The sequence below is a fragment of the Primulina eburnea genome, chromosome 4 (genome assembly GCF_022965805.1).
Source record: "Primulina eburnea isolate SZY01 chromosome 4, ASM2296580v1, whole genome shotgun sequence".
NCBI classification, from domain to species: Eukaryota; Viridiplantae; Streptophyta; class Magnoliopsida; order Lamiales; family Gesneriaceae; genus Primulina; species Primulina eburnea.
This window is the reverse complement of record NC_133104.1, coordinates 8392436-8464207: the sequence shown is the minus strand read 5'-3', so window position 1 is coordinate 8464207 and position 71772 is coordinate 8392436. Positions and strand designations below refer to the sequence as shown.

The window sequence follows — 71772 nt, the reverse complement described above, 5'->3', positions numbered from 1 at the left end:
GGCGAGGGCAGAATTTTCTGTGAAAGGTAATGTGTGAAGCATCACCCTTTTTCGGTTCTCCTCTCTACGAACCTCTGCGAAAACTCCATCGATTGATGGTAACGGCTTCGTTCCCAAAATACACCCACGAACCTCATCTAAACTTCGATCCAGCCCAGCGAGAAGGTCATTAACACGTTCCTTTGCCACCATCTCGTGATACAAGGTCCCATCGGCTGGATCTTTCCATTCACAGACAGTGAATAGATCCATTTCATGCCACAATTTTTTGAGTGCGTTGAAGTATTGAGTGACAGAACCATCTCCTTGCTTCAATTTTCGAATCTGACTACGTATTTCAAACACTTGAGAGGAGTCTTCAAGGTCAGAGTACGCCAAAGTAACAGCATCCCAAATATCCTTAGCAGTGGGATGGAAGAGGTATATTTCACTGATACTTTCCTCCATCGAATTGATAAGCCATGTCATCACCATCGAATTTTGAGTATCCCAATTTTGATAGGTGGGATCCGTGGCAGAAGGTGGTGAAATGGTTCCATCAAGATACCCAATTCTCCCTTTGCCTCGAATTACCAATTGAACGGAACGAGACCATTGAAGAAAGTTTTTTCCGTTTAGTTTGTGATTCGTAATTTGAAGAGGTGCAGATTCAAGGGTATGAGGGGAAGGAATTGTGTTCGATCCAGAGATCGTGGAAGATCTTTCCGATCTGGATGCGTTATGGCTCCCAGAATATGCCATTTTAACCATCGGTAGAAGCCTTCAATTGTGCTCTGATACCATGAAGGTCGATGGAATAAAAGCGAAAAAACAGAGAGGCATAAAATGCCTTCAATCTTTATTCAAGCTTCAAAGGCTGAATGAATCGAATTAAAAATACAATCTCAAGGTTCTACTGAATATAAAGAAAAGATTACACCTAATGATAAGATACCAATCTAATTTAAATAACAAGATAAAAACAAACTTTTTATTTATCCTAACAACCTTATCAACCTAATAATCTTATCCATACTTATCAACAATACCATATGCCAGTGTTGTGGAAAACTTGATGTATGTCATGGTATGCACAAGACCTGAGCTAGCCTATGGGGTAAGTCTTGTCAGCAAGTTTATGGAAAATCGAAGAAATGAACTCTAGCAGGATGTGAAGTGGATGATAAGATACATCAGAGGAACCTTAGGAGCTTGTCTAAGGTTCAAACCCACTGGAAAAGAGGCTGATGTAGTCTCAAGATATGTCGATTAAGACTTTGCAGTAAGTATAAATGCTAGAAAATCTCTTACCAGGTATATCTTCAATGTTTTTGATAATGTAGTGGGTTGGAAAGCCATGCTTCAACTAGTGGTAGCCTTATCCACTACTGAGGCAGAATATGTTGTTATCACAGAGGCAGTAAAAGAGGGTATATAGATGAAAGGATTCATGGCAGAACATGTGCATAAACAAAGGACTATCAATCACAGTTATTTGTGATAGCCAAACTGCATTCCAATTGTCCAAGCATCGGGTGTTCCATGAACAATCAAAGAACCAGTGTAGCCTTATCCACTACCGAGGCAGAATATTTTGTTACCACAAAGGCAATAAAAGAGGGTATATGGATGAAAATATTCATGGCAGAACTTGGTCATGAACAAAGGACGAAGTGCATTCCAATTGTCTAAGCATCATGTGTTCCATGAACAATCAATACTGGCTACTGTAGTAAGCAGTCAAGGGGCTTGGACTCTCGGAAATTGACTTGAACTATAAAAGAGAAAAATGAGAGGATATGCAGTAGTTGATTGAGAGATCAAAAATCGAAGAAGTGGAAAGAACTTTTTGTGAAATTCAAGTCTGTTTCATTCTCTATATGTGAAAAAACAAGAGTGAATTTCTGTGAGATGATTTTGTAACTTGAGTGATCCATACTTTGTACACAGGTGTAGACGAATTAATACCGTTCATAACATTTTGGAGTTGGCTTGGAAAATATTTGATTCGTATTCGAGTTTATCGAACTCGAACATGTTCAAACCTTTTTCAAGCGGAACTCGAGCCCAAATTATTTTGTTCGATAGTTCGCGATTCGCTCGCGAGCCTTAATATTTTATCAATATAATATAATTATATATTAAATAAATAAATTTCGAGTATTTTTTTTTATAGCAATAGTTATAATATTTCACGAACATGTTCGAATTCAAACCTTAAAGTTTTCGTCATATTCAACTCGATTCAGTTGATTTACAACCCTACCTTTGTGCGTTGATTATAGTGAAGAGTGACTCCTCTGTGAATGTAGATCATTTGATCGAAACATCGTAACTTTATTTTTCTTTTTTTCATTTCTTTATTCATTGATGTGTGTGGTATACAATTCTTAGGTGAAATTCATCTCGTAAATCAAAGCACGAGTATCTGAGAATAAATCAAACACAACCTGTTTGATTGAATTACTGGAATCACAAAAAAAATACCAATTAAAACTTTTTGCAGTGAGAATACATGCAGAAAAGAACAGCTTGTTTGAAACTTTTAAAAAAAATAAAAATAATAATAATAATTGATGCCCCCAAGGGAACCCGGGCCTGGGTAAAGCTCCCGACCCGGAGGATACTTGCACTCGGGCGAGATGAGAGCAGGGAGGAGATCCCAAATTACGACTACATGCAGAGAGTCGGTATGAAAGAAGGATCCCGGATCTTCAGATACCAGGCGAGTTACGCACTCAAGTGTCAGAAGAATTCACAATGAATTACTCGGCAAGCCATCACCCGGGGTAAAAGCTTCCCGGTCCCAGAAACACCTCAGGGGCACCCGGGTGGAAAGTGCCCGGGAAAGAAGCTCAGTCTCTCCCTTATCGTCATGTCTTCCGGAAATCTCGGAACCCATCCTCCCACGTTCTATGACTAGGTCAGCACTTAATACGTGGCCCACTATTTTACAACAGGGCCCACCATCCCGAATCGTGGCCACCACCCGAACTTTGCGGGCAAGTCACCTACTTGACTCATCTATAAATACCCCCTGTAGGTACTACACAAGGAGGTAACTCTTCTCTGGATACTCACAAGCACTCACAGATATTCTTATTTTCTCTCTAAGTCTTCCTTTGCGTGCATCACTGACTTGAGCGTCGGAGTGGATACGCCGGAACAATTTCCGGCGCCCCCCTAACGTTCTGTGATTTCAGGATTAATACTCAGGTCATCCCGGGCGTTAGTCCTCAGGCGACAGGGAACTCAATCTTCTCAGACCACCAGCAACTTGCCATAAAGCATTCAAATCGCACATATATCCAAACACCCGACTTGGCAGATTGCACACCCGGCTACTACCCAATTTGCCCGGTCGACATCATTGGCGCCGTCTGTGGGAAATCTTAGCTAAAGACGTAGATATGGTTACCACTCGTAAAAATACCGGGAACCATTCTGGTCCTCACAATCCTGAAGGAGGTCAAGAAAATCCACCGCCCAGTCACCTCCCAGAGGAGTTGTCTCAGTTAATAGCTGCTGCGGTCCAAAAAGCCCTCGCCGAAAGGGCCCTACCTGAACCCAGCCAATCAAAGGAAAATGAGGCAATGGGAGAATCTCCTCCCGAGAAAGAGAGAGACAGAGAGGAGAATTCCCAGGCGTTTTCCAAAGCTCCTACCCTCACTATGGCCCAGGAGCTGGAAGATTCGAAGAAGAAAGTGAAAGAGTTGGAAGCCAAGGCGGGTCATCTCCTATTTCAACCTCGGCTGGTTCCCAGGGATGCCCCTTCTCCCTGGAGATTGTAAATGAGCCTCTCCCTGCTCATTTCAAAGCTACCAAGATCCGGGAGTATGATGGGAATTCAGACCCTGATGAACATCTCACGCGGTTTGAAAATATGGCAATGCTGCATTGCTATTCTGACAAAATCAAGTGCAAGGTATTCCTCACCACCCTGGTGGACTCTGCCCAGAGGTGTGGTTCGAGAAGTTGGAGCCCCGGAGCATACAATCTTTTGCAGGTTTCAGAGACACCTTCTTGCACCACTTTAACAGCAGCAAGAGGTACAAGAAGACTGCTTTCATCCTGTTCGAAGTAAAGCAATCAAGTGATGAGTCTCTTCGGGCGTACATTCGCCGGTTCAATAAAGCATCCCTGGAGGTGCCGGCTTGTGCTCCTGAGACCAAAACTACAGCGTTCACGCAAGGACTCAGGGAAGGATTTTTTCAGGTCCCTGGTAAAGAAGCAGCCCGGGAATTTTGAAGATCTGTTGTCCCGAGCAGAAAAATACATAAACATGGAGGAAGCACAGCGGCAGAAAACGGAGTCCACCCGCAGAGAAAGAAGTGACTGATAGGTGGTGTTTTTACGTGTTTATTGCATTAGTTTTAGTTGTGTTTGCATTGTGCATGCATGCATTTCATCTGCATTTTGTTCATTTTAGAGTAATCATTGGCATTTTATCATGTCTCACTCGTGTGTGGTGAATCTGCAGGAAAAATGGTCGGAAAGCAGAGCAAAATGTGGAATCCAAGAAGTTGGACAGAATACTTGGCGCCCGAGCGGTAGAAATTTACCGCCCAGGCGCCACAGAAGACCAGCCGAGGAAACAAGACAGAACGTTGGCGCTCGGGCGGTGATTTTCTACCGCCCGAGCGCGAGAAGGTGTCTTCGGAAGCCATCGTTACAGAAAGTTGGCGCCCGAGCGGTACTTTTATACCGCCCGGGCGCAAGAAGACAAAGGGCCAAGACAGAGAGTGTGGCGCTCGAGCGGTATATTTCTACCGCCCGAGCGCGAATGCCGCACAAGTCCAGCAACTTACAGAGAGTGTGGCGCTCGAGCGGTACTTTTCTACCGCCCGAGCGCCGCCTATTTTTGGAAAATTTTGGACGCGATTTCTTACCTTATTTTGGAAGGGGGTTGCTATGGAAAGGCTATTGGTCGACTTTTGAAGATTATTTTCAGACATATTTTTGAGAGCCAAGGAGCTGGGGAGAGAGCTTTTGCACTTGGATTGAAGAATCGACGATTTCCGGGCATCGTTCTTCGCAGATTTCGTCACGTCTCGTATTTCTAATTTATTTTCTCTTAGTTAAACATTGTTTTGCTTATTTTAATTATGAATTCTAGTAGCTAAACTTTTCATATTTGTTGGGATTAAAGGGGATCCTACCCCAAATTTTTAGTTGATTAATTTATATTTTGAGTTGTGCTTTATTCTTGATTTTACTACGATTTTTATTGTGTCGTTTGAGCGTAGCTAACTTTTACGACAATTTTATATCACGTGTGAGTTCGAGAGAATAACTAGTGATAGGATTGAGTAGTATAATCTGCGGATCTACAATTTGCATAGACATATGAAATTGGATACGTGCCGATAGTCATAGTCCTTAGGGTCGAAAACTAGGGGATTTCATCAATCGAAATGCGGTTCATTCTTGATAAATAATTAAAGACATTTAATTACTTCATTGAGTGAATTAGTTTGGCATAGCTCGAGAGAGTGTGTTCAATTGAATAGGAAATCCTGTCGGAAGCGTAGAACACAATCGAACGAATTAATTAATTAATAAGGGGTAGGTGAACCAGAATTCCCAACAAATTCTTTTATCATTTGAAATTTAATCCATTGATTTAGCATTCATATTTCATCATTTAATCTTTGAGCTTGTTTATTTAAATTTTCTTGAATTTTATTAGTCATAAAACAAACAATCAAATTTCGTCGCTAAAGTTTTAATAACTAAAATAATAATTGTTAAATACAGTCTCCAGTGGAACGATACTCGTATTCATATACACTATACTATTACTTGACATCGTGCACTTGCGATTACATTTTGAGCATACAAAATCATATTTTCTTGGGGAATTTATAGTGCAAGTTTTGCTCGATCAAGTTTTTGGCGCCGCTGCCGGGGACTGTTAATCTACAATTTTATTTTTAGTTATTTCCTTTAGCATTGGTTCATTTCTCTTGAGATAACACTTCACATTTTCTTACAGATACCCCTTCCAGTGCATGCCAAAATCACTTGACGTGGAGCTTGAGTTTGATCCTGAAATTGAAAGAACCTTCCGCAGGAGAAGACAACAACAGAGGCTTAAAGAACTTATGGAGAGACACGAGCCAGAACGTGAAGAGGCACAGCGTGAAGAGAGACATATTGAGATACCACGCCGCATACCAATGTTAGAGTATGCCCAACCTTCTTTGGATGGTGCACGCCCTAGCATTGTGAGGCCTATGGTGCGGGCAAATCAATTTGAAATCAAGCCAGCTATAATCCAGATGATTCAGAACAGAGTCCAATTCGGAGGAACTGCAGTAGATGACCCAAACACGCACATCGCGGATTTCCTTGAGATTTGCGATACTTTTAAATTCAATGGAGTTTCTGATGATGCTGTTAGGTTACGTTTATTTCCTTTCTCTTTACGTGATAAAGCTAAAGCATGGTTGAATTGTTTGCCTGTAGGTTCAATCACCACTTGGGAGGACATGGCGAAAGCGTTTCTTATCAAATACTTTCCCCCATCAAAAACCATGAAGCTTCGGGCAGACATTACAACATTTGCTCAATTCGATCAGGAATCTCTATATGAGGCATGGGAGCGTTTCAAGGACCTACTACGAAGATGCCCACATCACGAGTTACCACTTGGGTTAGTCGTTCAAACATTTTATTATGGTTTGCTTACTCCTAACCGTACTATGATAGATGCGGCTGCTTGTGGAAACCTGTTGAGAAAGACCGCGGAGGAAGGATATGAATTGTTAGAGGAAATGGCTGCCAGCAGTTATCATCCCCAATCTGACAGAAACAACCAAAGGAGAAGTGCAGGAGTTCACCAGGTAACTGAGTTTTCTGCTATTACTGCGCAACTTGATGCTTTAAACAGGAAACTTGATAGCTTGAATGTGGGTGGCACGGCGATGCGTCTTCAAGAGATATTCTGTGAGAAGTGTGGAAGGGAACACTATGTGAAAGACTGTCAAGATGGAAATCCCTTCTATGTGCAAGATGAGGCACCGGTGAATCAAGTGGGAGTCCAAAACCGCCCAAGGAATGACCCTTACTCGAACACATATAATCCTGGGTGGAGGCAACATCCCAACTTCTCATGGGGAGGTCAAAACAGTCATAATAGGCCGCAAGGAGGACAACAATATGGGAAACAACCGATGTACAGATCCGATCCTCCTAGGGAAGAAAAGTCCAACTTGGAGCAAATGATGTCGAAGTTTATTTCATCCACTGAAACTAGACTTCAAAATCAGGATGCGTCGATTAAGGGACTTGAGAATCAAATTGGACAGTTGGCCAAGATTATAGCAAGTAGAGAGCCGGGCACCTTGCCAAGTAATACCGAGACTAATCCAAAAGAGCAAGTGAAGGCCATTGAGTTGAAGAGCGGAAAAGTTTTGGAGCCTAGAGAAAAAGAGAAAAGCCAAGTGCCGGATGAACAAGATGCGACATCTAAAGGTAAGTCTTCTAACCCTACACTAGCACCCACTACACAACCAAAAATTGTTATACCGCCTCCTTTTCCTGCTGCATTGAAAAAAGCAAAACTAGATGCACAATTTGGTAAGTTTCTCGAGGTGTTTAAAAAGTTGCATATCAATATTCCCTTTGCCGATGCTCTAATGCAAATGCCTAGTTATGCTAAATTTTTGAAGGATATCTTAGCAAATAAGAGGAAGTTGGAGGATCATATGACAGTCAACTTAACTGAAAATTGCTCCGCTTTGGTGCAAAACAAAATCCCACCTAAGCTAAAAGACCCAGGGAGTTTCTCTATTCCTTGCATGATTGGTGATGTTGTTTTTCATAAAGCATTATGTGATCTTGGTGCAATTATTAATCTGATGTCATTTTCTGTGTTTAGGAAACTTGGGTTGGGAGAGCCTAAGCCAACGAGGATGTCCTTGCAACTGGCTGACAGATCGGTCAAGTACCACCGCGGAGTGGTCGAGGATGTGCTAGTGAAGGTGGACAAATTCATTTTTCCTGCCGATTTCGTGGTGCTCGACATGGAGGAGGATACCGAGATGCCTCTCATTTTGGGAAGACCATTCCTTGCGACTGGCAAGGCACTTATTGATGTGCAAGAGAGAAAGTTGAGATTGAGAGTGGGCGAAGAAGAGATTACATTTGATGTTTTTAATGCACTTAAGCACACACTGCATTCTGATAGTTGTTTTAGAATTGATGCTTTTGACTCTCTTGTATCCAACTATGTGCAGGATGCTCTTAGGGACACTTTGGAGGCCACTATCAATACTGAGTTGGGGGAAGAGGAGTTAGACGAAGAAATAGCTGAAATTGTGGCACACTTTAATGCCAACCAACCATGGAGAAGGCCAATAAGGATGCGACTGGAGGATCTAGGAGAACGAAGAGATTTGACCCCTCAAAGGTCAAGCATCGAGGATCCACCAACGCTTGAGCTAAAGTCGTTGCCTCCACACCTCAAGTACGTATACTTAGGTGAGAATAACACTTTACCTGTCATTATTTCTGCTGCTTTGACAGATGTTATGGAAGACAAGTTGTTGGAAGTTTTGAAAGCGCACAAGGGTGCATTTGCGTGGAAGGTGGCAGATATCAAAGGAATAAATCCATCCGTCTGCATGCACAAGATCTTGATGGAAGAGAAGTACTCACCTCTTGTGCAACCTCAAAGACGATTAAACCCAAAGATGCAAGAGGTAGTAAAGGCTGAAACAATTAAGCTTCTCGACGCAGGTATTATCTATCCTATATCTGATAGTGCATGGGTAAGTCCTGTTCAGTGTGTGCCAAAGAAAGGTGGGATTACTGTTATCACAAATGAAAATAATGAATTAATACCCACTAGGACTGTTACGGGATGGCGTGTGTGCATTGATTATAGGAAATTGAATGATGCCACCCGTAAAGATCACTTTCCCCTTCCCTTTATTGATCAAATGCTTGAGAGGTTAGCGGGTCATGAGTTCTATTGTTTTTTAGATGGGTATTCTGGGTATAACCAATTCATGATTGCGCCCGAGGACCAAGAGAAAACCACTTTCACTTGTCCTTATGGCACTTTTGCTTTTAGACGGATGCCATTTGGTTTGTGTAATGCCCCTGCCACTTTTCAGCGATGCATGACTGCTATATTCCATGATATGATTGAAACTTTTCTTGAAATATTTATGGATGACTTCTCGATTTTTGGCTCGTCTTTTAATGATTGTTTGCAGAACTTGCAGGTAGTGTTGAGGAGATGTGAGGAGACAAACTTGGTGCTTAATTGGGAAAAATGTCACTTTATGGTACAAGAGGGAATTGTCCTAGGGCACAAGGTTTCGGGGCACGGAATAGAGGTGGATAAGGCGAAAGTTGAAGTTATCAAGAACTTACCACCTCCGGCGTCCATAAAGGGAGTTAGAAGCTTTCTAGGCCACACCGGTTTTTACCGACGTTTCATCAAAGATTTTTCTAAAGTTGCAAAACATTTATCTTCTTTACTCATGAAAGATGTGCCTTTTGATTTCAATTCTGATTGTTTGCAGGCATACGAGAAGTTGAAAGAGCGCTTAGTGACGGCTCCTGTCTTGGTGGCACCGGATTGGGATCTACCCTTCGAGATCATGTGCGATGCTAGCGATACTGCGGTGGGTGCTGTCCTCGGACAAAGACAAAACAAGGTATTTCACACCATATACTACGCAAGTAGGACTCTAGATGAAGCACAATTGAATTATGCCACCACCGAAAAAGAGTTACTTGCAGTAGTGTTTGCACTTGACAAGTTTCATGCTTATCTTGTTTTGTCGAAAGTAATTGTGTTTACTGATCACTCTGCACTTAAATATTTACTTGCAAAGAAAGATGCAAAGCCACGCTTACTTCGGTGGATTTTATTATTGCAAGAATTTGATTTGGAGATAAAAGATAAGAAAGGTGTTGAGAATGTGGTTGCAGATCATTTGTCTAGATTAGAATTTATCAGTAATGATTGTTTGACTGATGCGATTAATGATTGGTTCCCAGATGAGCAGTTGTTTGAGGTGAAAAATTGTCCATGGTATGCCAATTTTGCAAATTTTCTTGTTACAGGCTCACCCCCCCAAATTTAACATTTCACCAAAGAAAGAAATTCTTTTCGGACGTGAAGTATTATTTTTGGGAGGAACCTTTCTTGTTAAAAATTTGTGCAGATGCCATGATAAGACGGTGTGTTGCGGAAGAAGAGTTTGATCAAATTCTCAACCATTGCCATGACCGTGAGGTAGGTGGTCACTTCGGACCAACTAGGACGGCATCCAAGGTACTTGAATGTGGCTTTTATTGGCCAACTCTTTTCAAAGATGCTCGTTCTTATGTGCTACACTGTGATAAATGCCAGCGGTCAGGTAACATCTCTAACCGTCACGAAATGCCGTTAAATAATATCATTGAATGTGAGGTTTTTGATGTGTGGGGAATAGACTTTATGGGACCATTTCCTAGTTCTTTCACAAAAAAATACATTTTGGTGGCGGTGGATTATGTGTCTAAGTGGGTAGAGGCGGAAGCATACGCCACTAATGATGCTCAAGTGGTTCTAAAATTTTTGAAGAAAAACATTTTTAACCGCTTTGGAACACCACGAGCAATCATTAGTGATGGTGGCACTCATTTTTGCAACAAACTCTTTGAAAAACTTTTAAGCAAATATGGTGTCACACATAAGATCTCTACCCCTTATCACCCCAGACGAGTGGTCAAGTGGAAGTGTCGAATCGAGAGATTAAGCGAATCTTGGAGAAAGTGGTAGGTGTCGGTAGGAAAGATTGGTCGGTAAGGTTAGATGATGCTCTTTGGGCGTATAGGACTGCTTTTAAAACACCTATAAGCACTACACCATATAGGCTTTTGTTTGGTAAAGCATGTCATTTGCCTGTCGAGTTAGAGCATCGTGCATACTGGGCCACAAAAGCGCTGAACTTTAATTTTACTGATGCAGGTGAACAGCGTTTGCTTCAGTTGGACCAATTGGAGGAGTTCCGGAATTTGGCTTACGATCTCGCACTGTCTTACAAGGAAAAAACCAAAAAGGCGCATGACAAGAGAATCATCGAGAGAGAGTTTAAGGAGGGTGAAAGTGTTCTGCTCCACAACTCCCGGTTGCGCTTGTTTCCCGGAAAATTGAAGTCGCGATGGTCAGGTCCATTCGTGATCTCGAAAGTCTATCCATCGGGAGCTGTAGAATTGCAAGATGGGAAGGATGGGACGTTTACGGTCAACGCCCAGCGTCTAAAGCACTACATGGGTGGCACAGTTGAGCCACAACTTGGAATCCCTCAGTTCCAAGACTTGCCGAACTGAGACAAACCGACAGTCAAGCTCTCGACTATAAATTGAGAACTACATCTCTTCCCTTCATCTTGCATTTAATTTGATTTTAGTGTTAGTTTAAGTTTATGTTTTCATATTAAAAAAAAAAAAAAATTAAGCGTTTTAGGCAGCGAGGTTGGCGCTCGGGCGGTATTTTTGTACCGCTCGAGCGCGAAATTTACCTTGGCGTACAGAAACTTGGCGCTCGGGCGGTGATTTCTTACCGCTCGAGCGCCCGCGCTTACCTCTGACTTTTCAGCCCAGAGAGGTTCGCGCTCGAGCGGTAACTTTTTACCGCTCGAGCGCGAGTACTTTATATGCGCGAATTCCCCCTTTCCTCTTTCATTCTGCACGAAATTTTCTAATTCCCTCTTCCCAAATCCCTAACTCTTGCCTCTTCTTCTCTCATCTTCTTGCAGGGAATCACTCCAACCATCAAGATTCAAGCATCATGGGCAAGCGCCTCCTGCGGAATTCAAGCGTCATCTTCTCCGATTCCCCCAAAATCTCTCTCATCCACTAATATGGCTCCAAAGAAGAAACAAAGAGGTACTTCCGCTTCTTCCTCGTCTTCGACTTTTGATAGGCATCGCTTTGTTAGTGAAGAAGCTCGGGCTAGGTATGAGCATGCCAAGATGAATAGAAACCCGATAGTAGAGAGGGGATTCCGAAAAGAATCTGCCGATAGGCACCTAGGAACTCGGATAGAATTGGAACGGCGCGGATGGGAAACTTTTTCCAATCATCCTAAGGCGGCGGTAGTTTCGGTGGTGCGTGAATTTTACGCAAATGCTATGGAGGGGAGAAATGGGACGGTGTTTGTTCGAGGTGTACATGTCCCGTGTGACTCGGCAACTATCAATGCACTATTGGAAACGGCGGAGGTCGACAACTCTCGTTTTGAGGCTTTAGCTGCTGACCCGAACTATGACTTGATTATCACCGCGCTATGCCATCCGGGTGTGAGTGCGATGTGGAAACCAGTGGGCGGACCGCCGAGCTGTTTCGACGAGAAATTATTGACCGTTGACGCTGCCATGTGGTACTTATTTGTGGCCCGACGGATGATGCCGGTCTCGCATAAGAGCGAGGTCCAAAAGGAACGAGCGGTTCTCCTTTTTGCGTTAACTCACGGCTACGACGTGAATGTGGGCACACTTATCCACTCTCAAATCATGTTGTGTGCTCGCAACAGTCACGTCGGTCTGTTCTTCCCGACAATTATCTCCGAGTTGTGTGCCCGGGCGGGAGTTCTATTCCGGGACGACGAGGAGTGGATTCAACCCATGAAGCCGATTTCCATCGAAGACGATAAGCGAAAGTATGCCAAGCGACAGATTGACTTCCCCACTGAGGAGGAAAATTTAGGTGGCTCTAGCGCCGCCGCTCCACGCCGCCGTCCACCACCACCCCGCCGGCGAACTCACGCCGATATGATGGCTGAGAATCTCGCCTTCCAAACGCATCAGGGTCAATTCAACTCGTATGTCACTGACCATCTGTCTCACATTGACTCCATGATGCGCTCGCTGCTTGTGCAAGGGGGCGTTGACCCATTGACCACCCCACCGTCTCCGCTACCCCCTCCCCCATTCCGGTTCCAGTATGATTACTCTCAACATGGGGAGGCCGCAGGAGTGCCACCGCCGGAGCAGGATGAGGATGACACTTGATCAGGGGAGTTTACTGTTTCCCCTACTTCGAAATTTTTTTTTCCCTTTACCGCTTTTCTGTTTTTCTTTCTTATCATTGTTTCCGTCTTGCATGTTTATTAGCTTTCATGTTTATTTAGTCTGCATTTGTGTTTGCATATTTGTGTTTGCATTTCTATGTTTGCATTTACATTCATGAGTTGTTTTATTTTTAATGTCTGTTTCGTTTTGTGCAATGAGGGCATTGCACAACTCTAGTATGAAGGGGGTAGATTGTTATGGTTGCTTAGTTATTCGTTGCATTTATGTTGTCTAGTGTCGTTTATGGTGAGAAGACATAATTTATGCGCCAATGATGATGTTGAATTGATAATATACAAAAATATTGCTTGGGTCACTTCATGAATGATACTCTTGATTGTTGAAACATGAATTTTTGTACAAATTTTGAACTTTTTGAGCACATATGTGTGGGGACTAGAATTTTGTAGGAAGAATGGTGACATTTGAAGGTCTTGTGTGTTAACTTGAAAGACATCATTTATGAGTTGATTTGGCATGTAAACCCGTGGAAATAAGTCACTGATTGAGACCTTGAATAGAGAATTTGATTTGCCTTGAACTTTACATATACCTCCTTTTCAATGCACTAAATTCAAATATCATACTCCTAACCAGCTATAATCCAAAGTCATATATTCTTAGCCTAGGGAGTACATGTGTGAAAATTGTGCATCAACATGTTGAAATAACAAAGTTTCTTGCAAAAAGAACTTTGAGCAAAAAAAAAAAAAAAGAAAAAGAAAAAGGAGATCTAAGGTGAGGGGGGAGCCGAAATAAAAGGAATGAAAATCTATTCCTAGGCTAAAAGTTGGAGATGTAAGGAGACGAGGAAAGTCAGACGAAAAGTCTTGACAAGTGCACAATAAAAATGATCGGTGTACTCCCAACTTTTAGCCACTTGAGCTTATTTTCCTTCTTTTCGACACCCTTGTCTGCACTTAAGAATTTAATAAAGTTCAAATGATGGTTAGTGATGAATGGACACGGGGGTGCATGCTAGTGAGACTTGTATTGAAGTGTTAATTGAGTGATTCGCATGATTTGATGATTGATCTATTTGAAGTACGAATGACTAGACCCATCATGACACACACACACGTTCAAATTAGTGTCAATATTTATGTGTAGATGAGAATGAGTATTCGTTTGTGATTTGACTTGATTATGATGTGTATGTGGAAATTTCACTGAGGCATGAGCATAAAAGTTGTTAACTCACCATTAACATTGACTTATGTTGGTTAGTTCTTGTTTGAGTCTTTTATTTTTGTTGTGTTTGTTTAGAGTCTCGTGCTTTAACCTGTTTTGCTTGAGGGCAAGCAAAAGGTTAGTATGAGGGGGTTGATAGGTGGTGTTTTTACGTGTTTATTGCATTAGTTTTAGTTGTGTTTGCATTGTGCATGCATGCATTTCATCTGCATTTTGTTCATTTTAGAGTAATCATTGGTATTTTATCATGTCTCACTCGTGTGTGGTGAATCTGCAGGAAAAATGGTCGGAAAGCGGAGCAAAATGTGGAATCCAAGAAGTTGGACAGAATACTTGGCGCCCAAGCGGTAGAAATTTACCGCCCAGGCGCCACAGAAGACCAGCCGAGGAAACAAGACAGAACGTTGGCGCTCGGGCGGTGATTTTCTACCGCCCGAGCGCGAGAAGGTGTCTTCGGAAGCCATCGTTACAGAAAGTTGGCGCCCGAGCGGTACTTTTATACCGCCCGGGCGCAAGAAGACAAAGGGCCAAGACAGAGAGTGTGGCGCTCGAGCGGTATATTTCTACCGCCCGAGCGCGAATGCCGCACAAGTCCAGCAACTTACAGAGAGTGTGGCGCTCGAGCGGTACTTTTCTACCGCCCGAGCGCCGCCTATTTTTGGAAAATTTTGGACGCGATTTCTTACCTTATTTTGGATGGGGGTTGCTATGGAAAGGCTATTGGTCGACTTTTGAAGATTATTTTCAGACATATTTTTGAGAGCCAAGGAGCTGGGGAGAGAGCTTTTGCACTTGGATTGAAGAATCGACGATTTCCGGGCATCGTTCTTCGCAGATTTCGTCACGCCTCGTATTTCTAATTTATTTTCTCTTAGTTAAACATTGTTTTGCTTATTTTAATTATGAATTCTAGTAGCTAAACTTTTCATATTTGTTGGGATTAAAGGGGATCCTACCCCAAATTTTTAGTTGATTTATTTATATTTTGAGTTGTGCTTTATTCTTGATTGTACTACGATTTTTATTGTGTCGTTTGAGCGTAGCTAACTTTTACGACAATTTTATATCACGAGTGAGTTCGAGAGAATAACTAGTGATAGGATTGAGTAGTATAATCTGCGGATCTACGATTTGCATAGACATATGAAATTGGATACGTGCCGATAGTCATAGTCCTTATGGTCGAAAACTAGGGGATTTCATCAATCGAAATGCGGTTCATTCTTGATAAATAATTAAAGACATTTAATTACTTCATTGAGTGAATTAGTTTGGCATAGCTCGAGAGAGTGTGTTCAATTGAATAGGAAATCCTGTCGGAAGCGTAGAACACAATCGAACGAATTAATTAATTAATAAGGGGTAGGTGAACCAGAATTCCCAACAAATTCTTTTATCATTTGAAATTTAATCCATTGATTTAGCATTCATATTTCATCATTTAATCTTTGAGCTTGTTTATTTAAATTTTCTTGAATTTTATTAGTCATAAACCAAACAATCAAATTTCGTCGCTAAAGTTTTAATAACTAAAATAATAATTGTTAAATACAGTCTCCAGTGGAACGATACTCGTATTCATATACACTATACTATTACTTGACATCGTGCACTTGCGATTACATTTTGAGCATACAAAATCATATTTTCTTGGGGAATTCATAGTGCAAGTTTTGCTCGATCAGTGACCGAGTTGGGAAAGTTGATGACAACGCCCGGGGAAATAATCTCGGGCGTTTTGATATGTGTCGTTTTTACGTGTTTATTGCATTAGTTTTAGTTGTGTTTACATTGTGCATGCATGCATTTCATTTACATTTTGTTCATTTTATAGTAACCATTTGCATTTTATCATATCTCACTGTTGGGTGATGAATTTGCAGGAAAAATGGTCGGAAAACGGAAAATATAGCAAAGTGTGCAAAGTTGAAGAACTCGGACAGAATACTCGGCGCCCGAGCGGTAGAATTTTACCGCCCGGGCGCGAAAGATGACTAATTGAGCAAGCCTTACAGAAAGTTGGCGCCCGAGCGGTACTTTTATACTGCCCGGGCGCGGGAAGACGAAGTGCCAAACAGAACTTGTGGCGCTCGGGCGGTACTTTTCTACCGCCCGAGCGCGAATGCCGCACCAGCCGAGGAACATCACAGAAAGTTGGCGCTCGAGCGGTACTTTTCTACCGCCCGAGCGCCGCCTATTTTTGGAAATTATTGTGCGCGATTCTCTACCTTATTTCGGAGGTGTGGTTGATATGGTAAGGCTATTGTACGTTTTTGAGGGATTATTCAGACATCATTGAAGCTACGACAAGGAGTTTTTTGGAGAGCTTTTGCACTTGGATTAAAGATTCGACGGTTGTCGGGCATCGTTCTTCGCAGATTTCGTCACGTCTCGTATTTCTAGTTTATTTTCCTTTATTTAAATATTGTTTTGCTTATTTTAATTATGAATTCTAGTAGCTAAACTTTCATATTTGTTGGGATTAAAGGGGATCCTACCCCAAAACTTTGATCTAGTTAATTCATCTTTCGATTTGTGATTTGTTCTTGGTTATACTATTGTTTTATTGTATTGTTAGAGCGTAGCTAACTTTAACAACGTTTTTATTTCGCGAGTGAGTTCGAGAGAATAACTTGCGATAAGAACTAGTAGTATAATTCGCGGATCTACAATTTACATAGAGATATGAAATTGGATACGTGCCGATAGTCATAGTCCTTAGGGTCGAAAACTAGGGGATTTCATCAATGGAAATGCGATTCATTCTTGATAAATAATTAAAGACATTTAATTACTTCATTGAGTGAATTAGTTTGGCATAGCTCGAGAGAGTGTGTTCAATTGAATAGGAAACCCTGTCGGAAGCGTAGAACACAATCGAACGAATTAATTAATTAATAAGGGGTAGGTGAACCAGAATTCCCAACAAATTCTTTTATCATTTGAAATTTAATCAATCGATTTAGCAATTATATTTTATCATTTAATCTTTGAACTTGTTTATTTAATTTTCTTGCATTCTATTAGTTATAACACAACCAATCACTTTTCGTCGCTAAAGTTTTAATAACTAAAATAATAATTGTTAAATACAGTCTTCAGCGGAACGTTACTCGTATTCACATACACTATATTATTACTTGACATCGTGCACTTGCGATTACTTTTTGAGCATACAAAAGCATATTTTATTGGGGAATTCACAGTGCAAGTTTTCCTCGATCAAGTTTTTGGCGCCGTTGCCGGGGACTTTTAATCTACAATTATATTTTTAGTTATTTCCTTTAGTGTATTTTATTTTTATTGAACTAACACTCCATATTTTAATTCAGATATCTCTTCCGGTGCATGCCAAAGTCACTTGACTTGGAGCTTGAGTGTGACCCTGAAATTGAAAGGACTTTCCGCAGGCGAAGACAACAGCAAAGACTTAAGGAACTGATGGAGAGGCACGAACAAGAGCAGGAGGCGGAGCGCCAAAACGAGAGACCAATTGAGATGCCACGCCGCATACCCATGTTAGAGTATGCCCAGCCTTCTTTGGATGGTGCACGCCCCAGCATTGTGAGGCCGATTGTGCGGGCAAACCAATTCGAAATCAAACCAGCCATTATCCAGATGATTCAGAACACCGTCCAATTTGGAGGAACTGCTGTGGACGATCCAAACACACACATCGCGGATTTTCTTGAGATTTGCGATACTTTTAAATTTAATGGAGTTTCTGATGATGCTGTTAGACTGCGTTTATTTCCTTTCTCTTTGCGTGATAAAGCTAAAGCTTGGTTGAATTGTTTACCTGTAGGTTCGATAGCTATATGGGAGGACATGGCGAGGGCGTTTCTCATCAAATACTTTCCTCCATCGAAGACCATGAAGCTGCGGGCAGACATCACAACATTTGCTCAGTTCGATCAAGAGTCACTATATGAGGCGTGGGAGCGTTTCAAAGATCTATTACGAAGATGCCCACATCACGAGTTGCCACTTGGGTTAGTCGTTCAAACCTTTTATTACGGTTTGCTTACTCCTAACCGTACTATGATAGATGCTGCTGCGTGTGGGAACCTTTTGAGGAAGACTGCGGAAGAAGGATATGAGTTGTTGGAGGAGATGGCTGCTAGCAGCTATCATCCTCAATCTGACAGTAACAACCAGCGGAGAAGTGCCGGAGTTCACCAGGTAACTGATTTTTCTGTCATTACTGCATAACTTGACGCTTTAAACAGGAAAATAGACGGCTTGAATGTGGGTGGCACGGCTATGCGTCTTCAAGAGCTATTCTGTGAAAAGTGTGGAGGAGAGCACTATGTGAAAGACTGTCAAGATGGAAATCCCTTCTATGTGCAAAATGAGGCAACGGTGAATCAAGTGGGAGTCCAAAACCGCCCAAGGAATGACCCTTATTCGAACACATACAATCCTGGGTGGAGGCAACATCCCAACTTCTCGTGGGGCGGTCAAAACAGTCAGAATAGACCGCAAGGAGGACAACAATATGGCAAACAACCGATGTACAGATCCGATCCTCCTAGAGAAGAGAAGTCCAACTTGGAGCAAATGATGTCTAAGTTTATTTCTTCCACTGAAACTCGACTCCAAAACCAAGATGCATCGATAAAGGGGCTCGAGAATCAAATTGGACAGTTGGCCAAGATGATAGCGAGTAGAGATCCGGGCACCTTGCCAAGTAATACCGAAACTAATCCAAAGGAGCAAGTGAAGGCCATTGAGTTGAAGAGCGGAAAAGTTTTGGAGCCTAGAGAAAAAGAGAAAAACCAAGTGCCGGATGAACAAGATGCGACATCTAAAGGTAAGTCTTCTAACCCTACACTAGCACCCACTACACAACCAAAAATTGTTATACCTCCTCCTTTTCCTGCTGCATTGAAAAAAGCAAAACTAGATGCACAATTTGGTAAGTTTCTCGAGGTGTTTAAAAAGTTGCATATCAATATTCCCTTTGCCGATGCTCTAATGCAAATGCCTAGTTATGCTAAATTTTTGAAGGATATCTTAGCAAATAAGAGGAAGTTGGAGGATCATATGACAGTCAACTTAACTGAAAATTGCTCCGCTTTGGTGCAAAACAAAATCCCACCTAAGCTAAAAGACCCAGGGAGTTTCTCTATTCCTTGCATGATTGGTGATGTTGTTTTTCATAAAGCATTATGTGATCTTGGTGCAAGTATTAATCTGATGCCATTTTCTGTGTTTAGGAAACTTGGGTTGGGAGAGCCTAAGCCGACGAGGATGTCCTTGCAACTGGCTGACAGATCGGTCAAGTACCCCCGCGGAGTGGTCGAGGATGTGCTAGTGAAGGTGGACAAATTCATTTTTCCTGTCGATTTCGTGGTGCTCGACATGGAGGAGGATACCGAGATGCCTCTCATTTTGGGAAGACCATTCCTTGCGACTGGCAAGGCACTTATTGATGTGCAAGAGGGAAAGTTGAGATTGAGAGTGGGCGAAGAAGAGATTACATTTGATGTTTTTAATGCACTTAAGCACACACTGCATTCTGATAGTTGTTTTAGAATTGATGCTTTTGACTCTCTTGTATCCAACTATGTGCAGGATGCTCTTAGGGACCCTTTGGAGGCCACTATCAATACTGAGCTGGGGGAAGAGGAGTTAGACGAAGAAAGAGCTGAAATTGTGGCACACTTTAATGCCAACCAACCATGGAGAAGGCCAATAAGGATGCGACTGGAGGATCTAGTAGAACGAAGAGATTTGACCCCTCAAAGGTCAAGCATCGAGGATCCACCAACGCTTGAGCTAAAGCCGTTGCCTCCACACCTCAAGTACGTATACTTAGGTGAGAATAACACTTTACCTGTCATTATTTCTGCTGCTTTGACAGATGTTATGGAAGACAAGGTGTTGGAAGTTTTGAAAGCGCACAAGGGTGCATTTGCGTGGAAGGTGGCAGATATCAAAGGAATAAATCCATCCGTCTGCATGCACAAGATCTTGATGGAAGAGAAGTACTCACCTCTTGTGCAACCTCAAAGACGATTAAACCCAAAGATGCAAGAGGTAGTAAAGGCTGAAACAATTAAGCTTCTCGACGCAGGTATCATCTATCCTATATCTGATAGTGCATGGGTAAGTCCTGTTCAGTGTGTGCCAAAGAAAGGTGGGATTACTGTTATCACAAATGAAAATAATGAATTAATACCCACTAAGACTGTTACGGGATGGCGTGTGTGCATTGATTATAGGAAATTGAATGATGCTACCCGTAAAGATCACTTTCCCCTTCCCTTTATTGATCAAATGCTTGAGAGGTTAGCGGGTCATGAGTTCTATTGTTTTTTATATGGGTATTTTGGGTATAACCAAATCATGATTGCGCCCGAGGACCAAGAGAAAACCACTTTCACTTGTCCTTATGGCACTTTTGCTTTTAGACGGATGCCATTTGGTTTGTGTAATGCCCCTGCCACTTTTCAGCGATGCATGACTGCTATATTCCATGATATGATTGAAACTTTTCTTGAAATATTTATGGATGAGTTCTCGATTTTTGGCTCGTCTTTTAATGATTGTTTGCAGAACTTGCAGGTAGTGTTGAGGAGATGTGATGAGACAAACTTGGTGCTTAATTGGGAAAAATGTCACTTTATGGTACAAGAGGGAATTGTCCTAGGGCACAAGGTTTCGGGGCACGGAATAGAGGTGGATAAGGCGAAAGTTGAAGTTATCAAGAACTTACCACCTCCGGCGTCCATAAAGGGAGTTAGAAGCTTTCTAGGCCACACCGGTTTTTACCGACGTTTCATCAAAGATTTTTCTAAAGTTGCAAAACCTTTATCTTCTTTACTCATGAAAGATGTGCCTTTTGATTTCAATTCTGATTGTTTGCAGGCATACGAGAAGTTGAAAGAGCGCTTAGTGACGGCTCCTGTCTTGGTGGCACCGGATTGGGATCTACCCTTCGAGATCATGTGCGATGCTAGCGATACTGCGGTAGGTGCTGTCCTCGGACAAAGACAAAACAAGGTATTTCACACCATATACTATGCAAGTAGGACTCTAGATGAAGCACAATTGAATTATGCCACCACCGAAAAAGAGTTACTTGCAGTAGTGTTTGCACTTGACAAGTTTCATGCTTATCTTGTTTTGTCGAAAGTAATTGTGTTTACTGATCACTCTGCCCTTAAATATTTACTTGCAAAGAAAGATGCAAAGCCACGCTTACTTCGGTGGATTTTATTATTGCAAGAATTTGATGTGGAAATAAAAGATAAGAAGGGTGTTGAGAATGTGGTTGCAGATCATTTGTCTAGATTAGAATTTATCAGTAATGATTGTGTGACTGATGCGATTAATGATTGGTTTTCGGATGAGCAGTTGTTTGAGGTGAAAAATTGTCCATGGTATGCAAATTTTGCGAATTTTCTTGTTACAAGCTCACCTCCCCCAAATCTAACATTTTACCAAAGAAAGAAATTCTTTTCGGACGTGAAATATTATTTTTGGGAGGAACCTTTCTTGTTTAAGATTTGTGCAGATTCTATGATTCGGAGATGTGTGGCGGAGGAAGAGATGGGATCGATTCTTACTCATTGCCATGACCGTGAGGTAGGTGGTCACTTTGGACCAACGAGGACGGCATCTAAGGTACTCGAATGTGGCTTTTATTGGCCAACCCTCTTTAAAGATGCTCGTTCTTATGTGCTAGCATGTGATAAATGCCAACGGACAGGTAACATCTCTAACCGTCACGAAATGCCTTTAAATAATATCATTGAGTGTGAGGTTTTTGATGTGTGGGAAATAGATTTCATGGGACCGTTTCCCAGTTCGTTCACGAAAAAATACATTTTGGTGGCGGTGGATTATGTGTCTAAGTGGGTAGAGGCGGAAGCATACGCCACTAATGATGCTCAAGTGGTTCTAAAATTTTTGAAGAAAAACATTTTTAACCGCTTTGGACACCACGAGCAATCATTAGTGATGGTGGCACTCATTTCTGCAACAAACTCTTTGAAAACTTTTAAGCAAATATGGTGTCACACATAAAATCTCTACCCCTTATCACCCCCAGACGAGTGGTCAAGTGGAAGTGTCGAACCGAGAGATAAAGAGAATTCTGGAGAAAGTGGTAGGCGTCAGTAGGAAAGACTGGTCGGTGAGGTTAGATGATGCTCTATGGGCATATAGGACTGCTTTTAAAACACCTATAGGCACTACACCGTATAGGTTGTTATTTGGTAAAGCATGTCATTTACCTGTCGAGTTGGAGCATCGGGCATATTGGGCAACAAAAGCGCTGAACTTTAATTTTACTGATGCAGGTGAACAGCGTTTGCTTCAATTGGACCAATTGGAGGAGTTCCGGAATTTGGCTTACGATCTTGCACTGTCTTACAAGGAGAAAACCAAAAAGGCTCGTGACAAAAGAATCATCGAGAGAGAATTTAAGGAGGGAGAAAGTGTTCTGCTCTACAACTCCCGGTTGCGCTTGTTTCCCGGTAAATTGAAGTCGCGATGGTCCGGTCCATTCGTGATCTCGAAAGTTTATCCATCGGGAGCTGTGGAATTGAAAGATGGAAAAGATGGGACATTTACGGTCAATGCCCAGCACCTAAAGCACTACATGGGTGGCACAGTTGAGCCACAACTTGGAATCACACGGTTCCAAGAGAATCCGAACTGAGACGGACCGACAGTCAAGCTCTCGACTATAAATTGAGAACTCTTCTTTTTCCCTTATCCTGCATTTAATTCAATTTCGATTATTGTCATCTTTATTCGTATTTATTGTTAATCTCGTTTCTTGTTCTTCAATTTTGTTTTAAAAAAAAAACATTATTTCGATTCTAGGCAGAAAGTTGGCGCTCGGGCGGTATTTTTATGCCGCTCGAGCGCGAAACTTACCTTGGCATACAAAAAGTTGGCGCTCGGGCGGTGATTTCCTACCGCTCGAGCGCGCCTGCTTACCTCTGACTATTACATTACAGAAGGTTGGCGCTCGAGCGGTCGACCGGTAACTTTTTACCGCTCGAGCGCGACCGCTTTAATAAGCAAGATCCCCTTTCCCTTCTTCATTCTGCACGAAATTTTACCCTTTCACTCCCCAAATCCCTAACCCTCTTCCACTCTACTCTCAAATTTTTGCAGGCAATCTCTCCTACCATCAAGACTCAAGCATCGTGGGCAAGCTCATCCTTCGGAATTCAAGCGTCATCTTCTCCGATTCCCCCAAAATCTCTCTCATCCACTACTATGGCTCCAAAGAAGAAACAAAGAGGTACTTCCGCTTCTTCCTCTTCTTCGACTTTTGATAGGCATCGCTTTGTTAGTGAAGAAGCTCGGGCTAGGTATGAGCATGCCAAGATGAATAGAAATCCGATAGCAGAGAGGGGATTCCGAAAAGAATCTGCCGATAGGCACCTAGGAACTCGGATAGAATTGGAACGGCGCGGATGGGAAACTTTTTCCAATCATCCTAAGGCGGCGGTAGTTTCGGTGGTGCGTGAATTTTACGCGAATGCTATGGAGGGGAGAAATGGGACGGTGTTTGTTCGGGGTGTACATGTCCCGTGTGACTCGGCAACTATCAATGCATTGTTGGAAACGGCGGAGGTCGACAACTCTCGTTTTGAGGCTTTAGCTGCTGACCCGAACTATGACTTGATTATCACCGCGCTATGCCATCCGGGTGCGGGTGCGATGTGGAAACCAGTGGGCGGACCGCCGAGCTGTTTCGACGAGAAATCCTTGACCGTTGACGCTGCCATGTGGTACTTATTTGTGGCCCGACGGATGATGCCGGTCTCGCATAAGAGCGAGGTCCAAAAGGAACGAGCGGTTCTCCTTTTTGCGTCAACTCACGGCTACGACGTGAATGTGGGCACACTTATCCACTCTCAAATCATGTTGTGTGCTCGCAACAGTCACGTCGGTCTGTTCTTCCCGACAATTATCTCCGAGTTGTGTGCCCGTGCGGGAGTTCTATTCCGGGACGACGAGGAGTGGATTCAACCCATGAAGCCGATCTCCATCGAAGACGATAAGCGAAAGTATGCCAAGCGACAGATTGACTTCCCCACTGAGGAGGAAAATTTAGGTGGCTCTAGCGCCGCCGCTCCACGCCGCCGTCCACCACCACCCCGCCGGCGAAATCACGCCGATATGATGGCTGAGAATCTCGCCTTCCAAACGCATCAGGGTCAATTCAACTCGTATGTCACCGACCATCTGTCTCACATTGACTCCATGATGCGCTCGCTGCTTGTGCAAGGGGGCGTTGACCCATCGACCACCCCACCGTTTCCGCTACCCCCTCCCCCATTCCGGTTCCAGTATGATTACTCTCAGCATGGGGAGGCCGCAGGAGTGCCACCGCCGGAGCAGGATGAGGATGACACTTGATCAGGGGAATTTACTGTTTCCCCTACTTCGCAATTTTTTTTCCCTTTACCGCTTTTCTGTTTTTCTTTCTTATCATTGTTTCCGTCTAGCATGTTTATTAGCTTCATGTTTATTTAGTCTGCATTTGTGTTTGCATATTTGTGTTTGCATTTCTGTGTTTGCATTTACATTCATGAGTTGTTTTATTTTTAGTGTCTGTTTCGTTTTGTGCAATGAGGGCATTGCACAACTCTAGTATGAGGGGGGTAGATTGTTATGTTTGCTTAGTTATTCGTTGCATTTATGATGTCTAGTGTCGTTTATGGTGAGAAGACATAATTTATGCGCCAATGATGATGTTGAATTGATAATATACAAAATATTGCTTGGGTCACTTCATGAATGATACTCTTGATTGTTGAAGAATGAATTTTGGTACAAAGTTTGAACTTTTTGAGCACATATGTGTGGGGACTAGAATTTTGTAGGAATAATGGTGAAATTTGAAAGTTTTGTGTGGTTAACTTGAAAGGCACCATTTATGAGTTGATTTAGCATGTAAACCCGTGAAAATAAGTCGCTAATTGGGACCTTGAATGAGAAAATTTGATTGACCTTGAACTTTACATTTACCTCCTTTCCAATGCACTGAATTAAAATGTCATACTCCTAACCAGCTGTAATCCAAAGTATATATTCTTAGCCTAGGGAGTACATGTGTGAAAATTGTGCAAATAAAAAAACAAAAAAAAAAGAGAAAAAGAGAAGAAAGAAGGAGATGTAAGGTGAGGGGGAGCCGAAATAAAAGGAGTGAAATTCTATTCCTAGGCTAAAAGTTGGAGATGTAAGGAGACGAGGAAAGTCAGACGAAAAGTCTTGACGATTGCACAATGAAAATGATCGGTGTACTCCCAACTTTTAGCCACTTGATCTTATGTCCTTCTTTTCGACACCCTTATCTGCACTTAAAAGTGGAATAAAGTTCAATTTACGGCTAGTGATAAATGGACACGGGGATGCATGCTAGTGAGACTTGTATTGAAGTGTTAATTGAGTGACTCACATGATTTGATAATTGATCTATTTGAAGTACGAATGACTAGACCCATCATGACACACACACATGTTCAAATTAGTGTCGAGATTTATGTGTAGATGAGAATGAGTATTCGTTTGTGATTTGTCTTAGCATGATTTGTATGTGGGAAAGTTCACTCAGGCATGAGAATAAAAGTTGTTAACTCACCATTGACATTTACTTGTGTTAGTTATTTCTTGTTTGAGTAATTTTGTGGTTGTTGAGTTTGTTTAGTATCTCGTGCTTTAACCTATTTTACTCGAGGGCGAGCAAAAGGTTAGTATGAGGGGGTTGATATGTGTCGTTTTTACGTGTTTATTGCATTAGTTTTAGTTGTGTTTACATTGTGCATGCATGCATTTCATTTACATTTTGTTCATTTTATAGTAACCATTTGCATTTTATCATATCTCACTGTTGGGTGATGAATTTGCAGGAAAAATGGTCGGAAAACGGAAAATATAGCAAAGTGTGCAAAGTTGAAGAACTCGGACAGAATACTCGGCGCCCGAGTGGTACTTTTATACCGCCCGGGCGCGAGAAGACGAAGTGCCAAACAGAACTTGTGGCGCTCGGGCGGTACTTTTCTACCGCCCGAGCGCGAATGCCGCACCAGCCGAGGAACATCACAGAAAGTTGGCGCTCGAGCGGTACTTTTCTACCGCCCGAGCGCCGCTTATTTTTGGAAATTATTGTGCGCGATTCTCTACCTTATTTCGGAGGTGTGGTTGATATGGTAAGGCTATTGTACGTTTTTGAGGGATTATTCAGACATCATTGAAGCTACGACAAGGAGTTTTTTGGAGAGCTTTTGCACTTGGATTAAAGATTCGACGGTTGTCGGGCATCGTTCTTCGCAGATTTCGTCACGTCTCGTATTTCTAGTTTATTTTCCTTTATTTAAATATTGTTTTGCTTATTTTAATTATGAATTCTAGTAGCTAAACCTTCATATTTGTTGGGATTAAAGGGGATCCTACCCCAAAACTTTGATCTAGTTAATTCATCTTTCGATTTGTGATTTGTTCTTGGTTATACTATTGTTTTATTGTGTTGTTAGAGCGTAGCTAACTTTAACAACGTTTTTATTTCGCGAGTGAGTTCGAGAGAATAACTTGTGATAAGAACTAGTAGTATAATTCGCGGATCTACAATTTACATAGAGATATGAAATTGGATACGTGCCGATAGTTATAGTCCTTAGGGTCGAAAACTAGGGGATTTCATCAATCGAAATGCGATTCATTCTTGATAAATAATTAAAGACATTTAATTACTTCATTGAGTGAATTAGTTTGGCATAGCTCGAGAGAGTGTGTTCAATTGAATAGGAAACCCTGTCAGAAGCGTAGAACACAATCGAACGAATTAATTAATTAATAAGGGGTAGGTGAACCAGAATTCCCAACAAATTCTTTTATCATTTGAAATTTAATCAATCGATTTAGCAATTATATTTTATCATTTAATCTTTGAACTTGTTTATTTAATTTTCTTGCATTCTATTAGTTATAACACAACCAATCACTTTTCGTCGCTAAAGTTTTAATAACTAAAATAATAATTGTTAAATACAGTCTTCAGCGGAACGATACTCGTATTCACATACACTATATTATTACTTGACATCGTGCACTTGCGATTACTTTTTGAGCATACAAAATCATATTTTATTGGGGAATTCACATTGCAAGTTTTGCTCGATCACGTTTCTCTCGATACGCCCCCATGAAGCCGCACCGGGGGGAAGGAGTCCATCTTTGCGACGGTGATCGGGTAGCCAAGCTATACCGGTCACCTCCAAGCCAGCCACACACTCCCAAGATATGCTCCTATCATGGAGAGTGTGCTCACAGCACGAGTGAGTGCCGGAGATTGAAGCGGGCCCCTTCCCAGTCGGGCCTTGGGGAACAGGCACAGTCAGAGAAGAAGTCCCGGGGACCACCGTGGGTAAATAGAGAGGCGGGGCATCGGCCGGGGGATAAAGGCCCGGTCAGGCAAGAGAAGGATAACACTGGTCAAACGTCTCAGAACCGGGAGAATAAAGATCGGGGAGGATCACTAACCCTTGGGGTGATTAAAATGATCTCGGGGGGATCAACAGATGGAGACTCCAACCGGGGCCAGGAAAGCACATTCCCGGCATGAGAGTTTTGGATTGGATGATGCAGTAAGGAGTGAAGGGCCGGTTATCAGCTTTGGCCCCCGGGATCTTCAGGGAGTCAGCCTCCCACACAAAGATGCTTTGGTCATCCAGGCAAAAGTGGCGAATTACGATATTCGCCGGGTTTTCGTCGATTCTGGAAGCTCGGTGAACATTATTTTTCAGGAGGCCCTAGACCAGATGAATTTGGAGGATTATCAGTTGCGGCCAGTAGAAACAGCCTTATTCGGATTTGCTGGCCACACTGTTTATCCTCGAGGGGAAATCACTCTGCCCCTCACACTGGGAGCCGAGGAGCTCAGAAAGACGGTGATGACGGTTTTCACCGTGGTAAATGCCCCTACCTCTTATAATATCATTTTGGGCAGGCCAGCTATGAACGCCCTTCGGGCCGTGGCCTCGGCTTACCACCAGAAGCTAAAGTTCCCGGTGGGGAACAGAATTGGAGAAGTAAGGGGGGAACAGCCATCCTCCCGCAAGTGCTATGCAGAAACTGTCAAGATCGAGAATAAAAGAGCCTGACGAGATGGAGAAAGCCGGAGGTCAGGGAAGGAGGAGGTGCATTCTATCCAACAGGTGCACATGGTCGAAGGTGATGAGCAGGAGGAAGTAGGCATTTTACCAGGACAGCCCATGAAGACCACGAAAATAGACCGGGATCTTGAGCCAGCCACCCGGGCCCAACTGCTACAATGCCTAGAGAAGAATGCGGACATCTTCGCATGGTCTTCATCAGAGTTGGTAGGGGTCTCCCCTCACGTGGCGGAACACCGGTTAAACATCATCTCGGGCTCCCGGGTGGTAAAGCAGAGAAAGAGACACTTTGGTCCTGAAAAGGACAAGGTGATTGTTGGCCACGTGGAAGAGCTATTGAAAGCCGGACAGATTAGAGAGGTACAGTTTCCCACCTGGTTATCCAACGTAGTCTTGGTTCCCAAGTCAGCCGGCAAGTGGCGGATGTGTGTTGACTTCAGGGATCTGAATAAAGCTTGCCCAAAGGACTGCTACCCCCTGCCCCGGATTGATCAGCTGGTGGACTCGACATCAGGGTATGAGTTGTTATGTTTCATGGATGCATACCAGGGGTATCATCAAATCCCCCTGGCCCGGGAAGACCAGGAGAAAGTTAGCTTCATTACCTCGGGGGGGACTTTCTGCTATGTGGTCATGCCCTTTGGTTTGAAGAATGTCGGGGCCACATACCAAAGGTTGATGGACCGGATATTCGCCAAGCAGGCCGGGCGCAATATCGAAGTCTACGTAGATGATATCTTGGTGAAATCCCGGGCACACCCTGACTTCATCCCGGACCTCAAAGAGACCTTCTCCACTCTTCGGGAGTATGGGGTGAAGCTGAACCCGGCCAAATGCACATTTGGGGTCAAGAGTGGCAAGTTCCTTGGGTTCATGGTCACCGAGAGAGGAATTGAAGTCAATCAGGAGAAAGTCAGGTCTATCACTTAAATGACATCCCCAAAGTCAATCAAGGATGTACAGAGACTCACGGGGAAAATCGCCGCCCTGTCACGTTTCATTTCCCGATCTGCACACCGGAGCTACCCTTTCTTTCAGGCTCTTAGGAGGGCCCAAAAATTTGGCTGGGATGAAAAATGTGAAAAGGCTTTCGAGGAATTGAAGAATCATTTGGCCGGGCTCCCTGTCCTTGAGAAGCCCGGACCCGGGGAGAAGCTTTGGGTATACCTTTCTGCCACTGAGCATGCTGTCAGCTCTGTACTGATCCGAGAAGAAGGTACTGATCAAAGGCCGGTCTATTATGTGAGTCATGCACTCAAAGGGCCCGAGATCAGATATACAGAAGTAGAGAAGGTGGCCCTTGCCCTGGTGATAACAGCACGAAAACTTCGCCCCTACTTCTTGTCCCATCCCATCACTGTGCTGACCAATACCCCTCTCGGGAGAATCATGACTCAACCAGAGATCTCGGGAAGACTGGTAAAGTGGACTGTAGAGTTGGGTGAGTATGACATCGAGTACCAGCCTCGGCGGGCCATTAAGGCCCAGGCCTTGTCAGATTTTGTCACCGAGATGGTTGTCCCCGATACCGGGGGGGTTTGGAGGATATTTGCAGACTGGGCTTCCTGCAAAGACGGCAGTGGTGTGGGAGTATGGCTGATATCACCCACCGAGGAAAAAATACGGCTGGCAGTTAGGTTGGACTTCCGGGCTTCTAACAATGAAGCCGAATATGAGGCTGTTATCGTCGGGATAAAAGCAGCCCGTAATGTTGGAGCTAACCAGGTCATTATTTACACGGATTCACAGCTGGTAGCCCAACAGGTAAAGGGAGTGTACGAGGTTAGGGAGGAGAATTTTGTTAAATATCTAGCTATCATCAAAGAGTTATCCACACATTTCGTAAGTTGGAGCATAAAGCAAATTCCCCGAGAGGAAAATACTGAAGCAGATGCCTTGGCGAAGATGGAAGCTTCGCTTTCCGATTACCAGGAGCCGGGCATATCTTATCACACTAACCTGGTATCTTCGGTGGATACCGGGCCTCCTCGCGCCCGGGAGGAAAACTGGACCACCCCCATCCTCGACTATATCTCCCAATCCTATCTGCCCGAGGATATCAAGAGGCCAGTCAAATCAAAAGGAGGGCAGCACGGTTTGTTGTGATTGATGACCATCTTTACCGGCGATCTTTCCAGGGCCCCCTTCTCAAGTGCATCGCCGGTGATGAATCCATTTATGTTCTAAGGGAGATCCACGAGGGCTGCTGCGGAGATCATATTGGAGCAACTTCCCTGGCTAGGAAGGCTTTGCTGGCCGGGTTCTGGTGGCCTACCATGCATCAAGATGCTGCACGGGTAGTCCGCTCTTGCGAGGGATGCCAAAGGCATAGCAACGTTAACCACCACCCGATTGCCCTTATGAAGCCTATCTGGGCATCTTGTCCTTTTGACCAGTGGGGCCTGGATATTGTGGGATCTTTTCATGTGGCCCGAGCTCAGAAAAAATTCCTGCTGGTAGGGATTGACTACTTCTCTAAGTGGGTGGAATCCGAGCCCTTGGCCAAGATTACGGAGGAAGAAGTTCTTAAGTTTCTATGGAAAAATATTGTCTGCAGGTTTGGGATTCCCCGGAAGCTTATATCTAACAATAGCAGGCAATTCCAGGGAAGTAAAGTCAGAGCCTGGTGCAAAGAGATGAAGATTACTCAGGCTTTTACCTCAGTTGCCTACCCGCAAGCCAATGGGCAGACCGAGGTGACCAACCGCACCATTGTCCAAGCTCTCAGAGCCCGGTTATTTGGAGTGGGAAAGGATTGGGTAGAGGAGCTGCCCAGTGTTCTTTGGGCATATCGGACTACACCTCGAACAGCTACCGGGGAAACACCATTCAGCATGGTTTATGGCTCGGAAGCAGTGCTCCCCGCCGAAATCGGGCAAAGTTCAGCCTGAGTAAGCACCTATCCGAAAGAAAATGATAGTTCCCATGCCAGTGAACTCGATCTCATCGAAGAAAGGAGAGAGAGAGCGGCCATCAGGATGGAGGCTTATCGACTCCGGGTGATGAAAGCTTATAACCGGAGGGTTCAACACCGAGAGTTCCAGATTGGAGATATGGTCCTCAAGAAAGTAAACCCAGCCGGAGATGTTGGCAAGTTTGACGCCCGATAGGAAGGACCTTACAAAGTGGTGCGCAGAGTCAGCTCGGGCACCTATTATCTTGAAGATGGGCAAGGCCGTCCTCTCAAAAGACCCTGGAACGCTTTTCATCTCAAGAAATATTTTCCTTAGAAGCTCTTGTAAATCTTTTTACTAGTATTTGGCAATAAAGATCAAGTTCTTGGGAAGATTATTCTTAAAGCTCGGTAGGTCCCGAACACCGGCATATATTAAGGGCCCGGGTGATACCATACCCCGGCTTCCCTCCAAATTATTATTAAGGGCTCGGGTGATACCATGCCCCTGTTTCCCTCCAAACTATTGTTAAGGGCCCGGGTGATACCATGCCCCGGCTTCCCTTCAAATTATTATTAAGGGCCCGGGTGATACCATGCCCCGGCTTCCCTCCAAACTATTGTTAAGGGCCCGGGTGATACCATGCCCCAACTTCCCTTCAAATTATTATTAAGGGCCCGGGTGATACCATTCCCCGGCTTCCCTCCAAACTATTGTTAAGGGCCCGGGCGATACTAGGCCCCGGCTTCCCTTCAATTTATTATCAAATCGGGGGGTCCGAAGTCTCGGTTGCCTAAGTGTTATCGTTCAGATGTTATCATAACCAGGTTATCTCCCAACACTTGGTAAATTTCTCTTAGTCACAAGTTAGCACGAAGACACCGGGGTGAACGGAAGAAATTTCATTAGATTGAGAAAAATTATTACAACTGCCATAAAAAGAAAAAGTACTAAACGTCTAAGTGGTAGGCTCTGGCTCTGAGTCCTCCTCCGCCTCGGATTCTTCTTCGTCCGGGAGCTCCGCACCATCATCCGGTAAGGAGTTGACGGCCCGGGCCAAATCAAGCAGGCCTTTCTTCTCCGGGGGTAAAAGGACGGCTTCCTTCACCTGCCCCCTGCATTTGTTAAAGCCCGCCTTGAAATAAGGGAAGGCTTTATTCGTCACTAGCTGCTGGAATTCTGCAGTGGCAAGTAAAGAAGCCCACCACCCCTCCTCCAGGGTAGCTACGAGCTGCAAGATCCGCCTCCCGGGCCGCAAGAGCAACCTCCAACTCACCCATTCTCTCGGTGGCCAACACAAAATCATCCAAGGAAGCCCGGGCTTCTAAATCTAGCTTCTCAGCTCGGGTTTCTGTTTTCTCCAGTTGAGCTTTTAGCAAAAGGATCTCTGCCCGGGCCTCCTCGAGCTAGGCCTGCAGGCATTTTATCGTGGTGCTCTGGCCAAGGATGGCCTCCTCATGAAGGGCTTTTATCCGAGCCAACTGTGCCAGGGCACCATCATGGAGAGCCTGGGCGAGGCGGCCCTTGCCTCTGTGCTCTTTTGCAAAGAGCCCATCTTCTTAAAGGCAGCTCTAGCCATCTGCCCGCTCTGCAAATAAACGAAAAGTACGTAAGGAAGAAAGCCTGCCAATAGAGCAAAGAAACAGAGGTGGAGAAGAAAATACTTACAGCCAGTATGAGGTTAAAGCTCTCCAGCATGAGATCTCCTGCCTTCGCAGCCTGAAGGACAGACTCTTCGGCAGGAGTCGCCACCCGCTTCAACAGTTGGAAGCTCATCTTTGAGCTTCCAGCCGAGAATATAGTCTCGGGCACTGCAGGGGGGGTGGAAGTAGTAGTAGAAGGGACCTGAGGAGAGTCAGCGGAAAACACTGGCGGGGCAGGCTCGGACCCTTGAGCCACTCGGGTAATCACCCGGGGCTCAACACGGACAAGATCTTTTGAAGCTTTCCTTTTTTTGGTGGTCTGGAGGGGCTGGTCCGGGGACTCGTCCTCCTCCTCAATCAGAATGACCCCATGCTCCTGGGGCCCGGCGGCCTCGGCAGTCCGAACGCTCGGAGGAGTACCAGCCTGCCCAGCTTCAACAGGGGCCTGAGTCTCCTTTTCAACAGGCACTTGGGGTGCCAGCTCCCCCTCAACCGGGTCTTCAGTAGTCACCCGGGATGAAGACCCCTGGCGCTCCCTGGCCTTTCTTTCAGCAGCAGCGGCCTTCCGGCAGCCTTCTTAGCTGCCCGTTCCTCAGCCAGCTTTTGGGCGAAAGCCTCTTTCATCTCGGCGTCTGCAGGAAATAAAACCATTCATTAGAAACAGGTAGAGTAGAAAGTAAAGGAAGTACAATAGTGGCTAACCAAGGAAGCCTACCAGGGCGGGAGGCATCAAAACTCCTCGATAATGCGGTCGGTAGGATCCCCCGCCCCGGGGCTCAGCCCATAAACCACCAGTAGCTTTTCACTAAGGAGGGCAGAGGAGTTATACACTTTACCACCTACCACCTCCTCACTTTGGGTGTAAGAGTCAAGTGTGCGATAATTTTCGGGAAGACCCGGTTGATTGGGAAGGGTAGAAATGAACCCAACCGGACATTCGGGGAGATGGGCAGGATGGATGTAAAAGAACCGGCGTTTCCAGTCCTTGACGGAGGAGGGAATATCTCCGAAAAGTTTCTGATGAGACCGGGTTTTGAAGGAAAAGGCATAGTCTCCAATATAGCAGATAAAGAAAAAATTGAAGAGGGAAGGCTCGAGGGGTAATTCGGGGTGCATGGACATAAGTGTAAAAAAACAAGTCATCATCCTAATGGCATTAGGATGAAACTGATTAAGCGGGATACTCAGAAGGGAGGATATCCCAATGAAGAATGGATGGAGGGGAAACCTAAGGCCATTGGCCACCTGATCTCGGAAAAAAGTAAGGTACCCCTCCGGCGGCTTGTCGGCCCGGTTACTAGGGCCCGGGATGACAATATCATGAGTAGTGGGGATGGAGCCAAGGAGGCGGATCTCCTCGGCAGACTTAGCTCGGAGGGAACTTGCCATGGTAGAGTACCATGGCAAAGGGCTAGGATCAGCAGCCCGGGCGGGAGAAGGAATAGCCTGGGCCGAAGGTTTTGAAGAAGTTACCACCTTTTTCTTATTCTTCTGGGAGCTTGAAGGCCCAGCCCCGTGGGAAGTTTTGGATTTTTTGAGGGGATGAGGTGTAAGAGTGGGATTTTGGGGGCGATAGGTGGAAACGGGGGAGGCGGAAATTGGGGAACTATCGCACATGGCATCTGACTCAAAGTCTGAGGAGCCCCTGCGATTCTTATCCGACGTAGAAGAAGTGTTGGAAGAAGACATGATTATGAAAAGAAGAACTTACGCGGATTGGAGGAAGAATGGAAGTGGGAACGCCGGGGAGTGATCGGAATTTTGGCAGAGTTGCAGACGCGGAAGCTTGGTTAAATTTGACGAAAGTGATGAAGGGTTGGGGAAGGAGTTATATATAGGAGTAGGGAAGCGATCCAGACCGTCGATCTAGCCATGATCCGAGGGTCCACATTGGTTTTGAAAGACGCCCCCGGATCATGGATCTCAGCCGTTGAAGTGGATAGGTACGAACGATCGGGATGCACCTCGTAAGTTGTGCAAGGCACATGAAAGGACGTGTAATCATGAAGGGGTCAGACTTATCGGATCCTCGGAAGACGGAACGCTGCCGACCGTTGGAAAGAAAAAGGGGGGCACGTATCATCATGGCATCGTGCGTATCATTCAAAAAAGATAACCGGCATGTTAGTTTAAGCCCGGGAGGTTGAAGGCCCCGGCACGTCATGTTAAGCCCGGGAGGTTTTAAGGCCCCGGCAAGTTATCTTAAGCCCGGGAGGTTTAAGGCCCCGGCACGTTATGTTAAGCCCGGGAGGTTTTAAGGCCCCGGCAAGTTATCTTAAGCCCGGGAGGTTTAAGGCCCCGGCACGTTATGTTAAGCCCGGGAGGCTTTAAGGCCCCGGCAAGTTATCTTAAGCCCGGGAGGTTTAAGGCCCCGGCACGTTATATTAAGCCCGGGAGTTTTTAAGGCCCCGGCAAGTTATCTTAAGCCCGGGAGGTTTAAGGCCCCGACACGTTATGTTAAGCCCGGGAGGTTTTAAGGCCTCGGAAAGTTATCTTAAGCCCGGGAGGTTTAAGGCCCCGGCACGTTATGTTAAGCCCGGGAGGTTTTAAGGCCCCGGCAAGTTATCTTAAGCCCGGGAGGTTTAAGGCCCCATCACGTTATGTTAAGCCCGGGAGGTTTTAAGGCCCCATCAAGTTATCTTAAGCCCGGGAAGTTTTAAGGCCCCGGCATGTTAGCCCGGGAGGTTTAAGGCCCCGGCACGTTATGTTAAGCCCGGGAGGTTTTAAGGCCCCGGCATGTTAGTTTAAGCCCGGGAGGTTTTAAGCCCCGGTTTTTACTTGAAAACCCATAAACTTGAGGGAAGTACACAAGCAAAATGCGCAGAGTAAAATGTTATTAATAAAATCGGTGAAATATTGCAGTGGCTAGCCTAGAGCCTACATGATCCTCCCACTCTGACATCCAGCTATGCAGCTCAGGGAAGGGGAGGTTGGCAAAGGACTCGGTAGCAGCGAGCTTGCGCAGCTGTTTCCACTCCTTCCGCAGCATTGCCTGCAGCAGAACTTGATCAGTGGCTAGCTCGGCCACGTGCGTCACATAGAATATCCGCTTATATCTCCTGGTCAGTGCTCTCTGTGGCCTGGTGAAAGCAAGGCCATCTTGATATGATTGCATAAGATCATGAATCTTATGCCAAGTGGACATGACCTTCGCCAGAATAAGCTCCTCGATGGTCCTCTTCAACGACTCTAAATGAGCACGCGTTGAGGGTGGCAAGTGGCCATACGGGCTGCTGCTGACAGTGGATTCGCTTGAACTCGGCATGTTGAAACGATTGCTCTCACTTCGCCTTCATCCACGTATTTATAGGCAGATGGTAGGTAGTACGGAGGAAGCCGAGAAGTTTCCGACCATACGAAACGACTCCGCATTTATGGAGGAAAAAATTTAATCGCAACCGTTGGCTTAAGCATACGTGTCTGATCAGGAAGCGCCTCGTAAATTGTTCCAAGTATCCGAAGAGGCGTGAGCGAATATAAATGCTGCAGTGTCATCATCGCCTCGGAAGACGAAGCAAACCTCGGCAGGATTTTAATGTACATCAAAATTTTATATGGTTATGACACCAGACCACAGACCGGGAAACCTCAGGAAATCGACATTGTGTGAAGCCCGGGGAGCAGGAAGCCCCGGCATTTTGTAAAGCCAGGGAGGTATTAAGCTCAGGCCCCGGCGTGTCGTTCACAGCCCGGGAAGCTCGAGACCCTGGCATTTTGTGTTAATTTCCATGGAGGTATTAAGCTCAGGCCCCGGCGTGTCGTTCACAGCCCGGGAAGCTCGAGACCCTGGCATTTTGGGTTAATTTCCAGGGAGGTATTAAGCTCAGGAGTTCTAGTAAATTATTTCATCAGATAATTCTACGCAATCCGTGATATGTGTGTCAATTAATGGACCTAGAGTGTTATACCCGAGCAGTGACAGAAAAAGGGGAACTGAGATAAATTTTTATTCAACCATACACATTGGCCCGTACTACATCGTTGTATTTCTCTTCTATGACAATTATTTGTATCTTCAACCAGGCAGACAGAGGGGCGGTGGAACCTTGCATGAAGCTGGGAGAGTCGACAATACGCTTCAGAAGCTTCAGTTCCTTCCGGAGCATCAACTGATAGACATGGCCATCTGTGAAGATGTCCGCCCACTCAGCTATGTGTAGTTGTTTGCGCACTTTCTTCAGTTTGGATACCAGGGTAGGGGTGGTGGCTTCCCCAGAATCGTAAAGAAGTTTCAGCCCTTGGAGCTCTTCCCAGTAGCCGAGAACTTTATTAAGCACTTCATCTTCTATAATGGATTTTTGAACTTCCAGATTGGGCTCCGTAAGGGCTTCAGTCACCCCTGGAGTTCTCGAACTGCTGGCACCGGCCATGATATCTGTTGGAGTAATCTGCTAGTGATGAGGGAAGGATCGGGAGGATGCCATCTATATAGGATGAAGAAGAGTATCTTGATCATTGATTCTCGAAGGTGTGAACGGCTAAGATGAATATTGGAAGTTGGGCCAAGCAGGCGAAAAGACAGGCGTAAATCTCGAGATATCATAACGGTCCTCGAAGCGCGAAAGCTTGCGGATAAGTTTGAATTTTAGGGCTTACGACAGCACTGACGGTAATATCCACATCTTTAAAATTCTAAAAGGCTCCGCTGTCATTGGAAGTGGACTCTTTTTTACCAATCGGGACAGCGAGATAGACTCTAGCCCGACTTTTTTAGGAGGGAGTGGTGATGCCCCCAAGGGAACCCGGGCCCGGGTAAAGCTCCCGACCCGGAGGATACTTGCACTCGGGCGAGATGAGAGCAGGGAGGAGATCCCAAATTACGACTACATGCAGAGAGCCGGTATGAAAGAAGGATCCTGGATCTTCAGATACCAGGCGAGTTACGCACTCAAGTGTCAGAAGAATTCACAATGAATTACTCGGCAAACCATCACCCGGGGTAAAAGCTTCCCGGTCCCAGAAACACCTCCGGGGCACCCGGGTGGAAAGTGCCCGGGAAAGAAGCTCAGTCTCTCCCTTATCGTCACGTCTTCCGGAAATCTCGGAACCCATCCTCCCACGTTCTATGACCATGTCAGCACTTAATACGTGGCCCACTATTTTACAACGGGGCCCACCATCCCGAATCGTGGCCACCACCCGAACTTTGCGGGCAAGTCACCTACTTGACTCATCTATAAATACCCCCTGTAGGTACTACACAAGGAGGTAACTCTTCTCTGGATACTCACAAGCACTCACAGATATTCTTATTTTCTCTCTAAGTCTTCCTTTGCGTGCATCACTGACTTGAGCGTCGGAGTGGATACGCCGGAACAATTTCCGGCGCCCCCCTAACGTTCTGTGATTTCAGGATTAATACTCAGGTCATCTCGGGCATTAGTCCTCAGGCGACAGGGAACTCAATCTTCTCAGAACACCAGCAACTCGCCATAAAGCATTCAAATCGCACATATATCCAAACACCCGACTTGGCAGATTGCACACCCGGCTACTACCCAATTTGTCCGGTCGACATCAATAATAATAATAATGTTATGTTGTGTTTTACTTTCAAAAATAAGATTGTATATTGTGATTATTAAAATAATTGAACATGATATAGGGTGTTGTTAAATAATAATATTTTTAATTTGATTGATTTTTTATTTTTTATTTTTAATAATAAAAATAATTGAATATTTTTAATTGACGTTGCGATAAATCGTCGCTAAAACCATCGTTAAATGTCATTAACCACCGTTTATTCATCGCTAATCCCGTCGCAACTTTTTTTCTTTTTTTTTTTTTAGTGAAACTTGACCATTAGAATTAAAATTGATTAGTTCTTCCACTCTTTATAAATATAACTACGTAGTTCAATCTTGGCCATTAGAATTAGAATTGATGAGTTGTTCCACTCTTTCCTTTTCTCTTTATTTTATTCCGCGTGGGACAGCTACTGTTTTCTAGAAACAACTGCCGAGCCACTTGTTATGTTTTTTATTTTTCTCGCCACTTTTTGTATTTTACCGACTCCTTTTCCACGAATCCAAAACCCAATCACGCGCGTGCCATGCACGTGTGATGACATGAAATTAAGTCATTTAGGTAACCGAAATAATGAAATTCAACTTCAGGCTTACGATACCATATCATTGCCACATTTAAATTTTAAAAAAAAAACATATCTTTTATTAACTTCTTTATACAATCTTAACCCTGAAAAGAACAATTTTTTTTACGAGTCTCACTAATTTGGGAAAATTGCATCAAATATAAATGTGATGTTTTTAAAAATCAAACACAAAACTTATTAAAAATAGGTAAATGCCCTTGAATTTTAAACATACAAGGGTAAATGGGTTTTTTGCGTTCTAGCAAGGACTTTTCTGCTCATCTATCATCATTTTTCATCGAATGTGCTGATGTGTATGCATAAAAAAATTGAAGTTGAAAAAAACACCAACATGACAAAATAACTGAAATTTTGCAAGTAAATATATAAAACTAAAATCCTGCCTTGTTGGCGAGGGTGATGTTTTGAGTCCTCAAGGGACTTGGGTTAGACTTTAGATCTTATGTATATTTTTTTATGGTTCACGCAATCATCTAAATCATATAGTATATTGAATAACTTGACATACAAAAATTTCCAAAGAAATGAATAATATGTTGAAATAATATATTTTAATATGGAAAAGTAATAGTTGAATATTTGAATGTTGAAAATAAGAGTTGTAAAGTTAGAAATTTGTGTGTGATGATGTAGGTAATGATGTATTTTATTTTTGGATTATGTGTAATGAAACTCTATAAATAGATCTCTCATTTGTGAAGAAAATCACAATTGAGTAGAGAGAAAAATATTATAAAGTGTGTAGTTTGGTAAATTTTGAGTGTTTGAGATTTTTACTTTTTACCATAAATTTTTACTTTTTCACAGCACGTTATCAGCACGAAGCTTTAAAAGTCCTACATACTTTTCCAAGCTCCAAACAGAAGAAAAAAGTAACAAAAGTAATTATATTTATTTTACTGTTATTTATTTATTGTGTATTTATTTAATACACAATATAATATTATTATTAGAAATAATAAAAATAAATTTTTCATAAACTTGTTATAAATCCTGGGAGGATGTTAAGACGACATCCCACACTCCCGGTAAGGGATACGACAAGTATAAAAGCCTATAAGGTTTTTAAACAAAATAAATTATGACACTCATTAGTAATTATATTTATTTTACTGTTATTTATTTATTGTGTATTTATTTAATATACAATATAATATTATTATTAGAAATAATAAAAATAAATTTTTCATAAACTTGTTATAAATCCTGGAAGGATGTTAAGACGACATCCCACACTCCCGGTAAGGGATACGACAAGTATAAAAGCCTATAAGGTTTTTAAACAAAATAAATTATGACACTCATTATAATATTATGATATGATATATATAATTATTTAAATATGTCTAATATTATATACATCATATTATTACCATAAAATTATACAAATACATAGATTTATTTTTTGTACACCAACGGTCATAAACGGTAACAAACGGCTAGTTTTTGCCCTATAAATATCATCTCACAAACACATTCAATCACTCCAACTTTCTCTTCTTCTCTAAAAATTATTCTTCATCAAATTTTTCGAAGAAAAAAAAGATGGCTTTCTCAAGGATATTTTTAATTATTTTGGTTATCATACTCACGAGTCTTGTATTTATCGGAGAATATCCTCTTCGTGCGTTTTCTTTATTTTTACAAATGCTTGTACTTGTTGTTTATCCGTTACTTTGTATTGCAATATTTATTAACTAATAAAATGCATCGTAATTTTTTTTAGTACCACCATGTCAAACTTGACAAAGCTCGAATTCATCGCTCTTGATATTACGGGGAAAAATTATATGCCGTGGACTCTCGATGTAGAAATGCATCTTGAGTCATTGGGTCTAAGTGAGACCATTAAAGAAAATGGCATATGTAAGTCACAAGAAAAGGCAAGAGCCATGATATTTTTACGTCGACATCTCGACGATGGATTGAAATGTGAATATCTGACTGAAAAAAATCCCATGGCTTTGTGGAAGGGATTAAAAGAGAGATTTGAACATATAAGGGAAGTTATACTTCCGACCGCCCGAGATGAATGGAATACGTTGAGATTCCAAGACTTTAAAAAAGTCAGTGATTACAATTCGGCGATGTATAGAATAATCTCGCAATTGAAATTTTGTGGCCATGAGATTACTGAATCTGAGATGCTTGAAAAAACATTTTCCACATTTCATGCATCAAATATTACTCTACAGCAACAATATAGAGTACGTGGATTTGCGAGATATTCTGAACTCATCGCCTGTCTTCTTGTGGCGGAAAAGAACAACGAGCTATTAATAAGAAATCATCAGTCCCGACCCACTGGATCAACAGCATTTCCCGAAGTAAATGCTGTAAATAAAAATGAATTTAAACCTCGGAACCAAAATCAAATTCAAAGACAAGATTTTGGTCGAGGTCGAGGTCGAGGTCGAGGTCGTGGACGTGGACGTGGACGTGGAATTGGCCGTAGTCGTGGTCGAGGCCGTGGTTTTGAAAATAATAGAGATAGTTATTTTTATAACTCATCTCAAAAGAACGTCCCAAACCATCCACAGAAAAGGCATCATGAGAATACAAGTGTTAATGAGAATCACTCAAAAAGATATGAAAGTTCTTGTTACAGATGTGGTACTCCAGGACATTGGTCCAAAGTTTGTCGAGCCCCTGAGCACCTTTGTAAACTTTATAAAGAATCATTAAAGGGGAAAGAAAAGGAGACCAACTTCACTGAACGCAGTGACCATTTGAGTGATTCAACTCATTTTGATGCTGGTGATTTTATGAATGATTTCTCTGGAAATGATCAACATGTTGGTGGGATAGAAATGAACAATTTTGATGCTGCAGATTTTCTCAATGATTTTTCTGAAAATGAACAATATAGTGGTAGAATATAAATGTACAATAATTTGTTTTTCATGTATTCATATAATAATGTTTTTTTGTATAATTATGATATGTGTTATATTTAAATATATATTGCCAGTAATTTTATTTCATTGCATATTTTTTTGAAGTTCAAATATGGAAAATGCTATGAGCAAAGCTGAAGTTTGCATACCCGATAGTGGTACAACGCACACTATCCTCCGAGATAAAAGATATTTCTTGGAACTAAAACCAACAAAAACAACGGTGAATACAATATCAGGTCCTGTAGACTTGATTAAAGGATGTGGTAAAGCACAATTTTTGTTACCTAATGGTACAAAATTTTTGATCAATGATGCTTTATATTCACCACAATCGAAAAGAATTTGTTGAGTTTTAATGATATATATTCCCATGGGTATGATACTCAAACAATGAATGAAGGGAATGAAAAATATATGTGTCTTATCACATATAAATCAGGAAAGAAATATGTGATTGAAAAACTACCAATGCTCCCTACTGGATTGCATTATACACATATAAGTCCCATTGAATCAAACATGGTAATTGATAATTCTTCGATATTAACCAATTGGCATGATCGATTGGGACATCCTGGTTCAACAATGATGCGAAGAATTATAGAAAATACACATGGTCATCCACTGAAAGACCAGAAGATCTTTCAGAATAATAAGTTTCAATGTAAAGCATGTTCTCTTGGAAAACTTATTATAAGACCATCACCAGTCAAAATCCAAACTGAATCACCAATGTTTCTTGAACGTATTCAGGGTAATATTTGTGGACCAATCCATCCACCATGTGGACCATTCAGATACTTTATGGTATTGATTGATGCCTCCAGCAGATGGTCACATGTATGTTTATTGTCAACTCGAAATGTTGTATTTGCAAGATTACTTGCTCAAATAATAAAATTGAGGAATCAGTTTCCCGATTATACAATCAAGAAAATTAGACTTGATAATGCTGGTGAATTTACTTCCCAGACTTTCAATGATTATTGTATGTCTATGGGAATCATTGTTGAGCATCCTGTTGCTCATGTACATACACAGAATGGATTGGCTGAATCATTGATTAAACGTCTGCAAATGATTGCTAGACCAATGATTATAAAAACAAAGCTCCCTATTTCTATATGGGGACATGCAATTTTACATGCTGCTTCATTAATTCGCATCAGACCAAGTGCATATCATAAATACTCCCCATTACAGCTTGCATTTGGTAAAGAACCAGACATTTCTCATCTGAGAATTTTTGGATGTATGGTGTATGTGCCTATTGCACCACCACAACGAAAGAAAATGGGACCTCAAAGAAAGGTTGGAATTTATATCGGTTATGATAGTCCATCAATCATTCGATATCTTGAACCTCAGACAGGCGACGTGTTCACAGCACGTTTTGCTGATTGTCATTTTAATGAGGAAATCTTCCCAATGTTAGGGGGAGAACAGAAACATACCGAAAAAGAAATTACATGGTATGTATCATCATTGTTACATCTGGATCCAAGAACAAAACAATGTGAAAAAGATGTACAACAAATTGTACACTTGCAGATAATAGCAAATCAAATACCAGATGCATTTGCAGACACAAAAGGGGTAACTAAATCATATATACATGCTGCAAATGCCCCTGCTCGAATTGAAATTCCAAAGAAACAAATGGAAGATACTCATGATGTCATTAAACGCCTGAAGCGTGGAAGGCCAGTCGGTTCCAAGGATAAAAATCCTCGAAAAAGAAAATTCATAGAGAAACAAGATGATCACAAAATAAAGAATGATGTTTCTGAAGAAACACATGATGATCACAAAACAGAGAATGGTGTTCCTGAAGAAACACATGATGATGAAAATATTCTGTCAGAACCACAAACTGACGAGAATCATGAAATCTCTATCAATTACATTAATATTGGAAAAATATGGAACCGAAAAGATATAGATGAAATTGATGATATATTTTCTTATAATGTGGCAATCGACATCATAAATGACAACGAAGATCATGAACCAAAATCTTTTGATGAATGTAAAAATCGGCAGGATTGGATAAAATAGAAAGATGCCATCCAGGTTGAATTAGATTCGCTAAATAAACGTAATGTTTTTGGACCTATAGTCCTTACACCTGAAGGTGTAAAACCTGTTGGATACAAATGGGTTTTTATTCGAAAGCGAAATGAGAAAAATGAAATAGTAAGATATAAAGCTCGACTTGTTGCACAAGGTTTTTCTCAAAGGCCTGGAATTGATTATGAAGAAACGTATTCTCCTGTGATGGATGCAATTACGTTTCGGTATTTGATTAGCTTGGCGGTATCTGAAAATTTAGAAATGCGTCTTATGGATGTTGTTACAGCTTACTTATATGGATCACTTGATAGTAATATATATATGAAAATCCCTGAAGGATTTAAGATGCCTGAAGCACAAAGTTCAAAACCCAGAGAATGTTATTCTGTGAAATTACAAAGATCATTATATGGGTTAAAACAATCAGGTCGAATGTGGTATAATCGACTAAGTGATCACTTGATGAAAAAGGGATATGTAAATAATTCAATATGCCCTTGTGTTTTCATTAAGAAAACAACATCCGGATGCGTAATTATTGCTGTATATGTTGATGATTTAAACATCATTGGAACGAATAAAGAAATTCAAGAAGTTGTGTCATACTTGAAGGAAGAATTTGAAATGAAGGATCTTGGAAAAACCAAGTATTGTCTGGGTTTACAAATTGAACAAAAAGAATGTGGAATGTTTGTTCACCAGACAAATTATACAGAAAAGATCCTTAAACGTTTTAATATGGATAAAGCAAATCCTTTAAGTACTCAAATGGTTGTTAGATCATTAAACATAGAAAAGGATCCATTCCGTCCATGTGAAAATGATGAAGATATTCTTGGTCCAGAAGTACCATATCTAAGTGCCATCGGTGCCCTTATGTACCTTACAAATTGTACAAGGCCTGATATATCTTTTGCCGTGAATCTGTTGGCAAGATTTAGCTCATATCCAACAAAGAGACACTGGAATGGAATTAAACATATATTCCGTTATCTACGAGGAACGACAGACTTGGGACTTTTGTATTCAAAAGATGCTAATCCAAGTATAATTGGTTATGCCGATGCTGGATACTTATCTGATCCACACAAGGCACGTTCCCAAACTGGATATGTATTTACTCGTGGAGGCACTGCAATATCTTGGCGTTCACAGAAACAAACGCTCGTAACAACTTCATCAAATCATGCCGAGATTATTGCACTACATGAAGCAAGTCGTGAATGTGTGTGGTTAAAATCAATGACCCAACATATCCAAATTTCATGCGGATTATCATTTGATGAGAAGCCTGTGATACTATATGAAGATAATGCTGCATGTGTTGCTCAAATGAAAGAAGGATACATAAAAAGCGACAGAACTAAACATATTCCTCCTAAGTTCTTCGCATTCACCAAGGAGCTTGAGAAGAATAAATGTATTGATGTTCGTCACATTCAATCAAGTGAAAACTCATCAGATCTCTTCATAAAGGCACTACCTACGTCAATATTCAGAAAGCACATATATAATATTGGGATGCGCAATCAACAAAATTTGTGAAGAGTTGTTCGTGTCAACATGAGGGGGAGTTCACGTGACTGCACTCTTTTTCCCTTACTATGGTTTTTATCCCAATCGGTTTTTCCTAGTAAGGTTTTTAACGAGGCAGTACAAAACACGTAATGAAGACATCATCGTATCATGATCATCATCACAAGGGGGAGTGTTGAAATAATATATTTTAATATGGAAAAGTAATAGTTGAATATTTGAATGTTGAAAATAAGAGTTGTAAAGTTAGAAATTTGTGTGTGATGATGTAGGTAATGATGTATTTTATTTTTGGATTATGTGTAATGAAACTCTATAAATAGATCTCTCATTTGTGAAGAAAATCACAATTGAGTAGAGAGAAAAATATTATAAAGTGTGTAGTTTGGTAAATTTTGAGTGTTTGAGATTTTTACTTTTTACCATAAATTTTTACTTTTTCACAACATAATCACAATTTTTATCTCCCCAACAATGTGTGGCGTATATGGATGCATCCAAATAAAACGAGCAACCCCGCCAACTTGATAGCTTGACAAAACCCCCACCCATGCTAACTTGCCATGGGTTGCGGGTTAAGTTGTCAACCTTCCAAAAAATAAAAAAGAAATACAATTTTTTTTAAAAAAATAGTACACGAATAATTGTAATTAATATAAGTCTTTCCAATTTCATCAGATATAATAAAATTATAAATAATTCAAATTTCATCAGTTATACATAAATTATTGAAATAATATAAAAGTTTTTTTTAAAAAAAAAATTGATAAGTCGACGCGTCGCTCCCCAACCTGTGACCCCAAAAGAGCTGGCTCGTATCGACTAGCATTTTAACATAGTACTGACATATTAACACAACTCGCTTCATTTTATATATTTAAACATTTTATTTTTCGTTGTTTTCAAATTAATGATTTTTTAATTAAAAATGAAAATTATCTAAAAATTAAAAAATATAGTTGAAAATATAATTGAAATAAAATATTTATTCAAATAAGATAAGATTGTAATTTTAAATGAGATATCATTAAATAAGATATCACTAAATCAATTAAAATTGAATTCAATATATATATGTAATAAATATTATAATAATAATTTTCTCTTAAAATTAAGCGCGTGGTTTACACACCTTCTAGATAAGGTCTTCTTTCGTTTTTGCAGCGGACATCGAAATTAACGTGCACTATTAAAAAAATATCAACGGTGCATTTGCGTGGAAACTAGTGGGCACACATGTCGTTATTTAATTGGGTACTGGTCTCGGTCCGGGCCTTTATAAGCAGGCTTTTCCTTCTCGGCTTACATCTCATTCATATTTCCTCATTCCCAAAGCCTATTATCTTCTTCTCAAGGTATCTTCTTCCTCCCTTTTTCTTTAATTTACGCGAGTTTTTTTTTTTATCTTGCGATGATTTCTGTTGATGTTAATTTTTTCTGGGATATTTTGATCTCGGTTCTTGATTTTTCGATTGAAATTGGGGTTGGTTTATTGGATATTGAAGTTACAGGCCTTTCCAAATTAAAAGTTTGATTTATATTTATTTAGCTTCTCCGTGTGATGTGATTCGGATCTGTCGATTGGACTGATCTTTCTTTTTTAATGTTGATTGTTGATTTTATGGATCTGTCGATTACAAGCTTCTCGGATTGGAGATAGATTTCTGTTCTGATTTCTCTTAACTTTTTTTTTAAAAAAATATAATAATTTTGACTTTTATGGATCTGATTTCCTGATTGAAGCGGATCTGTGAGAAGGTAGATTTCTGTAACTTTTTTTTAAAAAAAAAGTTATTCGATTTTACAGATCTGATTTCTCGATTGAAGCGGATCTGTCTGTTATACAAAAGTTCTTGTTTGAACTAGATCTTTTTTTCAGTAATGTTTAATTCTCTTTTTATTTACGGTATGATGTCGAAATTTGATAGATCTGTGCTCTATGAAGTGTTTTCCGATCACGTTTCACCTTTTTCCTCTTGCAGATGCAGATCTTTGTGAAAACCTTGACAGGAAAGACCATCACCCTAGAGGTGGAAAGCTCCGACACCATTGACAACGTCAAAACCAAAATTCAGGACAAGGAAGGAATCCCCCCAGACCAACAAAGACTGATCTTCGCCGGCAAGCAACTTGAGGACGGCCGCACCCTCGCCGACTACAACATTCAGAAGGAGTCAACCCTCCACTTGGTCCTCCGTCTGCGTGGTGGCATGCAGATTTTCGTCAAGACCCTTACGGGCAAGACCATCACCCTCGAGGTGGAGAGTTCAGACACTATCGACAACGTTAAGGCCAAGATCCAGGACAAGGAGGGCATCCCCCCGGACCAGCAAAGGTTGATCTTTGCAGGAAAGCAGCTCGAGGATGGCCGCACCCTCGCTGACTATAACATCCAGAAGGAATCCACCCTCCACTTGGTCCTCCGTCTCCGTGGTGGCATGCAGATTTTCGTCAAGACCCTTACGGGCAAGACCATCACCCTTGAGGTGGAGAGTTCAGACACTATCGACAATGTGAAGGCCAAGATCCAGGACAAGGAGGGCATCCCCCCGGACCAGCAGAGGTTGATCTTTGCAGGAAAGCAGCTCGAGGATGGCCGAACCCTCGCCGACTATAACATCCAGAAGGAATCCACCCTCCACTTGGTCCTCCGTCTCCGTGGTGGCATGCAGATCTTCGTTAAGACCCTCACCGGCAAGACTATTACCCTTGAGGTTGAAAGCTCTGACACCATCGACAACGTCAAAGCCAAGATCCAGGACAAGGAGGGCATCCCACCAGACCAGCAGAGGCTTATCTTCGCCGGAAAGCAGCTCGAGGATGGTCGAACCCTTGCTGATTACAACATCCAGAAGGAATCCACTCTCCATTTGGTGCTGAGGCTCCGTGGTGGTATGCAGATCTTCGTGAAGACTCTTACCGGGAAAACCATCACCCTTGAAGTCGAGAGCTCGGACACCATTGACAACGTTAAAGCCAAAATCCAGGACAAGGAAGGGATCCCACCAGACCAGCAGAGGCTGATCTTCGCTGGTAAGCAGCTCGAGGACGGGCGCACCCTGGCCGACTACAACATCCAGAAAGAATCGACTTTGCACTTGGTGCTGAGGCTCCGTGGTGGTATGCAGATTTTTGTGAAAACTTTGACCGGAAAGACCATCACTTTGGAGGTCGAGAGTTCGGACACCATCGATAATGTGAAGGCCAAGATTCAAGACAAAGAGGGTATCCCACCGGACCAGCAGAGGTTGATTTTCGCTGGTAAGCAGCTGGAGGATGGAAGGACTCTTGCCGACTACAACATTCAGAAGGAGTCCACACTTCACCTTGTCCTGCGTCTCCGTGGAGGTTTCTAAATGAATGTGTTTCGCCTGCAAATCTGTCTGTCTGTTGGAGTTATGTGTGAACTGGGGTTTCTGATTGTTAAGCTGTTTCATGTGGGGATATTTTATGCAACTGTTCAATAATTTCATGTGACAAATGAATTGGAGCCGAATTTGTTATTTGCCGTAATGTTTATATTATTATGTGGTTTATGTTGAGTGATTAACAGAATGAAAGAGAAATGTCTTCCATCAAAATCTTGAAAAGTCTCTTCTTGCTGCATCCCTTTGTTTTAGCAGACCTTTTCTACGTCAAAACCCAAAGGGCACTTACTATTGAAACGCCGTTATACTTGTATGAGACGAGTTTAGTGCTACGAAGGGTAACTGAATGCGGTTTTCGATGGAAACAAAATTAAATTTTGGTGTTTGTTTTGTGTTTCAGAAACAATGAACTTAGGTTGATAAAACATACTGCAATTTAATTGTCAGATTGACTCATTTCACTTGTTCATATATTTTTAGAAGTTGAAAACATAACTAAAATTTAGTTATTATTTATTAAAAAATTTTTTCATTATACCAAATTCGGCTATTGTTAATGTTCCTTCCTTTAGTTAGTAGATGGTAATAGATGTATTATGGCTAGTCTTTTATATTTTAGAGTAAGTCTTTTATAAGACGATTTTACGAATCTTTATTTGTGAGACGGGTCAATCTTATTGATATTCATAATAAAAAAGTGATATTCTTAACATAAAAAATAATATTTTTTCATATGTGACTCAAATAAAATATATGTTTTACAAAATACGATTTGTGAGATCATTTCACATGTGTTTGTCTATATTTATGCTCGATTGTACATTTTATGCTCAAATACATCTGTATCAAATCATTATAATGTACAAATTATTATTATTGTTATTATTATTATTATTTTTTAATAATGTCATATCTTAATGTATCTTGAATAAGGTCGGACTTTTCGGAAAAGCTCAACTTGCATATTCAGCTTGTCAGACCCAATTCCATGCCATTTTCTCTCTTTTCTCCTGATTCATTTCTCGGCGACAACTAGTGTTCTAGCTAGAAGATGGAGGTACCTGTGGACTTACGTTCGCGAATTGATTCTTGGATCAGCACTGCCATTGTTGCACACATGTTCAAGTTCTTTCTCTCTCTGATCTATGGGTTGAATGGTTGCCCCGATGCTGTTTCAAGTGTAGCACTCTCGTCGAATTGACTATTCAAGATTGTAAAATCTCTCCCGACCCTGGTCTTTTGAATTCTTATACTTGTGCATCCGATGGCGTCCCTTGAACCTGAAATCTTCCATTGCAACCACGAGATTTTCAGAATTTGACCAAATTGGAATTATAAGCTGATTGGCATCTGTTTGCACAATATTTGGTGTTGCGGGCGTGCCAGGTGCGAAAGTGCACCGATTTGTGTGAAATGATAAAAATCTAACTTCTAAAAACAAACGAAAGTGAATTCTAAATTTGACCGTCGGTTCTAATCTCCTAAAACAACTATAACGCCAAAATGAAGAAAACTATTGGAATTTGAGGAATAAATCTCTGACATCGTTTATATTTTCAATAAACTGTAGAAATTTACAATACATAGAAATATAAAATATAAAGTTTCTGAAATCTAAAGCGATAAGATCTAGAATGCTAGAAATAATTGGAACGCTTGAAAACTAGTGCATGAAAGACTGAAAATTTTACAGAGAGTATTTGCAGATTTGTATGTAGAGTTGTGTGTGTTTCTGTGTGCCGATCTCTTTTTCTTCCAAGCGTGCTGTGCCGTTTCTCTCCACTCCCCCATGAGCCCATGATCTTTCCCATTACCTTTGCACGATCTCCATTTCTTTCCTCTCACGTTGTGATCGGTTTGAATCGATAAGAATTAATCTGTTATGGGCTTATATAATTTAATTGGGCTTCAACATTAAATTGGGCTTCCATAATTAATTATTTTTAGCCCAAACAATTGCCCCCGCAAGCATTGGCCCATTGGGCCAAAATGCTTGTATGTAAACCAGTTTTAATTCTTTTATTTGGAATGGCCCGCGAGCATTTTTTGTGGAGTGAGTTTGTGACTTTTGGGCCAAGCCCAATTCTTTAATGAATTTTTCACTATCCAGTAGAATTCCCTCCCCAGATTCAAATCGCGATCTTTGGCCCTCTCTCTTCTTCTCCGCCTCTTCGCTCCCTGCTGCTCTGAAACTCCCTCCCACGCTGCCGCTGTGATTCAAGTTCCTTCTTCTTTCTCTCGCGCCCTTCGTCTGATTATTCCCCGCTGCCACTGTGGAAGCCCGCAGCTTCGCTAGCTCTACACTTCAACTGCGGCGGCTCTTAAGTTCATTTGCCTCTTTCCTCGGAACTCGCTCGTCCTTCTTTTACCGTCATTTCCTCCACATCGTTGTCGCCCGAAGTCCTTGTATGGCTCAAGAGTCTGCCTCGGCGCATCCATCTGAATCGAGCGCTGCGGTCCCCGTTTCTTCCCAAGCCGCCATCTCAGTCTCTGCTACTGATTTCAACCCCTTTTCCACCGCTTCTGGGTTGTCAACCGGCGTCCAATCGAGTTTTACTCGCCTTCTACTGCCATGGGTAATCTTTTTCCTTTTCTTGAATTTTACTCCGCAATTCTTGGCTCCTTGTTTTTTTGCAAATTTGGTTGCCATGCTATTCGTATTTATGCGCAAATTTCAGCAGCAAAAATTACCTGATAATTACTTATTGCCTTGGTTGGAGTTGCATTTCATTCTTCCCATCTTGAGATGTGCGAAGTCTTGAGGTATGCGAGGATTGGACGTGAATTCTTGTACAAAAGGTCTTGTCTTGCCTTGACTCTTCTCCAAGAATTGTATGATAAATGATTATGCTTATTTGTACGGCCCGTTTGAGTTGTACTTCTTTACTTCTTTATGTGGTACTTTTGGGGGAGTTACGAATTTGGGGGCTGCTTGACCATACACTAGCCTTTGTCTTGTGGGTGTGCTGGGATTACCATTGCTTGGCCATATTGTGTGCATCAGCGGAGACCGACGTCTTGCATAATATATGTGTGCAGCGATTTTTAATCCAGACCCATCTACTGGCTTTACATTTACCTCTGGTGCCATTTCCACGGGCGGTGAAAAGAATATGTATGTAGCCTCTTGTTGTATATGTGGTTCGTTCTTCACAGGTAATACCAGATTGAGACTTGGCCATGGGTTGGCCTCGGTTCTCCAGTGCATTCGACACTTAAGCTTTGGTATTATTTGGGGCTTTTTGAAACACAGGTACCTCTCAAACTCTTATGTGATCTTATGTGCTCTTACATGCTGCATACACTCAAGACAGTTCCCTTATCCCTATCATTATGCATGGCACTTCAGTCGGTCCCCTTTCCCGCATACACGTATTTGCACTTCAGTTGGACCCCTTTCCCGCATACACGTTTACTTACTGTTATTGCATGCGGTGGCTCCGCTTCTTATCTGTTGATTGTTGGTTTGGTGTTGTAGTCATTCAGTGTTGGATGTGGAATGAGGATGAGTTTAATGTGATGTTGTGTATTAAATGTTAGGAAGGAGTTTCCATTCATTTTTAATCCACTCAACCCAATTCATTCTAACAGTTTCAATCAAAACCATAAGTTGGCTTAAGACTCCCCACTCGAGAGTATCCTCTCCCTTGATTCTCCATCGAAATACAATGGATCCAATATGATAAAAGTGGCCTACTGGTCAACTTTAATTTATCTTTCTCGTTTTCTGAGTCATAACCAACAAATAGTTACATTAGTGGCCCTACGGCCTACTAAAAATAAAATCTTACAACATGAAGCTAAAACATAAAAAATGGCTGGTTAGCCTATTTTTCTTCCAAAGTCAACTTCTGGGTCCGCTTGGGGTTCGCATAACGCCCTTGTTCTCTTTCGTTCTTCCTTTATTACTCGTTGTCCGCTCGGTGAGCTCAACTCCCCGCTCGCTCTGTTATTTTCGTGCAATAATCTAAGTGGCCTGGAGGCCTACTTCATGGTTTGTCATTGCACATGCAAACAACCAATTTATAATGGCGGTATGGTATATTTCACCATGATTTCTGGTACCATAAAAACTTTGGAAATAAGTGGTCATAAGGCTGACTCCCTAGTGAAATAAAGGACCTTCAACGATAATGAGCGAGAGTGGCTTACTGTCCCACTCTCTCCAATAAATTTTATTGTTGAATCATAAGCTACAAAAATTTATTTCAGTGGCCCTAAGGCCTACCTCACATGAAATCTTGAAATAAAGAACTTAATATATACAAAAGTGGCCATGAAGGCCAACTCCCCACTGAAGAATGCCAACTCCCCACTGAATATCAGCCTTCGTGTTTGCTTCACTCGCAAGCTTTTCCTACTTCTTCCCTCATACTTGGAAAATACGGCTTGAGATACTTGCCGTTTATGCATTTTTGTGTGGATGGCCATCTATGCTTGATAGCCAATATGCATTTCCGTCTAACACCTTATGTACCTTGAATGGTCCCTCCCAGTTGGGAGACCATTTGCCCAGCTCCCTATCTTTTGTTCCTAGTGGTAGTATGGTCTTCCACACTATCTCTCCTTCATGGAAACTTTTCTTGTTAACTCTTTTGTTGTAGATCCTCGCCACTTTCTGTTTCTGTAACAGCAAAGCATTGTACGCTTGGATTCTCAACTCATCTAGTTCTTCCAGCTCCATGATCATTGCTTCATTATAATGCTCAAGGGAAAGTTCATTTTGCTTTGTCACTCGCATTGATGGCACCATAATCTCCAATGGGAGCACTGCATCATGGCCAAAGGTAAGGGAAAAAGGGCTCACTCCAGTGGCAGACCTCTTGGATGTTCTGTATGCCCACAAAGTTTCTGATAACAGCCTTGGCCAATCCCTAAGATTCTCTTCCATCATCTTTTGTAGAATCTTTATCAACACTTTATTTGACGCTTCGGCTTGCCCGTTTGACTGTGGGTAATGAGGGGATGAGTTTATCAATTTAATTCCATAGTCTTCTGCAAACTCCCTCATATCTGGGCCTGTGAACATAGTTCCCTGATCCGTGGTCAATGACTCTGGAATTCCAAATCTATGAATAATATTCTCTTTCACAAAGTTAATGACATCCTCTTGCTCCGCTCTCTTCAAAGGCACTGCTTCTACCCATTTGGTGAAAAAATCTGTGGCCACCAGGATGAATGAGTGGCCTTTAGATGATGAGGGGTAGATTTTCCCTATTAAATCCATGGCCCAGCCCTTGAACGGCCATGGTTTGACGACGCTGTAAAGCTCGTCAGCCGAGATTCTTTGGATGTTCCCATGTTTCTGACAAGGCTGGCATCCCTTAGCATATTTGATGCAATCTTTCAGGATGGATGGCCAATAGTAGCCATACCTCCTTATCAACCATCTCATCTTTATTCCAGATTGATGCGCTCCACACACTCCCTCATGAACTTGCTTCATTATCTCCAAAGCTTCTGGAAAGCCTATGCATCTGAGGAGCAAACCATCTAACCCTTTCCTGTACAAATCTCCCTCCACTAGAACGTAATTAAGAGCTCTCATTTTTAAACCATGTGGAATATCTCTCCCGGTTGATTCTAGCACCTGTTTCATGTCATCTCTCCAGTCACCAGCTAAGTTTATATCCAAGTTGAGTGTGTCTACCTGAATCCCTCTTTGCTGAATTGAAGGGTGGTTTTTCTTTTGAATCAACACCAGCCTGTGTGTAAATTCCGGAGACATCTTCAATCCCGAAGCAACCTATGCCAACTCGTCTGCCTCCCAATTTTCTTGTCTTGGGACGTGTACTAATGACACTTCCTCGAAATCATCTAGAAGTTGGGATGCAGCTGTATAGTACGGAGCCAAGGACAAACTTGTGCATTTGAACTCCCCTGACAGCTGTTTGAGTACCAGCTGAGAATCTCCTGATATTAACAATTCTCTTGCCCCTAAATCTTTCAGAATTTCCAATCCAATGACCAGTGCTTCATATTCTGCCTGATTGTTGGTGCATGGAAAATCCAAATTAAAGGATAGAGCGGTTTTCACACCTCTTGGCGAGGTGATCACGATACCAGCTCCAGCTGTTGTTTCTGTGCTTGATCCATCAAACTTCAACTCCCAGGGTTGAACTCCCACTCCACAAACTGGAAACCCAACATGTTCTCCAATAAACTCATCAAGTGAAGGGTGATCAGCTAAAAAATCGGCAATAGCTTGGCCTTTTACTGATTTTTGGGGATAATATGTCAATGTAAATTCGGCCAATGCTAAAGACCATTTGCCAATTCTCCCAGAGAGGATATGTCTATTAAGCATGTATATAATCAAATCGGTTTTAGCCACCACAAACACTCTTGATTGAATCAAATAATGTCTTAACTTAGTACATGCATGATACAGTGTTAAGCATAGCTTTTCAATCACAGAATATTTCACCTCTACTGGAGTAAGGAATCTACTCAAATAATAGATGGCTTGTTCATTTCCTTCATGATTATTTTGAACTAGTAGACACCCAATTGATTCATGAGCAGCAGAGATGTATAATTTAAGGGGCATTCCATACCTGGGAGGCATAAGAACAAGTGGGTTAGATAGATATCTCTTGATCACATCAAAAGCTTTCTGATGCGGCTCCTCCCATTTGAACTCTCCGCTGTCTTTGAGCTTCAACAGCTGTGAAAACTCCTTTGTCTTCCCTGCAAGGTTAGAGATAAAACGCCTCAAGTAATTCACTTGCCCAAGGAAGCGTTGCAACTCTTTCTTGTTTCTAGGTGGATTTGCTTCCATAATAGCTTTGGCTTTGTTCTTATCCACTTCAACTCCCCTCTGATGTACAAGAAATCCCAGAAAGTTTCCTGCTTTGACACCAAAGGCACATTTCAATGGATTTAACTTCAACTCATGTTGCCTCATTCTTTGGAAGCTTTTCCTCAAGGGTTCAATGTGATCAGCGGCTTGTTTAGACTTCACAACGATATCATCTATATATACTTCAATGTGATGCCCTATCATGTCATGAAAGATCGAGTTCATAGCTCTTTGGTACGTGGCCCCTGCTTTTTTTAGCCCGAATGGCATAACAAGCCATTCAAACGTACCAACAGCTCCCGGGCATCTGAATGCTGTTTTGTGAGTGTCAGTCTCTGCTATTTTGATCTGGTTGTAGCCCGAAAATCCGTCCATGAAGGATAACAATTCATGTCTAGCCACTGAATCAATTAACATATCAGGTATCGGCATCACATATACATCTTTGGAAGTTGCACAGTTCAAGTCTCGGAAGTCGATGCATATTCTTACCTTGCCATTCTTTTTCATGACTGGCACAATGTTCGAAAGCCATTCGGTATATCTGATTGGCTTTATAAACTTGGACTTTAACAATTTCTCAACTTCCTCTTTCACTTTCAATTCAACTTGTTTTGACATGCGAAGAGATGGCTGTTGAAATGGTTTGAAACCTTCTTTGAGTGGAAGTTGGTGTTCGACCAATTTTCGGTCCAACCCTGGCATGTCATCATAACTCCATGCAAAACAATCTCTGTATTCCTTCAACATACTGATCAAGTCTTGCTTCAACTGCTCTTCCAGTAGCTTACTCACATATACCACTTTTGGATTCTCAAGCTCCCCCAAATTAATCTCTTCCAATGGGTCTTGCACTTCATGTTGGCCATCTTCCATTTGAGATGGCGCCATCAATAACTCATCGACTTGGAGCTCATCATCTTCGTATTCTTCTTCTTGGACAACTTCAGTTCCATAAGTGTCCCATGCTTCCTCTTCCTTTAGTTTGTCCAGTACTTGCTGCACATGTGCCTTCCATATAGAGGTTGCAGTTACCTCTTTTCCTTTTTGGTTTGAATTAATCATCAACCTCCTCAATCAGCGGCTGAATTATCGGCCTAGACGGCACGATAACAGTAGGTTTGAGGATTTTTTCCAACACCGAGCTTGGAGTTGGTGTTTGCATGTACAGTGGATTTTCTTTCTTGCTATTGCCACGGATTTTGATGGGCCCAAAATCTCCATTGTAATATCTAGCCTCAACTGCACTTGCACTTGTTTGAAACGGCTGTCCATCAGCTTCTACAACCTCCACATCATCCCCTTTCCAGAATAATAGCAGTTGGTGCATTGAGGATGGTATGCACTGGTTTGCATGGATCCAATCTCTGCCTAACAACGCTTGGAAGTTGGCGGAGGAGTTTACCACGAAAAATGCACATAACGATGACATACTCCCCACAGTAACATCAGCGGGGAATACCCCAATGGTCTTGGTGGTTTTTCCTGTAAATGCAGCAACCGAAACTTCCGAAAGAATCAAGTCTTCTTCATTTTTGCCCAACCTTTTCAACATTCTTACTGGAAGAACATTCACAGCTGAACCATTGTCAATCAACACCCTGGACACTGGCTTCCCATTCAAGTGGGCTTTGATGTACAACGGCCTTATGTGCTTGGTCATGGCCGGTGTAGGCTTTTCAAGTATCACTTGTTTAGGCTTATTCGGGTGATCTTCTTTGATAATCACTCTTGAACTCCTTTCAGGGAGTTTATTTGCATGCTCTTTCTTTTGCACTGATCCTTGGGGCATCAACTCCCCATCCTCTTCTTCCATCATTTTAAATCTCTCGGGTAGTATCACCACTCTTGTGGCACAATCCACGGTGATGTGAAATTCTCCAATACAAAAATTGATTGTTTTTCTTGCTTGATCATCCTCTTCGCTTAACAAATCATCATCATCTTCAACAAACTTATCCTCAGTAGCGGATCTTCCGAACTTGGATTTACTCCCCACTGGCTCTCTGGAGACTGGAACATCAATTGTGGATTCATTTTTCAACTTAGCGGACTCCTTTCTTCTTGCAATAGCTCTTTCTCTCAACAGTCGTCTCTTTTGTGTCATATTCGGTGGCCTAGGGAACTTTTTGTGTTGGGCCACTCTCCAAGACTCACTGAACTCCCCTCTGGCTGGAACGACGTATCTCGGCTTTACTCTACTGTTCTCAATCAATTTTCCTTTTGAGATTTCGTATGAACGCCGTTCTCTGCCTTGATCGGCTGATAATTTTCTAGTTTCCACCCTTCGTGACTCAAATTCATATGCATTTCTCTTGTCCGAATACCTTTGGTGATGGTTGCAAGATGACTCCCCTCTAAACCATTGTTTCTCCACCACTGGTCTTTCAAGGAAATGTTGATTCCTCGGCCTAAAGGCCGCGGATTCACCAACATTTCTGGGGAAATGCGATTGAACTGTTCGTATTTGATCGGCACTATGTCTTCCATGAGCTTCAAACAATTGACCCTTTGGAATCCAGTATTTCTTGATTACTCGGTCTTTCACTGCAAGGATCGGCTTCTTTTCTCATTGAGAAGATCCCTCAAATCTGTCACATTCACATTAACCAAAGCTACCGGGGGAAAAGGATCATCATCCACCGCCATAGACTCTTGTTTGTTGGGGAATTTCACAACTCCCTTGTTAATTCTATCTTGCAAAATGTTCTTGAACGCCCAACAAGATTTGGTAGCATGATTATAGGAGTTGTGGTATTTACAATACTCTCGTCCCTTCAGCTCTTCTGTAGGTGGCATCTTGTGATCAGGCGGGAATGTGATGAACTTTTCTTTCACCAAGAAGTCGAAAACTTCTTCGGTCTTTGATACATCGAATGTATACTGCATGTCTTTGGGGAGTTGGGAGTTGTTCTTCTCTGTTGGCTTCTTTTTTAGCAGGGGAACTGTGCAAGACCCGACCGATTGCATCTCTGCCAATGCCACCTCTTCCACCTCCTGATAATAAGACCCCATAGTAGTTTTCTTCTTGTACGACTCTTCCCGCAATAGTTCTTCGTATTCAGCCACTTTGGCAGCTAGCTCGAAGAAATCCCTGAACTCCATTCCCTGGAATTTCTTCCTCAATTCAAAATCTAGCCCCTTTTGTGCCATCTTCACGAACTCGGTCTCCGGTAGGAACACCTTGCACCTATTCTTCATCTTCTTGAACCTGTCTATGAAATATTCCACAGACTCTCCTTTCTTTTGAGTGACTCTGGATAAGTCCGCAATGCACACTTCAGGCTCTGTTCTATAGAATTGAATGTGAAATTGTCTTTCCATCTCTTGCCAACTCATCACTGAATTTCTGGGGAGTGAGGCATACAAGGCGAATGCAGTCCCAGTGAGGGAATTCGGGAATAGCCGCAACTTTAGATTGTTGAAGTTCTCCAAGTTGGCTAATTCCCCGCACTGGATGGTGAATCTGGCTATGTGTTCCATGCTGGACTGGCCATCCTCCCCGGAGAATAAACTGAAATCATGAACTCTATAACCCCTTGGGTACGGGTTATTCACGTCAATGTAGTCTGGATAGGGTTTGTGGAACTCTGGGCGGCCAATCTGTTTCAAGGCCGGCCCATATAACTCTTGAACAGCTTCTCTCACCATTTCTGGATCAATCCCGTGCATGTTCCGAGCGGGGAGTTGGTGATGGTAGTAATTTGCCCCCCGAGCTTGGAACCATGCATTTAAACCAAAATTGCCTCCTGGGAAGCCCCCATCCACTCCTTGATGATCCATGTGCGGTATGTCATCATAAACTCCAGGTTGGTACAGAGGATTGGTCACGCTGTACACTTGAGTAACTGGTTGTTTCGAGCAACCCACTCCATGAGCACGTGGATATGGCTGAGATCTCCCCCCTAAGGTTTCTTCTCTCTTGTGAGGTAGTGTATACATTCTCTCTGGATGATTTGGGAGAGTAAAATCTGGGCGGCGGGGATCGCCAGCCCTTGAGTTTCCCACTCCCTGATCGGATTCATGAACTTGGTTGCTTCCCTGGTCAGCCTCTTTGACAGTGGTATTTTGCTCTCCTCGAAGGGACTGACTCGGCTTACACAAAATGGTTTTCAAACAGTCAGCCATCGCCTTAGATAATGCCAGTGAGATTTCCTCAATCTTTGTAGCAGTCAGTTCTTCAATCACCCTGTTATATGTAGATCCATTTCTTCAACTTGTGGTTCAACAGCGTGTTGCTCTGGCTGAGGCGCTTGAGTTCCCTCTTGATTCGCCAGAGACTCCCCACCCTCCTGATTCACGTTTTCCTTTCTTCTTGGCGGCATAGTGAGGTCCCACCGGGCGTGCCAAAAATATGTTTGCACAATATTTGGTGTTGCGGGCGTACCAGGTGAACGAAAGTGAATTCTAAATTTGACCGTCGGTTCTAATCTCCTAAAACAACTATAACGCCAAAATGAAGAAAACTATTGGAATTTGAAGAATAAATCTCTGACATCGTTTATATTTTCAATAAACTGTAGAAATTTACAAGACATAGAAATATAAAATATAAAGTTTCTGAAATCTAAAGCCATAAGATCTAGAATGCTAGAAATAATTGGAACGCTTGAAAACTAGTGCATGAAAGACTGAAAATTTTGCAGAGAGTATTTGCAGATTTGTATGTAGAGTTGTGTGTGTTTCTGTGTGCCGATCTCTTTTTCTTCCCAGCGTGCTGTGCCGTTTCTCTCCACTCTCCCATGAGCCTATGATCTTTCCCATTACCTTTGCACGATCTCAATTTCTTTCCTCTCACGTTGTGATCGGTTTGAATCGATAATTTGAATCGATAAGAATTAATCTGTTATGGGCTTATATAATTTAATTGGGCTTCAACATTAAATTGGGCTTCCATAATTAATTATTTTTAGCCCAAACAGCATCGCTTGACAGAATTACTTGAAATGAAAGCGCTTATAAGCTACGAAAAACTTATTATTTTGAAGATCTTCTCTTGAATGGTGTGTTACTTATCATGTTGGTGGTATTGATTTCATCAGGTAAAAAAAGCGCTGGAGAAAGCCTAAGCACTTACCGAAGTGTCTGTTGTAGTCTCTTAATTATGCAACTATTCGCCGACTTGGTGGCGGAGAGGATAAGTTGAACATGGTAAGATATATTCTGAAAGAGTAGGTCTCTTGTGATACGATCTCACAAATCTTTATTTGTAAGACTAGTCAATCCTACCGATATTCACAATAAAAAGTAACAATCTTAACATAAAAAGTAATACTTTTTCATGGATGAGCTAAATAAAAAATCTGTCTCACAAAATACGATCCGTGAGACCATCTCACATAAATGTTTTCTTTTATTTCTATATTGTAGTTCAAAAAATAAATAAAGGATTGATTTATCGTAATCGTCGAGATTGAGAGATAAATCTCTATTTTGAAAATTAGTTTGAATACCACCTATACAGAATTTTTGTTTGTCCACTTTATAGATTTAAGGAAAAATGATTTTTTTAGTACATGAAATAGTCTAATTAGATTTTTTCTAATATCAAACTCTTACACAATTTTTAATTTTTTTGACTTTTTGATTTAATTCTTGACATGATATTTGATTAGTTAGCAATTATCGATTATACATCATTATTTTTTAATGTTATATTAGTATTTTTTTTCAACATTTTTCACCTTTTAACTCTCTCGCCCTCTTTGTTTACTTAAACAGTCTAAAAATTTATGTTTCCATAAAAAAATTATTAATTATGATACTATTAATTCTTATTATTTTTAAAATAAAATATTAAAGAAGTGATAAAGAGTAGGAATTTTTTTTAACATACTCGATTAAATAAGTATTTTTATATTTTCAATATATCATAAACAAATAACATTGATAAATTATAATTTAGACATATATGTTCACTTTTTTAAAAATATATATGATGATAAGGTAAAAACTTATGTGAATGGTCTCATGGATCGTATTTGTGAGACAAATCTCTTATTTGGGTCATCCATGAAAAAATATTACCTTTTATGCTAAGAGTTTTACTTTTTATTGTGAATATCGGTAGGGTTGACCCGTCTCACACCGTCTCACAGATAAAGATTCGTGAGACCGTCTCACTAGAGATTTAATCATTATATAATGATAATGATAAATATATGAAAAACTAAAATATATTAATTTTTGTTGGAAAAAAGTTTAAATTTGTTACTGAGTAATCGGCCCAGTGGGTTTTCTGGATTGAAACAAAACTCTCCCGCTATGAACTAAATTCCATAGGAAATTAGGTTTTTATAAAGTTTCGAGGGGTATGCAATTCGTGTGGTAAATTTCTTTTGTTCCTATGTCTTTTATTGTTTGCCCAAAACCCTAACCCTAGCTTCAAATATCGTAATTTCTGGTAAATTATTTTAGGGGAAACGTGAATCTATTTCTCATCAATTGGAGTGGTTGTGAAACGATTTAGGAGAGAGGGCTAGGATTTGAACTGATCTTGGTAATGGATTCCATGGATATAATCAGCAGCTTGCCAGACCCAATTCTATGCCATATTCTGTCTTTTCTCCCAAATCATTTTTCTGCCAAAACTAGTGTTTTAGCCAGAAGATGGAGGTACCTATGGAACTATGTCCGCGATCGTCGTTTCAACGACCTAGAATATTATAAGTTTAATCACAATTGTCAACCATTTTCGGACATGGTTGACAATGTTCTGTCGCTTCACAATGGGTCCATAGATAGTTTGATCATCCGCTCAGATGATGTTGCTAGCCAATGTCAAATTGATGCATGGATCAGCACTGCCATTGCACGCAATGTTCAGGTTCTTCGTCTCTGTGATTTCTCTGATGTTACGTTGACTCAATGTCGTTTCAAGTGTAACTCTCTGATTGAATTGACTCTTCAAAATTTTACAATCTCTGCCAAGCCCGGTGATGTATGTCTGCCTAGACTCAAGAAACTCCATCTTCGCTATAATTGCTATGAGAATGATGAGTCCCTTCCTAACTTGGTTTCTGGGTGTTTAGCTATTGAGGATTTGTTCGTTGAAAGAAAGTTATGTGACAACATGGGCTGTTGTTATGTAAGTTCACCCACTCTAAAATCCTTTGTGTTGTGGTCTAAGTTTCATTGTTATATGTTAGAGTGCCATTATGAACACAAGGTAGTGTTAGATATCCCCGCGGTTCAATATCTTGACATAAAAGATAAATATTCCCGCACTATTCTATCCGAAAAGCTATCCTCCATGGTTGTAGCAAAGAGTTTTCTTTCCTATGATCATGATTCCGAAGCAAACATCAGACATTGGAGGAATTTGTCTCAACTTGTTGAAAGGCTGTCTAATGCCAAAAGTCAAACATTTAGAAGTTGCACCATGATGGAGGTATTTGCTTTGTTTTCATTCTTAGATTTATAATTTCAACTGTTTTCCTGTGAGACTAATCACATAAACTATTTATGTTTATGTATCCGATGGTGTCATGATACAATGACTTCTCTTTTCAGCATCTGAACCCGACATTCTCCTTTGCAACAACAAGGTTCCATAATTTGATCAAAGTGGAATTAGAAGCTGATTGGTATTTCTTGACAGAATTGCTTGAAAGTGCTTATAAGCTAGAATACCTTACCGTCCGAGAGGTATCTTGATACCAATTATTGAGAAGATCTTCTCTTTTGTTTCTCAATCACTTTGTTTTTCTTTGTAATCTTACGTGGTGTTGGTGTGATTGTTTATTTTAGGTAAATGAAGTAAATTGTTGGAGGGAGCCTAAGAATATACCGGAGTGTCTATTATCAACCCTTAAATATGTATCAATCAGTGGATTTGCAGGTGGAGAGCATGAGTTGAACATGGTAAGTTATATTATGATGCATGCTAAAGTTTTGAAGAGTGTAAGGATAGATACAAAGTCTCGTTGTCGTCGCAAAGACATCCATTCTAAGCTGGTTTCTTATCTTCCACGGGGATCTCATGAATGTCGGCTTACTTTCATTTGACATCTGTAAATTAGCAAGAATGACTGATTTTGAGTATTGAATCCCGAAACTGTTTTAAGAGCTCAGAGTGAACTTACTCGAAACTGTTATAAGAACATCGTCTCAAGTCGAAGTTGTCAAACACGAGATTTTACTCCAACCGATGGCACGACATGCGACACAGTGCTGCGCCAACGTCAATTAATCTAATTTTCCTTTTTTTGCAAGTTATGATAAATTTATATGATTTTCCTTTAGCGGAATAGCTTTGCGTTTGGATGCTAATAGTCCGAACTTTTCAACGTTTTATAACCATATGCCGATGCGTCGAATTCTCGATGTATGACATCCGATTATTGACATCTCTATTCCTCGTTGCTGAGTGCAGCAAAGTTCTCAGAACTTGGAAAATTCTCGGTCATCTTTCCCGACCAGTCCTTGACTTTTTGGTACTCCATTACTTATCTTGGCCAAAACTTGGAATTTTTGGGTCGGTCCTCGGAGAATTTCGCCAAGTTTTTTTAAAATATGATATACATTTACTTTTCTATCTTTGTAAAGTATATAAAATTATTTAATTTCAATGACCGAGCTGGACTCCTGAAACATATGCTCAAAACACCATCCTATTTAAAAGTCACCAAATTCAAGTGGCATCAATTACGACACGACTCTTTTCAAGTGTTAATCAATCAAACTAACGACAAAAACTGAGATAATAAATTGAAATATATGAATAATATAAGCGTGTGTTTGGTTGAGTGGATTAAAATAAAGATAGATTAATAGTCAAATATTTATCGTTAAAAGTTTAAGTTGTTTTAATAATCATTTTGATCCGGTTTAAGATCCAATTTTATGGATAACTATTTGATTAATAAAATTAGATCTTAAACCAGGTCAAAATGATTATTAAAACATCTTAAAATTTTAACGATAAATATTTGACTATTAATCTATCCTTATTTAATCCACTCAATCAAACACACCCTAACAGTATATTTTAACTTCAATTATCGTAAAATTAGATAAAAATGTGACAATGCAATGATGTTGAATATACTATTTACACGAGACAACGAATTTATCATCAAATCAGATTTATAGAAAGGCAATCGTTGGATTAATATCTGATTCTGGTCGATATATCGGATTTGGGTTTGTCCAATTTAATATTTATTATTTTTAAAAGTAAATAATAAAGTTGTTGCCCTATAAATGGGTCTGGTCTTTCCTAGACATGTCAAAACAAGCTGACGGGGCGGGCCAGTCTGTCACCCGCCGCAACCCGCCATTAGGCGGGGCGGGCATCTAAATGGCCAACCCAGCCCAACCCACCTTGGGCTGCGGGTTAGGCGGGCCCACCCGCTTATTATTTTATAAAAACAATGTTAAATAATATAGCAGTAAACATAGAAAAAAAATATATTTCAGTCAAATAGTTTCATAAAATACTTAAAAACATTGAAATGGCTTTTTTTGGTTTATATTTTAATTTTTTTTTTATGAAACTCTAGAAAGGAGAAACAATAACTATGTCAATTTAATTTTCTCTGTTGGAAATACTTGTCTTTGCTTAAAGATAACTTCTCGAAGTAATTAAACTATTCAGCTTTACTTCTACTGAAATTGATTTGTTGGTCAGACTCTTTGCTGTCTAAATATTCTTATTCTTTAATATATGTGACAATTCTCCAGTCTTGTTTTATCTTATCCGAAATTGAACGTCTAAGCCAGAATCCTTGCTTAGCTTCAGTCTCTTGAATTTGCTGAGAACAAAATACGATTCGAGGAGCTATCTTTAAGCAAAGATAAGTATTTCCAACAGAGAAAATTAAATTGGCATAGTTATTGTTTTTCTTTTCTAGAGTTTCATAAAAAAATTAAAATATAAAATTCTACCCTAATTTGGCGGGCCAGCCCGTCCTGTTTAGGCCCGACCCTTCTTGGCTCGCAACCCAAACGGGCTCAGCCCATTTGGTCCGCCTCCAAACGAGCTACTATTTTATCAACCCAACCCACTCAATTTTTATATCGGGACAGGCCGACCCGACGGTCCTGACCCAATTTGACAAGTCTACTCTTTCCCCGAGCAAAACTCCTCTTCCTACGCATACTCGTACCAACCATGGGAGACTCGCACAATGGGAAGATCATATCCATGAAAGATCGTAGCAATGGAAGAGCCCACCATGAGAAGATCATAGCCATGGAAGAATAGAGCAATGGAAGAGATGTCAGAATTTTTCTCAAAATTCATGTTTCTACGTATATATGAACATGATAAACAATATGCGGAAGTAGATCGAGCATTACCTCCGGACATTGATAATTTTTAATTTCTCTGCTTTTCCTTCGATTGATGCCTTCTAAGAACTTCAATTCTCTCCTTAGATGGTGTATTTTTTCTTATGAGATGTGTGCTTAGGGACCTCAATCACTGATATTTATAGGCATCTCATACCATCAATGAGTGATTGTGAGAACCTTATTGTCAAAAGAAGAGGCGCATGCACGTTTCAATTTTCTAAAGTTGAAGCGGCGTACACATGTTTTGTCAAAAGATGTAGGCAATGTCTGTCTCCATTTCCTACACATTTATTCTTCTTCTGATATGTGTCACTTTTTCTTACATTCTCCCACTTGATACATATATCTCATTTACCATATGAAAAAACAAAATACATGAATCATGGCGATAGGTCATCTTAAAACGAGTATTATCTTCCATGTATAACAATGTATTATATATTTAAATCTGTATAACTTAATGAATAAACCTTATGTTTATTCAAGGTCCAAATTTATTGATATTTCTCAAATGAATGTGCGCACAACAAATATGATGAAATATCACATCATAGTTTCACTAAATTTGTTCTTACTACAAAATTACATAAAGGAACCAAATCCCATTCTTTCTATATGATCATTAAATTTCAATGGTGGCATGACTTTAGTCAAAGGATCTGCAATCATCAATTCATTGCTAATGTGCTCGATAATTAATTTCTTATCTTTGACACGTTCTTGTATGGCTAAATACTTAATGTCGATGTGCTTGCTTCGACTACCACTTTTGTTATTTTTAGTCATAAAAACAACAGCTGAATTGTCACAATATATTCTTAATGGCCTAGATATAGAATCCATGATTGTAAGCATTGAAATGAAACTCTTCAATCATACACCATGTGAGGTTGTCTCAAAACAAGCTACGAACTCAGCTTCCATAGTGGAAGTAGCGGTCAGATAAATTAGGCCCGATAACATCTATTTAATTGAAATATAAAAGTTTATAAAAAATAGTTTTAAAAAATAATACTTTTGATCTTTTAAAAGTCTCTCGTTTGCCCAAAACCTGCTCCCAGATAAAATCGAGCACATCTCGTAAAATAATTTGAACTCTACCATTTTTAGAAAAATTTAATCATATTATTAACCCTTAAAAATATTCATTGAAAAATATTTATTTTATCTTGGTCGTCCCTGGTCTCCTTTCCCCGGTCTATTATCGAATATTCAGATAAAATCTACCGTTTTCATAAAATCGTGCAATTAGTTTCTTAATCATGTTGTATGCATAACGCAAGCATTTAAAATAAATTAAATAAAACAATTATGTAATTTAATTCATTCACATAGATCTAATTTACGTAGATTGATTTTTAGACGTTATAATATTAAAACGGGACACTATGTTTTTTTACCAAATGATAACATCTTTTCTCGATACAAAATTAGTTATTCCGTAACAAAAAAATAGAGATGGACCGTAAAATGACTTTTCTACACTACACATTAATTAAAATAAAATTCTTGAATTCTTGGATCACAATGGGTTGGCCCTCTCATAGAATACCAGAAGCTCACACCATGAGAGGCAAAAGGATGAAGTTTTATTAATGGGTTCGAGTACAAGACACTTTTGATTCGATTTGGGGCGGCCGGAATAGTCTAATTCCTTCCTCAGATTTGCTCCTGTCCAGATCACCAATCGAGCGGCGTGTTTTTTGGAAAAAAGGAAAAAACCAAGAAAAATAAAATTAGAGGCAAAATGAGTGGCCACGGTAGTTTTTGATTCATAGGACTCGAATTTCTTCACGAAGTTGTGCTTCACGCTGCGCAGTAGAGTAGGGGAGTGACGAAAAGGGTATCAGGCTTTGCATTCGGTGGACAAACGGCATTATAAAAACCCAGGAAGGGATGTTTTCAGTTCGAATATCTGCCATGGCTACAAACAGTTCGAGAGCTGTTCTACCCTTTGGATTCCTTCATTCCATCAATATCAATAGCAAAGCCAGTTGTCTTCCAACCATCCCGCTTTCTGCTCCTTTCATTTCCACAGGTCATTTCCATATATTTTCTGTTTGTGTCTTTGGTTTGGATTTACACAATCTTTTTGAAGTACCCATTTGTCAGAACAGTTGGAAACAATGCGGGTTAAGATGCATTTTGAGTTTTGTGCAACACAGATAAGCTAATCTTTGTTAACCTGTATAATTTGATGGACGAAGTGATACATTTTTCGGTTTCAATGTTTTTTATTTTTGTGAAAAGAGAGTTTTGCGTATCCTTTTTGCTTTGTTGAGCACTATGTGTTCTTTTTTATTTTATTTATGAAACTCTAGATGTATTCCGTTAACTGATGCTAGTGGTCGTATAGATTTCAGTCGTAAATGGTATTTTTTTGTTTGTGTTATGGAAAAGGCAGTGATTAATAAGTTAGGAAATGTTTATAGATAATTAGTAGATTCAATAACTTATGGATTGGGGATAAAATATGACCATATCTGTGCACTACTGTTTAGCTTGCTTGGTAGAAGGTTGCCTATCTTTCTTCTAATGGTGCTGCTATTCAGAGTGAAAACTATCAATATTCAATCAATGCATGAATTCATTTGTAGTGTCGATAAAGTTTAATGAATTAACTTGGTGCTCTATTTATTACAAGTACGGTTTGATGACTTGCACACTTGTTGATGTTTTTGCGACACAGCGATTCGTGTATGCCACAGTGCACAGGCTGTGAAGGGTAATACTGATATATTTCTCGGAGGAGTGGCAGACAAAGACACAATCGAAGATATCAAGCGAATTGTTGAAATGGTATTGTCTTTTTGATTGCTTAGATTTCCACTCTCTCCTCTACCCTTGAGCAGATAATGATTCTTTAGGTTCATCGTTGCCTCAACTTTAGGATTGCATTCGCAGAGCTCTGACGTTATTGTGGTGTACATAGTTGTGTATTTTATTTTTTTAATAGAAACATAGTTGCATATTAATTTTTTGTTTCTTGTTTCTCAGGCAAATCGAGCATTGTCAAGGCAAGAAGTTTGCCATACTGATTTCCTTACACCAACTGTACTAAAAGAATCAATGACAGTCTTGGATAAGTTTGTGGACATCAAAATGGTAGCCCAGGGAGGATACCCAGAGGTTAGGAATGATTAATTTCTTTTCTATTCAATCATTCAATGGTTAATTGTCTAAAAATTTATGTTGACATTTGAATCCTCAAGGCTGAGCGATGCCGTCTCTCAATAGGACATCCAGATATTTTGCCATCTGATCCTGACATTGTTGCAGCACTCAAGTCAGTTGCTTTATGCCTCAATAATGTTTTTGTGACCGAATCTGCAATTTTGCATAGTACTGTTATATCGATTGTTAACTGTAAAATGACCTCACTTTCCAGTGTCTCAGGAAACTTTGGATTTGGATCCTGTTCCCATGGTGACTTCCTTGGGTCAATTCTTGGTACTGGAATTGTGCGGGGTAAGGTGGGAGACATAATATTGCAGGTATCATTTTAGTATATCCTGTTGTAAGTTGATACTCCTATATCGGTAAATTTATATTGTACTAAAAGCTTTAATATTAGTTTTTTCACAAATATGAGAAGACTGAGATGTCCTTATTTAAAATTTCTTGCCCAACATATAAATTAAGGATGATATTTTATAGACTAATAAATGTTAATTTATTTTTTGTTAACTTAACTGAAGCCACCTTAAAAATTTTCTTGATGGAAAATGCCCACGTGTTAAAAGTATATACTTCATTTCATTTTGTGCTGGCAACCATGTGCATTTTCCATCTGCTGTTGTGAAGCTTGTTACTACAGTCAATACTGTGAATAATGCACCGAAAGAAAATGAAGGAGAAAAACTGCATTGTTTTTTTTATTTCATATATGATTTAGATCTCACTAGTGTTAAATAGAAGAAGCGTACAATACCAAATCTCATAAATAAGGAAATAATTCTAATCCTAAAATTACTTCAATAGAATAAAATCATGCCATATTTAATCTAATCAAATCATGCCTATTTTAACGACAAATACATTGATCGAAGATTGTTCTGACCGGAAAATTCCCTTTTAATAATGAAAGGAAATGTCAACTTGACAACATTGATCAAATTTCAACTACTAGATAACAAATAAATATCGTTGGCTGTTTTTTCTGAGGTGCTTAACAAGTTGGGAAATGTTTTAAGGTCCATTGGATCTGTTAAGTGACATCATTAACCAAGTACACAAGAGGCCACATACTCACACATGTAGAAGATCTCAAGCCCATCATCTAGAAGCACCTAGACTCATCTTCTGTTGTAACAATATAACTGACTTCATATTCCTTTTTACCTTTTTATCTCTTATATTTGTTAATATAAAAACATTTGTAATTGTTCAATGGAAATACAAGAGAGGATTATATTTTACAGAGCCTTGTTCCCGTTCTTTATTTTCTCTAACTTGGTATCAGAGCAACAATGGCGGAAGCCAACACACCTGGCGAATCAAGCTCAGTCACAGCATCTAATTTCGCACCTAATCTCATAATCCTAAATCCCTCCAACCAGATCAACACCACTAAACTCACCGATGATAACTTTCTTCTTTGGCAGCTCCAGGTGTCGTCTGGAATTCGAGGTTTGGCTCTTGATATGTACATCGATCCTCAATCAATCATACCACCCAGCTCAATACCGAGTGAAAATGGCACTGCTATTCCGAATCCCCTTTACATTTCCTGGTCCAGACAAGATCAACTTCTTTTTTCATTTCTTCTGGCCTCCATGACCGAAGGAATTCAAAGCCAAATGATTGGGTGTTCCTCGTCTGCTCAGATCTGGATCCGAGCGAGTCTCTACCTTGTTTGCTACTCGCTCAAAGGCGAGAATGATGCAATACAAACTCCAATTGCAGACACTCAAGAATGGTAGCCTTAGCATGAGGACTATCTTGGCAAAATGAAAAATTATGTTGACTCTCTTTCTGCTTGTGGGCATCCTATATCAGATGATGATCACGTTCTGTATATTCTGGGTGGTGGTGGAATGGAGTACGACTCGGTTGTTGTTCATGTAACCTCTCGAGTTGAATCGATTTCCCCCTCGGAGGTTGGTGCTTTGCTTTTATCGCATGAAGGACGTATTGAATCATACACTGTTAATGTGGATGACACCATGCCTACAGCCAACATCTCTACTTTTACCCCTGCCAAAGGACGTCCATCTTCATCATCTCCGAGCTCCCCCTCTCGTGGTAGAGGTCGTGGACGATTTATGCGTGGTGGTCGACGAAGCTGGTCCAATGGCAATACTCGTCCTATCTGTCAAATTTGTGGATATTCTGGCCATATTACCGAGAAGTGCTATCATCGTTTTGACAAAGAATTCATTTCCCAAGCCCGAACTTCTAGAAATCCTTACTCAAATTCATATCGCAGTAAACCTGAAGCCTCACCAACTGCTGCAGTGGCCGTAGCTAATTCCGAAAGTCTAAAATGATGACTGGTGGTTCCCAGATTCCGGAGCCTCTCATCATGTCACCAATGATCTTGCAAACCTTGTTCTTGGTTCCGAATACATCGGTGGAGGTAAAGTTCATCATCTTTTCTATCTCATGCTTCGAACCATACATTATTTTTGAATCATCTTCTTCGAGTTCCTCTTATATCAAAAAATCTGCTTAGCATTAGCAAATTTGCTCAAGACAATAATGTCTATTTTGAGTTTCATCCTTCTTTTTGTATTGTGAAGGACCTAGCGAA

The 71772-nt window shown here is 41.2% G+C and overlaps 5 protein-coding genes and 2 non-coding genes across 7 annotated transcripts in view; 4 read left to right on the top strand and 3 right to left on the bottom strand.

Annotated features, from left to right (window-relative positions):
* Positions 1–6519: 6519 nt before the first annotated feature.
* LOC140831235 (small nucleolar RNA R71) lies at positions 6520–6625 on the bottom strand. The gene has a single exon (XR_012117812.1). It is a non-coding gene; the product is annotated as a small nucleolar RNA R71 (small nucleolar RNA).
* Positions 6626–18123: 11498 nt separating this feature from the next.
* On the bottom strand, positions 18124–18229 carry LOC140831246 (small nucleolar RNA R71). The gene has a single exon (XR_012117822.1). It is a non-coding gene; the product is annotated as a small nucleolar RNA R71 (small nucleolar RNA).
* A 9567-nt stretch (positions 18230–27796) lies between these two features.
* LOC140830061 (uncharacterized) lies at positions 27797–28378 on the top strand. The gene has a single exon (XM_073193341.1). The coding sequence runs from the start codon at positions 27797–27799 to the stop codon at positions 28376–28378; it is 582 nt and encodes a 193-aa protein (XP_073049442.1).
* An 18396-nt stretch (positions 28379–46774) lies between these two features.
* On the top strand, positions 46775–49059 carry LOC140830855 (polyubiquitin). The gene is made up of 2 exons (XM_073194379.1): positions 46775–46909; positions 47537–49059. The coding sequence occupies exon 2, from the start codon at positions 47537–47539 to the stop codon at positions 48908–48910; it is 1374 nt and encodes a 457-aa protein (XP_073050480.1). The 5' UTR covers positions 46775–46909; the 3' UTR covers positions 48911–49059.
* A 5609-nt stretch (positions 49060–54668) lies between these two features.
* Positions 54669–57831, bottom strand: LOC140830060 (uncharacterized). Its single transcript, XM_073193340.1, has 2 exons — positions 56794–57831; positions 54669–56723 (listed from the first exon to the last, which is right to left on the bottom strand). The coding sequence occupies exons 1-2, from the start codon at positions 57829–57831 to the stop codon at positions 54669–54671; spliced, it is 3093 nt and encodes a 1030-aa protein (XP_073049441.1).
* A 4177-nt stretch (positions 57832–62008) lies between these two features.
* On the top strand, positions 62009–63904 carry LOC140830853 (F-box/FBD/LRR-repeat protein At5g56420-like). Its single transcript, XM_073194376.1, has 3 exons — positions 62009–63114; positions 63237–63371; positions 63474–63904. Exons 1-3 carry the CDS (start codon positions 62227–62229, stop codon positions 63729–63731), a joined length of 1281 nt encoding a protein of 426 aa, XP_073050477.1. The 5' UTR covers positions 62009–62226; the 3' UTR covers positions 63732–63904.
* A 3636-nt stretch (positions 63905–67540) lies between these two features.
* The window catches only part of LOC140830854 (uncharacterized), a 14575-nt gene continuing 10343 nt past the window's right edge, over positions 67541–71772 (top strand). The window contains exons 1-5 of the mRNA XM_073194378.1: positions 67541–68058; positions 68710–68819; positions 69018–69149; positions 69233–69306; positions 69409–69514. Coding sequence (XP_073050479.1) covers positions 67917–68058; positions 68710–68819; positions 69018–69149; positions 69233–69306; positions 69409–69514 — 564 coding nt within the window. The 5' untranslated portion in view covers positions 67541–67916. The remainder of the gene's footprint in view (positions 68059–68709; positions 68820–69017; positions 69150–69232; positions 69307–69408; positions 69515–71772) is intronic.

Coding starts and splice junctions, on each gene's coding strand:
- LOC140830061 (XM_073193341.1), top strand. CDS start 27,797: ATGGAGACTCCAACCGGGGCCAGGAAAGCACATTCCCGGCATGAGAGT.
- LOC140830855 (XM_073194379.1), top strand. CDS start 47,537: ATGCAGATCTTTGTGAAAACCTTGACAGGAAAGACCATCACCCTAGAG.
- LOC140830060 (XM_073193340.1), bottom strand. CDS start 57,831: ATGACACAAAAGAGACGACTGTTGAGAGAAAGAGCTATTGCAAGAAGA. Junction 56,724..56,793: donor TTCAGCCGCTGATTGAGGAG/GTTGATGATTAA, acceptor GCACATGTGCAG/CAAGTACTGGACAAACTAAA.
- LOC140830853 (XM_073194376.1), top strand. CDS start 62,227: ATGGATTCCATGGATATAATCAGCAGCTTGCCAGACCCAATTCTATGC. Junction 63,115..63,236: donor GAAGTTGCACCATGATGGAG/GTATTTGCTTTG, acceptor TTCTCTTTTCAG/CATCTGAACCCGACATTCTC. Junction 63,372..63,473: donor AATACCTTACCGTCCGAGAG/GTATCTTGATAC, acceptor TGTTTATTTTAG/GTAAATGAAGTAAATTGTTG.